Consider the following 72,089-nt stretch of genomic DNA (forward strand, 5'->3'; position numbering starts at 1 on the left):
CATGAGCTCCAACGATATGAGATTAATAGGTTAAACTCATTAACCCAATTAATCATTATTTGTGAACTACCAGGACACTCCACTAAAGCCTAGTAGCTGCATTCTCCTCACTGTATATATATTTCTGTATACTTGATTTAACCATGATTAATAAGTCAATCATTCATAGGTTGTTCATAATTACAGTTGGGTCAAAATTATCGTTTTACCCTTAAAATTACATCTTGCTCCTTAAGTCCCACTAATCCTCTAGAGCAATTTGTTTAAGGTCCAACCACAAAATCGAGTCCCTCTCAGGTCTTAGAAATGGCGGGGTCCCTTGTTCAAGACATGGAGTCAGTAATTAAGAGAACAATCTCTCTACTAACCCTAGAAGCAGGTGGGAGTGAATTTCGTCTTGTAGAACCACGTCCTTAGCTATCTATCTGATCTTACCCTTAAAATGGGAGGTTTACTGAGCCGGCGATGTTGAGCCACTCTTACCCATGAAGATTAAAGAATAATCTTGAATAACAGAAGTTCATAGTATTGGGGTTGACGCTCTAAATCCCATGGGTTCTGTAGTTTGTAATTGTAATGTACAAATGATTTATTTATTTAATAAAATTTGAGGTATTTTATTTGACATTTAGTAGCATGAAGCTACAAAACCAATAAATAAACATCCAAGGTTATATTCTGTAGCTTAAACATGTATGTAGAGACATACAGGTGGATCATGTTTAAGTGATAACCTAAATGGTCTGTAGTGGATGGATAAGGCTGTGTACCTTATTCTAGTGACACTACGAATACGACCCGATTTGTAGATGTTACAATTGTTGTAAAGTGCTACAAATGATATGATCCTGATCACTCACGTAGAGACATGTGAGTAAGGGTGTTCTATAAAAAAGTGTTTGTATAAGATATGACCACAAAATGACTAATCTCATTATATAATGCCGTTAATAATAAAGACTTACATTTCACCGAGATGACTTTAGGTGACATGACCTAAATCCTGAGTGAGTTGTGAACTCTTGCCTATGAAGGCAGTTCTTTAGTTTGAATGGGTGAGAGTGGCCAGATCGTCAACTCAATAAGCCTACCATTTTGGGGTGTCTGACTAGGGAGCTGAGAACATAGCTACATAAGATGAAATTCGCTCCTTCCCTAATGTCAAGGTAAGTAGATAGATTTCTCCCTTAAGGGCTAATTTCGGAGCTTGAACAATGTAGCTCTGCATTCTCTCTTGGCCCGACAGGGGTTTGATCATAGGTGAACTATGACTTATTGTTCATTAGAGGGATCAGTGGGACTTAAAGAGTTAGATGTAACTACATGGGCAAAACGGTAATTTTGGCCCAACTATACTTATGAGCAATTTGTGAAGGGTCATCACACTATTTACTGGTTATATCCAATAGATACAAAATATATCTGTAGTATGAAGAATGCAATTGTTGATCTTTAGTGGAGTGATCGGTAGTTAATGGATGTTGGATAGTTTAATTAAATAATTTTAATTAATTATCCAAGTACTATTGAAGCTTTAATCTATCGATCCATAAGATCCTAGCTCAATAGGGATTATTGAAAATTAATTTTGGATTAATTTGAATTTTTCAAATTAATTGAGGAAATTAATTACCTATGATATAATTAATTTAATTTAATTATATGTGATGTAATTAATATAGTGTATTTGATACATTATAATATAAAGTTTAATTTGAGAAGATATAAATATTTGAATATGATTCAAATATTAATTATATAAATTGAATTAATATATTCAATATAAATTTGATTTATATTAAATTTCATATATTATTGAGAGAATTCAATCTATAGGTTATATTTTATTTTATATAATATGAAAACTATAGGTTATGTGTTATATTTGATATAACATATAGTTTAATATATATATATATATATATATATATATGTATGTATGTATGTATGTATGTATGTATGTATGTATGTATGTATGTATGTATGTATGTATGTATGTATGTATGTAGATTCTTTGAATTTAATTTAGAAGGAAGTATAACTCCCTCACTTTATTTTCTCTCTAAGGAATACGTGGGAAAGAGGAAGTTACGATAGAGATTATCTTCTTCCTCCAAAAAACAAACAGGGGATCTGTATATTTTTTGTACTGTCCAAGAATGATAAAAATTTCCTCTTCTTCTAATTCTTTTTCCCTCTCCCAAAATCAATAGAGAAGCCCACAACTCTCTCTATAATTCTCAATCCCCTAGAGAGAATACAAAAGACTCTCTTTTGGTGGTATCCAAATATTGGATTGGGGTTGCTGTATTTTGGTGAGTTCATGATCCAAGGAGTTGACGTGTTTGTGATCAAGGAGAGAAATTCGAGAAGAAATTGTGACTTCAAGGGTTAGTATTGCAAAACTCTATTTCTTCTCTAATCTTTTTCTTAACATGTTGTAATTAATCGAAATGCAGATTTTTCTTTGTTCTATGTAATTTTCTATTATGTGAAATTAAAATTGGGACCGATCCCCGTTTCCGCATTGGACCTCACAGTCCTTCACATAGTTAGCTCAAGATTAAAATCGAGTTACCTAGGTCATCGAATTGAAATAGTCAGTCTTATCAGTAAATAGTGTTATAAAGTAAAAGTGACTATTTCGTGGTCCGATCTTATGAAAACTCATTGCATAAAATGCCTTCACTTGCATGTCTCTACATGAACGATTTAAGATCACGTCGTTTTTGACACTTTACTACTATAGTAACAATTACAAAGTGAGTTGCATCCATAGTATCCACAGGATAAGGTACCTAGCCTATTCCCCATACTATAGACCATTTTGGCTATTACTCGAACTTGATCAACTTGTATGTTTCCACATAAAGTTCAAGTATTCATGCTATAGCCAACGGTTCTTAATGGATTTAAAGTTTAAAATGGTACAATTCACATATTCAATAACAACTTTACTGAATAAACCTCAACAATATATTTATTATTAATATAATATATTTAATGTTTACAAACCACGAGTTTTCTGGACATACAACCCAACAAATACATACTTGTTTATATGAGTGGATCTATTATTGATAACTATTAATTGAAATAGACAAAGATAGAGCACTATCGCTGTCTATTTGAGAAGATAGTGGTAAAGTTTTATCATTGTCTATCTGTGATAGACAGTGGTAAACTTCAATGGTAAACAATAATACCAGTTCCTAAATAACAGTTCATTCATAACATAGAAAATGGTTGGCTATTAGCTGATAATAGATGTGACCCAAAAGACAGACAAACTCCATTTTGGGGGTGATTAGATTAGTGCTTAAATTAAAACAAATCTGCACCCAACTAATACAAATTCGAGTACCCAACTCAATTCAAGTAAAAGAAATGCAACTTCCTTCATTAATGACAAAATAACCAAATGGACTAACCAGTGTTTTAAAAAACCCTCTTGGGCACAAGCCTAAGCTCAAGTAGCAGTTCTAGTGCCTCACGTTGAAAAGGTGAGGCTCACAGAATAAGGCACACACCTTTTGTGAAGCCCCAAAGTCCATTGAGCCCTGGGGCTTTTTCATTATTTTTAAAAATTAGTGATAATTAGGGGTTTTCCTTCATTATTAACTAAAATAATCAAGTTTACTAAGCCTAAATGCAAAATTTATTGTGTTTGGGATCATTTTTTCCCATATTTCTACTTCAATTATGTTTTCTTTTTTTAATGTAATACTTTTATATATAGTGTGCCTCACAAAAAAAAGTTCGTGCTTTTTTTTTGTGCCTAGTGCTTAAACCCTAGATGACTATTGCACTTTATTCCACCTTGAGCTTTAAAAAACACTATTGCACCCTCTAATATGTAATAATTCAAGCCGTTAAACCTTTAAATTATTCACAATTTAGTTTGAAAGTATTTTTAAGCAACAATTTAGTTCCTATATTTTGAAATTTGGGGGAAAGTAAACAATAATATCGGTTTCTATATGGTTTGCACTCTATATCTTTGCACTTTATATCTCTGTCTATCTCAGATAGATACTGATAGTATTCTATCTCTATTTATCTCAGGTGGACAATGATAGAACTCTATCATAGTCTATCTCTGATAGACAAAGATAGTGATATAGTTCTATCATTGTCCATCTAAGATAGATAGAGATATAGTTCTACCATTGTCTATCTAAGATAGATAGAAATAGTTGCAATAAATGTGTGATGTACAATTAGGAAAGCAATCATGGTTTGTATATTTAATGTTAGATAATGTTGCAACTACCTACTGATAGATTCAAATAGACGTCATAATTTATTTACATAGTGATAGACACATATAGTTGTTTATCTATGTCTATCTACTGATTTTCTGACTGAAGTTCACCTACCTGATATCAGTATATAGAGTCAGATTGACACTATCTGTGACTATCACAACTAGTTTTTGTGCCTATCACCTACATGATATCAATAGATAGTTTTTATATATTTTTTAGTTCCACTGAAAAGTGATGATACTATTAAAAATATTTACAACTTAAGACATGAAGAAATCAGAAAATACCATTCATAAACTCTAATGTCAATCAATCTGTCTATACATATATTACAATGAAAAAAATAATGATTAAATCATTTGATTAATTGGTTTAGTTTGCAGGTCCTACTATTATGACTTTTATGATTACAAAAAGTACATTTTGATGAACTTTTAAATTCGCCTACAGATGGAATTCTTTGTTTTTTAGGTCTTCCAACTTGACGTTTAATAATAGGAGGTATGTTTTCATGACATCATCTTCAGCTCTTCAATCCAAATGAACTCCAACGGTTTGAACACAATCACTGTATGTTACTGACAATGTTCTTCTATAATAAAAGATAGATACATAAGATTATGTATCTAAATTAAGCATTCGAAGAATGGCAAGTGCATGTGCACATGGAATTTCCTCAAAATCCCATACTCGAAAACTGCTAGATCCCAAATCTAGCTTCACTATGAACTGTTTATCTCCATCCATTATCTTGTATTCAGTGTTGCTAATAAGATCAACCTAATAGATAAATACGAGAAAATAATAAGTACCAACAAACATAATACTATCATTGCCTATCTGAGATAGATAGAGATAGAGTTTTATTATTTTCTATCTGAGATAGATAGAGATAAAGCAGTATCAGTATCTATCTGAGATAGACAATGATAGATAGATGATAACGGGCAGAAATGCACATTATCATAGTGCTAAAGTCTTAAACAATGTTGGATTGCATTGATGAAATATGTTAACTTGCGTCCATTAAGCATAAAATTCATAATATTGCAGTCGTATGCGTTCATCGCATTAGAACAGTTGATTTTTGTATTTTTCTGCAGAATATGCGTTGACGCAATGCAAGAATTGCGATCATAGGAAATCATTGATCGAGTGCAACTTCACCGCAAAGCTTTGTGTTGATCGTGCTCGCAAACATTCGCCCGAGAAGGATTGCCGCAACTTGGTCAGCACAACATGGTGGGTGCATCCAGGTGAAAGGCTAATTAAGCGTGATGGGACATAAAGCTAATGACAGTCAAATCCGAATTAAGTTGACAGCCAATAACGGTCACAAAGTACATTCAGCTTTTTCGGTGAAAAATATTCGGCACATCAGTCGGGAATTAAAGTCGTCCCATCTGTACAACCATGAGAGAGAAGCCGCCTTTCACCATAGATGCTCTATAAATACCAAGGGCATTCTTTAGAAAGGGGTTCACGAGTTCAGCAGTTAGAGATTTCATACTTCAGTTTGCATGTCTTTGTTTTTAGTTTTCTTTCATTTTAAGGCAGAGCGAGGGAGGAAGTTGTGCCGGCAGATCATTCTAGTATGCTTGGGAGAGCGCCAGAAGCTTCAAGGACAGAGAGAGGGCCGACGCCTGCGGAAGCGGGAACATCTTTAGATCAGAATAGAGATTTCAGTGTAAAAAGCATCGGTTAGCAAGAAATTGTTACCAGACTCTCTACCTTTAACTTCCATTGTCATTTTATACTCAACTTATTTATAAGAACGAAATTTCTTTCTCTATATCTATTCACTCTCTGTTATTCACACATAAGTAGCTAAATCAGTTGAATGGGTTGAGAAGCATTTAGCTAGCACAACTAGGGAATCTTCATTCTTGCGATTATCTTGTATTATGTATGCTTTATTCGTCCATTAGAGATACTCGAGAGGGTAGTCTAAGGACAGGATCTAGACTTGGGAAAGTCAGGTTAGAATCTAGGCTCAGAAGAACCAGATTAGAACACATAATCAAGAGATAGGAGCTTAAGAATGAGCACTATTTGTTATCAACGCATCGCATGCATCCTAGAAATAGGATATGATTGTATGCGGTCAACTTGCCTTCATGCATTTTGTATCATCACATAGGACAAGAGTAGAGACTTAGGAATAAGCACTATGGACACTTTTACATTCAACACATGCGTCCTAGACTTAAGAGCATCGCATTTACATTGGAAAATGACTTGTTGTGCATGGTTGTAACATGATCGCATAGTCTGACACATTCCCGAATAACGCTAGCTAAAGATCTTCTCAACCCGTTCATCGCATACTCATTGCATCTATCACACAACTGCCTTTTTTCAAATCCCCTGCCTTTATTTATTTCTTTTTCATCAACGCAAACAACAAACCCAACACTTTATTTATTTATCTGGCCTGCCCTCGACGGAAGCAGATTCGAAATGAAACTGGTGATGCTGCAGATGATCCAGACTGCAGGTCAATTCGGAGGAAGGCGTAGCAAAGACCCACATGCCCACCCCTGAAATTTTATTGAAATCTGCAATACTTTTATGCTCCCGAACATCTCTGCTGAAGAAGTTCGACTAATGTTATTCCCATTTTCTCTCTGTAATCAGGATAGAAAATGTGCATATTCTCTCGAATCGTGAGAGATCACTTCTTGGGAACAGGTAGTGGAGAAATTTATGAAGAAGTATTTTCCACCCACCGAGAATGCCAGATGAAAGAAATTGATTAAAAATTTTGAACAAGACATGGACGAATCGCTCAACGATGCTTGGGCGAGGTTTAAAAGGTTAGTCCGGGATTGTCCACATAATGGGTTACCAGACTGCCTTCAAATGGAGATTTTCTATCATGGTTTGAATCCTACTTCGCAGACCACTGCCAATGCGGCAGTCGCTAGTGGTCTGCTTGATAAAACTTATGATGAGGCGAAGAATATCTTGGATTGCATCTCTTAGAACCATGAAGATTAGAGAGAGAGCGACCAGAGATTGAGACTCAAAGACTCTGATGCAAATAATGGTTCCATTGCTTCATTACAAAACCAGATAACCGCAATGATGAATTTAATCCAAGGAATTGCGATCAACAGCCCAACACCGCAAACCGGGCAAATCAACACAATAAGTCAAAAACTGCAAGGTGCATGACTTACGGTGATGGGCATGCGATGGAAGATTGCCTGTAAAATCCATAATTTGTCTACTGTGTAAAGAATAACCCTTTTTCAAACACGTATAACCTCGGTGGAGAAACCACTCTAATTTTGCTTGGAAGAATCAACAACAAAATTTCCAACTCGTGGCGCAAAAAGAAGAGCCACTAGGATTCTTCCCACACAACAACGGTCAACCGAGAAGTCAAGCAAGTAGCTCACAACCACCACAATTCTCTTCTATGGAAAGCCTACTGAAGCAATACATAGAGAAAAATGAGACTGTACTTCAAAGTCAGGCTACGTCTATCCGCAATCTCGAATTACAGATGAGCCAGATTTCGAATGAGTTGAAGAGTAGATCACAAGTGGTTTTGCCAAGTTCAACCGAACTTTTACGCAACCCGGGGGGATTAGGTAAGGAGCAATGTTAGGTTGTGACATTGCGCAGTGGGAAGACTGTAGAGGGAGAAAAGAAGGAGCTTAGTAGAACAACTTCCATTGCGGCTGAACCTGAGATTACAGTAATGGAAGAAGAAGAAAGAGAAAAAGAAGTAGTAGAACCGAAGGTTGCGTCAACCTCGAAGCCAACTGAAATGGGAACCATGAAAGTTAAGTTACCACCTTTCCTATAGAGACTAAGGAAGAATAAAAACGAAGAGGTACAGTACCAACGCTTCTTATCTATGTTAAAGCAATCACATGTTAATATTCCTTTCAGTGAAGCGATTGAGGAAATGCTTGCCTACGCCAAGTTTATGAAGGATATGGTAATAAGAAGAGGGGAACTAAAAAATTTGCCACGGTGGCGTTAACGCAAAGTTCCAAATCAATAATCCCACTGAAGATGAGCGATCTTGAGAGCTTTACTATACCATGCTCCATAGGAGGACTATATATCGGGCAAGCCTTATGTGACTTGGGAGCCAGCATAAATTTGATGCCTCTGTCAATCTTTAGACAGCTAAATGTGGGGAAACTTGTGCCCACGGCAGTGACTCTCCAACTGGCTAACAGATCTTAGGTTCATCCAGAAGGAAAGGTGAAGGATGTGCTGATAACAATTGACAAATTTATCCCGCCAGCTGACTTCATCATTTTAGACTATGAGGCCGACAAAGATGTGCCCATCATTCTGGGGCGACCTTTTCTATCAACAGGTCGTGCTCAAATTGATGTGCATAAAGGAGAAATCACTTTGAGTATCAATGGACAGAAGCTCAAGTTTAATATAATTCGTGCCATGAGGTTTCCGGATGAAGAAGACCTGTAAGATTCTAATGATGACCTGAATTTGATTGAAAAAGAAAAGTTTAATGAAGAGTATTAAGAAGAGGATGCCAGCGCATCCGTGCTGCCTGCAATGCGATTGTAACAAAAACAAACAAGGAAGAAGAAATGATCGCAAAGTAAGAAGTAGAGCCAAAAGAAGAACGAAAAACAACGTAACCTTCCCTATGGAACCACCAACACTTGAATTGAAGACCCTACCAACCCATTTAAAGTACGCATTTTTGGGGCAGAATGAGAAGCTGCCAGTTATAATTTCCTCTGCGCTCAACAAAGACCAGGAGAATGCGTTGATGAGCATTCTCAAGAAACATGTGCGAGCAATTGGCTGGACACTCGCTAAGATCAGAGGAATTAGCCATGCGTACTTCATGCACCGCATTTGTCTTGAAAAAGACCACAAAGCAACAATTTAACATCAACATAGACTCAACCCTGCGATGAAAGAGGTCGTCAAGAAGGAGATTACAAATGGCTAGATGCGGGCATTATCTATCCCATAGCAGATAACACTTGGGTCAGCCCTGTGCAATATGTGCCGAAGAAGGGCGGAATGATGGTAGTCCCGAATGAGAACAACGAATTAATACAGCAAAGAACCATCACTGGATGACGCATATGCATGGACTACTGCAAACTAAATGCAATCACAAAGAAAGATCATTTCCCTCTACCATTCATCGACCAAATACTAGACCGTCTAGCTGGAAATGATTTTTACTGCTTCTTTGATGGTTATGCCGGATACAATCAAATCATGATAGCTCCAGAAGATCAAGACAAGACCACATTCACCTGCCCATATGGAACATTTGCTTTTCGCTGCATGTCGTTTGGCCTCTGTAATGCGCCAAACACGTTCCAAAAGTGCATGATGGCCATCTTTTCAGATTATCTCGAGGACTCCGTGGAAAAATTTATAGATGACTTCTCCGTTTATGGGAACACTTATGAAGTCTGCCTAGCCAACCTAGAAAAGATTCTGAAGAGATGTGAAGAGACGAACCTGGTGCTCAATTGGGAAAAATGTCATTTTATGGTGAAGGAATGCATAGTGTTGGGACATAAGGTCTCTCGGGATGGGTTGGAGGTGGACAAAGCAAAGATTGAAGCAATTGAAAAACTTCCACCTCCAACCAGCGTGAAGGCTGTGCGAAGATTCTTTGGGCATGCTGGATTTTACAGACAGTTTGTCAAAGACTTTTCTAAAATAGCACGACCACCGAGTGCGTTGTTAGAGACTGACAGAAAATTTGAGTTTGACAACAATTGCCTCAACGCATTTCAAGTTTTGAAGAATGCTCTGATTTTCGCACCCGTACTGATTGCACCGGACTGGACACTTTCATTTGAAATCATGTGCGACGCAAGTTGGTATGCGATGGGGGCAGCTTTAGCGCAAAAGAGAAAAAATTTTTTGCATCCCATCGTATATGCGAGTAAAACATTAAACCCTGCTCAAATAAATTATACCACCACAGAGAAAGAACTCCTGACAGTGATTTTTGCATTGGAAAAATTTTGGGCATATCTGTTGGGAACAAAGGTACTCATCCACACGTATCACTCGGTGATCAAATACTTAACGAAAAAGAAGGATGCAAAGCCGAGGTTGATCAGATGGGTTATCCTTCTGTAAGAATTTGATATCGAAATAATTTACCAGAAGGGGACAGAGAATCAAGTTGCGGATCACTTGTCTAGACTAAAAAATCCTGAGGTTGACCGCAACGAGCCTGAGGTGAGTGTCGTATTCCCAGATGAGCAGCTATTACACATAGAAGAATTTCCCTGGTATGCGGACATCGTCAATTATTTAGTTTGTGAGGAATTTTCTGAAGATTACACCTACCACCAACAGAAGAAGCTCAAGCATGAATGTAGACATTATTATTGGGATGAGCCAATTCTGTATAAAAGAAGTGCAGACCAGATTATTCGATTATGCATACCAAATGCTGCTCAACAACGCATATTGTCACAATGTCACGACTCACCATATGGTGGGCACTTTGGAGGGCAGTGCACTGCAACCAAAGTTTTGCAAAGTGGATTCTTTTGGCCTACATTATTCAAGGATGCGGCTGACTACGCAATGAAATGTGATTGGTGCCAACGACAGGCAACATTTCATGGAAAAACACAATGCCAATGAACACTATCTTGGAGCTGGAATTATTCGACGTATGAGGGATTGAATTCATAGGGCCATTCCCTCCCTCGCTTGGCAAGCATTACATTTTATTGGCCGTCGATTATGTCTTCAAGTGGGTAGAGGCAATAGCATGCGCCGCAAGTGATGTGGCGGTAGTCTCTCAGTTCTCGAAGAAAAATATTTTCCCTCGATTTGGCACTCCTCGTGCCATCATAAGTGATGAAGAATTCCACTTTGTCAATCAAAATATCAAGGAGCTGCTGCGTAAGTACAATATCCTCCACAAAGTGGCCACCGCATACCATCCGTAAACAAATGGTTAGGCCGAGGTGTCCAATCGAGAAATTAAGTTGATACTTGAGAAGATAGTAAAGCCTTCACGGAAAGATTGGGCAACGAAGTTTGACGATGCGTTGTGGGCATACCGGACCACATTCAAAACACCAATAGGTATGTCCCCGTATGCGTTGGTATTTCGTAAGGCGTGTCATTTGCCTTTGGAGCTCGAGTATAAGGCACTGTGGGCGGTAAAGAAACTGAATTTTGATTTGAAGAAAGCAGGAGAAGCGCGAAAAATGCAGCTGGTCGAGCTAGAATAATAGAGGATCAACGCATATGAGAATGCGAAGATGTATAAGGAGTGCACCAAGCGCTGGCATGACAAATGCATATGCGGTAAGAACCTTCAAGTCGGGCAAAAGGTCTTACTCTTCAATTCAAGACTGCGGCTCTTCCCGAAAAAATTAAAATCATGCTGGTTCAGTCCCTTCATCATTAAAGAAATATTTCCACATGGTGCGGTGGAGCTGATCACTGAGGATAGCAGCCGGACATATAAGGTTAATGGACAACGAGTTAAAGCATGTTGCAGAGGTGATTTCCAGCCAGAAAAAGCCTCTGAGAAGTTGAAAAACCCAGACTACTCATTACTTGACTCTTGAACACTTATCCCTTCGACAATTATTTAAGCTATCTGCATCTTACTCATTTTTACTTCTATAAAAAAAAACTTTTTGTTTTGTTTTAAATCATTTGACCCTCTCTTTTTTTGTTTACAAAGATTAAGGCACAGGATTATGGAGATGTTACATGAAGAAGCAAATGATTTCACTCCATCACCGTAATCCACAGAAGATAGATCGCCGCAAGGATGGGTGCGTCAATACATAATGCGGGCGACAACGCAAAATTTGAGGGTGTACTCTTCCTTATCTTTATTTCAAATTTTGCGCTATCACATTGCATTTTAATTTTAAAAAGTTTTATCACCGCATCCTCTTTGATCATCGCAATCATTTGATGTAGATAAATTTAGTAGTTTACCGCATAATGTCTCTTTGCCAAGTATGATTTCAATGATGAAAAATATGCTTCTATGTCTTTCATATATATTAGAGTCAACTTAATCTTAAGATAGTTACCTTGTAAAATATTTCTAGAAGTTAGGGATTTGCTAGCTTTCTTTCAAACTCTCTGTACAACGCATTCTAAGAATATCGCATGACTTATTTTAATCTTTTGGCAATAAGGACATTGCCGCATTTTAAATTTGGAGGTGAGGTATCTATTTCCGACCTTGCTATTTTAAAAAATATATATATTTTGAGAATAACAACTTCACTGTCAACGCAATGGGAAACCCATGTTGATAAGAGTTAAGTTGTTAAAGACACTTACCCGTAGTTGGATGTCCGCATGACACACGTGGAGGCAAGCTAAAACGAAAGTAAGACACCAGGATCAACGCATAAATAAATGACCGCAACTCCACTGCTAAATAGTTATGAGTTTAGTATGAGAAAGAATGCATTGCTCGTAGTTGGATGTCTGCATGACACACGTGAGGGCAAGCCAAAACGAAGACAAGACACTTGGATTAGCGCAAGGTCAGAAAAAAATAAAAAATAAAAAATATATCAATGAAGAAAATTTTTATGCAAGGATAAAATCATTTGACATCTCGGTAGAAAATTTTCTTATTGAAATAAATCATGCGATGTCCCGGAATTTAGTAAAGTCCTTTTGAAAGGTAAACTTGAAGTCCCTAGGTCTTAGAAATATTTTAAGAAGAGACTCGAATAAGACTTAAGGAAATTTTGGTATATAGGATTTGAATGGAGTATCCTTGAGAAATCTAGGGACATTACGGTTGACTTGCTAAAGGAATCTTTAGTTGATGCTTGAGGACAAGCATTGTTTAAATTTGGAGGTGTGATGACGAGTAGAAATGCACGTTATCATAGTGCTAAAGTCTTAAACAATGTTGGATTGCGTTGATGAAATACGTTAACTTGAGTCCATTAAGCATAAAATTCATAATATTGCGGTTATATGCATTCAACGCATTAGAACAGTTAATTTTTGTATTTTTGTGCAGAATATGTGTTGACACAATGCAAGAATTGCGATCATAGGAAATTATTGATCAAGCGCAACTTCACTGCAAGGCTTTGCGTCGATCATGCTCGCAAACATTCGCCCGAGAAGGATTGCCGCAACTTGGTCAGCGTAACATAGTGGGCGCATCCGAGTGAAAGGCTAATTAAGCGCAATGGGACATATAGCTAATGACAGACGAATTCGAAAACCGATAACGATCACAAAGTACATTCAGCTTTTTCGGTGACAAATATTCGACGCATTAGTCAGGAATTAAAGTCGTCCCATCTGTACAACCATGAGAGAGAAGCCGCCTTTCACCATGGATGCTCTATAAATACCAAGGGCATTCTTTAGAAAAGTGGTTCACGAGTTTAGCAGTTAGAGATTTCATACTTCAGTTTGCACGTCTTTGTTCTTAGTTTTCTTTCATTTTAAACCGAATGCAAGGGAGGAAGTTATGCTGGCAGATCGTTCCAGTAAGCTTGGGAGAGTGCTGGAAGCTTCAAGGATAGAGAGAGGGCCGACGTCTGCGGAAGTGGGAACATCTTTAGATCAGAATAGAGATTTCAAAAGCCTCGGTCAGCAAGGAATTGCTACCAGGCTCTCTACCTTTAACTTCCATTGTCATTTTGTACTCAACTCATTTATAAGAATGAAATTTCTTTCTCTATATCTATTCACTTTGTTATTCATGCATGAGTAGCTAAATCAGTTGAATGGGTTGAGAAGCATTTAGCTAGCACAACTAGGGAATCTTCATTCTTGCGATTATCTTGTATTATATATGCTTCATTCGTCCATTAGAGATACTCGGGAGGGTAGTCTGTGGACAGGATCTAGACTTGGGAAGGTTAGGTTAGAATCTAGGCTCAGAAGAACCAGATTAGAACACATAATCAAGAGATAGGAGCTTAAGAATGAGCACTATTTGTTATCAACGCATCGCATGCATCCTAGAGATAGGATATGATTGTATGCGGTCAACTTGCCTTCATGCATTTTGTATCATCACACAAGGCAAGAGTAGAGAGTTAGGGATAAGCACTATGGACACTTTTGCATTTAACACATGCGCCCTAGACTTAGGAGCATCGCATTTACATTGGAAAATGACTTGCTGTGCATAGTTGTAACATGATCGCATAGTCTGACACATTCCCGAGTAACGCTAGCTAAAGATCTTCTCAACCCATTCATCGCATACTCATTGCATCTATCACATAACTGCCTTTTTTTCAAATCCCCTGCCTTTATTTATTTGTTTTTCATCAACGCAAACAACAAACCCAACACTTTATTTATTTATTTGGTTACCGCAAGGTTTTTCATAAAAATTACCAACGCAATCTATTTTCATAAGTCCCTGTGTTCAAACCTTAACTTACCAGGAAACTCAGAGGAATTTACACTTGGATTACGCTGGGGAAACTTGAGTGCACAACGCAATTCTATCAACGCATATCATCCATATTTTCACTTCATAAAACACGAGCATCAATAGACCATAAGAAAACGACAAAATTCTTACCAAGAAACTTCTTGACTTTTTGTGTTCTTGTAGAAATATATTCTCAGCCCAAGAAGTCAAAAGCGTTTTCATTGTAAAAGTAGCTTTACTTCGATCATAATACCACTTTTGCAATATATCTCTAATTGAACTAAGCAAGCTAGCCACGGGTAATTCTCAGCATCTTTGAAAACTAAGTTTATACTTTCTGCAACATTCGATGTCATCATTCCATACCTTCTTCTTCGTAAATATTCCCAAGACCACTTCTCAAACCCAATACTACTAAGATAACTTCTAATATTTGGACAGATTGACTTCATGGATCTCATGTTGTACTCAAAGTCAGTAGTAGTGTAGGCAATAACACAATTAAATAAATAATTGTCAAGCAATGGGTAATTAAAATGAAGTTTCAAGTTTCTTTAGACATGTTGTATGCACACACAATGTTGAACATTAGAAAACACTCTTAAAACTTCTTTAGGAATGCTAAGATGCCTATCAGAAACAATGACTACATTCTCTTGTTTTCCAAAACTACTTCGTATGTTTTCAAAAAACCATGTCCATGATGCATCATTTTCAGAATCTACGATAGCAAATGTAAGGGGAAAGGTATGATTGTTACTATCTAGTGATGAGGTCGTTAATAGTATGCCACAAAACTTACACGTAAAAAATGTGTCATCAACAGATATGATAGATCTACAATACTTTCATACCCCCCCCCCCCCCCCCCCCCAATTGATGCACCAAAAACCATGAAACAAAACTTAAAATGACCACTATCATCCATTTCTAATAGACAATTATCCCTATCTATCTAAGATAGACAGTGGTAGAAATTTGTTAAGCAAAATGGATCATACCTGGATTTATTTCATTTAACTTTTCAAAATATCTTAGAATCAAGGTATATGATTCAACTACATCTTCTTTTAACATCTTTACTATGTGTTCTTTTTCTATCCAATTTTTTGATAACTTATCTTAACTCCAAGTTTTGTACAAGCCTTATGGATAATGTCTCTAAGAATGGATTGATCAGTAGACATAAACCTAAAATCATCTATCAAGCAATTGCCAATAACTGATGAAGAAGCTTGTCGATGACAATTCTAAGTTGTGTTCAATGGATAGTCATGCTCAGAAATGTACTTCTTAAGCATCCACAACTCATTGTTCTTATATCGAGATGCCCTAACATACCATTTGCAACCTTCTTGCAAACATTTGAACTCAACAAACTTTGAGTTTGATCTTGTAGTGCTAAATTGAAAATTATTCTTCACTGCATTTATGTGAAAACACGTTGAAAGTACTTTTTTACTTTCAAATACATTTTTTACCTTCAAACCACCAATATATATATATATATATATCGCTTATAACTTCATAATTTGAAGAAGAAGAAAAACCTAAATATAACATTATATCATCATCGTCACCTACACTACTAATAGCAGTAGAAGACCCTTCCAAAGAACAAATACTTACATGAGCAACTAATAGATGTCCACTGATTGCATCTTTAGCCAAAATCAAATACCAAAGGACATCTTTGTCCTTTTTTATTGGAACCAAAGTTTGAATACTATTTTTACCAAAATCCAATAAAACTAAAAAATCTACCAACCCATTTAATTGAATCTCTTCGTAGATTAAACCAAGTAAACCATTAAAGTCTATATAGTTATCTACCAAAATTATACATTCCACCAACCTCATAATTCTCATAGCAATGATAATCATTCCATTGTCCTCCATAAAAAAAAAAAACAAAAAAACAATGAAAGTAATAGTCATGGTATTCTGCAAAATGAAAAAAAATATATATGAGAAACTCATAATGAAAATATCGTAAGGTTTTGTAAGAAACTCATAATGAAAATATCCAATAGTGATAGATAGAAATAGAGTTCTATCAGATAGATAATGATAGAGTTCTATCTCTATTTATCAGTGATAAACAAAGATAATAATAAACAAACATAGACTTCTATATCTGTTTATCATCGATACACCCAATCACAATGAATAGTTGTCTTGCTGATACAATACAATACAAAATAATGAGTTTAGTTCAAAACAAAATAGGGAAAAAAAACAAAGAGATAGACAAAGATGCATCTATCTTTGTCTATTTGTGATAGTCAGAAATAGAGTTTTGTATCTGTCTATCAGTGATAGATAAAGATAGACTCCTATATCTGTCTATCACTCTGTCTCTTTGGTAAACTTTTGAATTCGTCAACTAAATATTATTTGAAAATTTAGAGTTAAATTTAGGTTGAATCAAGCCAAAACATATTGCAAATTATTGCTTGTTTGTTTGTATTTTTTACGAGTTTTTATAAACATATCATGTGCATATTAATTAAAATTTGATTTATTCACAAAATATTATGGTGCTGATTGGAACGAGGAGTTCATGTAAGCTGCGTTATAGATATGCATATCTTCTTTCTTGTAACAGTTGAATAAGATGTTGATCGTATTCAAAATTTTAAGAATTCGATGTTTCAACCATATAAACTATTATAAATTAAGTGAAGTTCAATCAAAGATAGAGTTATATCTTTGTATATCCTTAATAGACAAAGATAGAGTTATATCTTTGTATATCCTTAATAGACAAAGATAGACGTCTATTTTTGTCTATATGTGATAGACAAAGATAGGCATCTATATCTGTCTATCTCAGATAGATAGAGATAGAGCACTATCCCTATATAGAGATAGACAAATAATAATACAATACATCATCAATCATTTATACCTTTTTGGTAATGTCTTTTATGCGTTTATGAGAATTAATTATTTTCCGTTGCCTGCGAAGGAATTATGAAACTTAGTTGTTCAATACCATTTTCTCTTTCAATATTTATATCCAACATTTCATGAAGAAGAAGAAGAAGAAAAAGAAATAGTGCCATAAAATCCAAAAGAAAAAAACAACTAAGCAATTGATACAAAACCGAATCTTCAAAGTATTAACTCTTTCTCACTACTTCATTTCAATTTTCTGTAGAGGAAGGAGAAGAAGGAGAAGAACAACTGTACTTGTGATTGATGGAATCGACAAAGAAGAATGAACACCTCTGAGTTGTGTGGTGAAAAACAATAAAACCGATCCATGAAGAAGAAGAAAATGAATTGAAATTGGCGACATGAATTAAATTGAAATTGAATAAAATTGTGAAGCTCAGAAGATGATGAAGAAGAAGAAGACACGACAACGACGACGAATAGAAGATTGCAATAGAAAACCGGCAAGGGTAGTTTTGGAATTTTTTTTAAAAAATTCGTTGATATTATTTTTTGCTATATTATATAAATAGTTTATATGTTTTTTCCATTTTTGATAGTTTCCCTAAAAACAATTGAATAAAAATTTTGTCATATATAGATTTTTTTGGTTTTTATGGTTTTTCATTGGTTTTTATGGTTTTTCATTTTTCAGAAGCATTCGTCATAAAAAAATTTCAGATTTATTTTTTTAACACATTGTTTTCATGTCAGATTTTGTTTTTAAACAACCAATTGCATACATGAAAATTTTTCGTTTTTTATTTTTTATTTTTAAATTTTTGGCCAAATTAATTGCATACATGGAAGTTATTTTAGGTGTTTTTTTTTTCCTTTTCACTATTTTCACTCTAACCTAAAATAATTAAAATAGTTTGCACCCGAAACACAGACTATTTTAATTAATAGTATGTATTAGAAGTGCAAACTTTTTTAATCTGATTATAATATTCTATATTTGAGATGCAGACTATTTTAGTATAGTTAGAAAATACTATAGCAAAGAGAAAAAAAAAAGGATGAATGAATTGTTTGGAAAATACTATAGTTTGTGTAAACATTATATAACAAAACGAGATTTGAAATTATAATACTATAGTTAACAGTAGGTTATAATAATCGAAAACACCAATTATTATAATTGGAGACTTAAACATGGAGCGGGCTATAGGGCTATAATATCCTACTCCACCCACTTAGTTTGTATTGACTTTCTAAGGGTCTATAAACACTTTTTTTTTAACATATAAATACTTATTTAAACACTTAAAAAGTCAACCAAACATATTTGAAGTTGAGGTCCAAACACTGCTTAAATGTTTCACTCAAAATTGCCTTTTTTTTTTAAAAAACAGATCTTTAATGGTTTTTAAACCCTACAAATCTTACTCATATGACTATTTTTCTTCCCAAATCAAACCCATGAAAAATCCAATCTCTCTCATTTTTCGTTAAATAGAAAATGTTTGGATCACCAAATTGACATTTTCCCCAAAATTAATTTCCTAAACAAAAATATCACGTCAGTGTTTATTGATATTTTTTTGCAGGGTAGATGAAGCTAATTTGTTCTAATAATTCAACCACCACAAATAAATAATTTGTTTTAGTACTGACAATATAATAAATTGGTGACAATTGTATATACATTATATATATAAAGCTTCAAATACAATTTTATAGTACTTTTAATAATTTGGGTGGATATAAACATACACATTATTGGTAGCATGACATATTCGATGTTGCCAAAAAAAAAAAGAAAAAAAAACTATAAATTGAAAAAGGAAAATAATATTTTTGAAAGGAGAAAATTAGTTCATGATACACTTGTTTTGAAAAGTGGCTGTTTCAATTATTTGAAAATAGAATTAGGGAAGGTATATATGAAGTGAACCAAAAAAAGGGGGGCACATCCTACCGACAATGTGTAGTTCCTAACACAAACAAACACAATCATGTGTTTGTATGATATCTTATAATTCCCATTGCATTTGTCTCGCCAAAGCCTCATGAAAGCTACATAATGCATACTCTCTCCTTTTCACATTATAGATTCATCAAGAAAATGGTGCATTTTAACTTTTGAGGTCCAAGGATGTGATTGAACTATGATTAGGATTTTTTTTAACCCCTTGTAAGGGAATTTAAAGAAAGGATAAATAGCACTTTGTATTAAAGTATTCCGGTGAATAAAAAAAAATGGCGAAATATACTTAGGTGCATCTTAAACTATTTATATCTATTCGTGTATTTCAATTAGTTGTTATCGATGAGAAAATTTCTGATACTATGGGAGTATTATGTTCTCTTTGTTCACATTTTAAATTTGTTTTCTAATACTATGGGAGTATCATGCTCTCTTTGTTGACATTAACGTTAGTAGTGTTATATATATGATTAACATCACATAATATAAAAAAATACATAATATTGTATATATGAGAGAATTTGAGTTCTCAATAGATTCACTTTATCTTCTTAAGACAATTTTACTTAATCTAATGCCTGAGTTTCAAGAGTAATTGTTTCCTATGATAGAATAAATTACTTTTCTATGGAAGAAATACTTTTAAATGGAAGAAAAAAGCTTTATGAGAGAAAAGTATCGATGGAAAAAAATGAAGTTCCAATTTGGAGAAGAGACATATTTATAGAGTAATTCGTGGTTATTCGAATAGTCATTTTTCTTTTTTAAGTTGGTTAAGAAATGAAAAATGCACTCGTTCATGAAAGGATACACAACTCATGAAATTGAAAGGATGTACCCCTACATGAAGAGTCAAATATCATTTATTCCAACAAGTAAACCCACACTTTGCTATTTTTAAAACTATGCTGACGTGACAAAATAATAAATGGAGGTACCATAATACTTGTTCAATCATATAGTTTGTCCCATGCACTATTTGGTGTCAATTTTATGGAATATTAAGGTCTCGATTTTATGGAAATATCGATAAAATATCAAAAACCATGGATATTTTTTAAAAAGTTACAAAAAAACAAAAAAAAAGTTTATCATAATAAATTAAATAAACATTTTTATACTTCTAAGACACGCTAGAAGGTTTATTATTTATATTATATTTAAATTTTTTAGCGACATTTTGATTATTATTTTATATGTTTTATGGATATTTTTACGAAATAATGAAAATGTCTATTCACCCTGTTAAGAATGTATTTCCACGAGATATATTTTACAGAAAAGTATAAGGTATAAATACAGTATTAAAGGACTAAAAATAGACCCTAGAAAGACTCAACCAACCTAAAAACTCTATAACTACATAGACTAAGTATGTGTATATATTAACACTCTCCCTCAAAGTCAAGATGGTAAAGTAGGAATCAACTTGAGTTTATTAAGTAGCAAGAGGAAGCATCCGAGGGACAAAGTTTTGGTGAAAATATCGACAGGTTAATCCGTAGTATAAACACCTCATAAAAGAAGAGTTTTACTTTGAAGATGATATCGAACAAAATGACAGTCATTCTTGATATGCTTGGTGTGCTCATGAAAAACATCACTATGAACAATCTGGATGGCACTATGATTGTCACAATGAAGGATAGTGGAAGATGACTAAGGAACTCTCATATCAACAACAAGAAACTAGCGGAGCCACAATAACTCTAACGTAGCATCAGCCAAGGCGCGATATTCAGACTTCATACTAGAATGAGAGACAACACTCTATTTTTTACTCCACCAAGAAATAAGAAAGTCACTGAGATAGAAACAGTAACCTAAGGTAGAACATCGGTCAGTAGGATCACCAGCCCAATTAGTATCAGAGTAGCCGAATAAAACCAGGGATGATTGGGATGAGAGTTGAAGGCCATGTCTCAGAGTTCTCTTAACAAATTGAAGAATACGAAGAACAGTAGTAAAATGAATGGTTCGAGGGGGCAGCCATGAACTGACTTACAATGTGAACAACATATGCAATGTCGGGACGAGTTACTGTTAAATAAATAAGACTGCCAATAAGTTGAGGTAGAGACTGGCATCTTTGAAGGGAACACCATCAAAAGGATTCAGGCAAACATTAGGGCCAAGTGGTGTTGGGATTGTAGTAGAGTAAATGATCCTGGAGCGCACCAATAAGTCTGAAGCATATTTTGTTTGAGACAATGAGTAACCAGCAAAGCTCATGGATACTTCAAGATGAAGAAAGTAACTAAGTGACCAAAAATCCTTCATCTCAAAGTGCTCACCAAGGTAGTGTTGCATATTAAAAATAGCCTGAGGATCATCCCCAATAATAATCATATCATCAACATACAGAAGAAGAAGAACAATATCATGATCTGTTTGACTCGTAAAAAGTGTCGTGTCACGAGAACTGGACGTAAATCCAAGTTGAATAATGGTGGAACTGAAAGTTGCAAACCAGACCCGTATGGCTTGCATCAACCTATACAATGCTCGACGAAAGAGACACACCTTCTGAGATAGAGGAGAGATACTTGGGAGTGGTTACCTATAGACTTCCTCAGATAAGGCCCCGTTAAGGAAAGTATTCTTGACATCCATTTGAAAAAGAGGCCACTGTTTGGCTATAGCAACGGCTAAGACTCTTTGAACGGATGTCATCCAGGTCACAGGTGCAAAGGTCTCTTCATAATGGATTCCATATTCCTAAGGGTACTCTTTTGCCGCCAGCCGAGCTTTACAAAGTTCAAGAGAACCATCAGAACGAGTCTTGATCTTGTAGACCCACTTGCAACCAATGGGTTTATTACCAGGAAGCAAGTCAACATAGTCCCATGTGTGCATCTTGTCTAAAGCCTAGAGTTTGTCACTCATGCTTGCTACCATAGAAGTTTAGTATTCGTCTCATAAAAAGAGCTAGGTTCAACCAAGGAACAGATAGTGGAAAAATAGGGAAAGTCTCGAAGATAAGTGGGAGGTTCCCTTACCTGAGTGAAGCGTCAAATAGGAGAAGTAGGGTCAGGAGCAGGTTCAGACTCCACAGATGAGACAGATGACGGATCAGGATCAGCAGAGATGGGCGTAGATTGCTTAAGCTCAGTATCATGAGAAGATACAAATGAAGGAAAAGGATCAATGAAACCATCAGGAAGAAAGAGATGAGAACCTGAAAGCAAAGCATGAAAGGTCGAGAGACTAGAGAACATTGTGTGCTCATAGAAAGTGACATGGTGAGAGATGCGTATCTGTTAGAAAAAGGATCCCAATAATGAAAATCTTTGTGCTCAGTTCTGTAGCCAAGGAAACAACAGAGACGTACACACGGTTCTAATTTTGCATGTTCATATGAATGAAGAAGAACAAAACCTACACGACCAAAGATCTAGAGATTAGAGTAATCAGAAGAAGTACCATATAATCGTTCAAACAGAGAAACATTGTGAAGGACAGACAAAGGAAGACGATTAATTATGTAGACAAAAGTAAGAGTGGTCTCTCCCCAAAATTTGCAGAACATGAGACAGACAAGAGCGTTGAACAAAAGTGTCTTGCTGAGTGAGAAAAGAAAGACGAATGGAGTCCCATACTTCAAGGCGTTATCTGTACAAAGAGCTTTGATTGTATGGGAGAACTGGGTGTGAACTATATTAGCAAAGTCAATATATATTTGAGACAAGGGAGAATAGTGTTTAAGAAAATATATCTAGGTAAACGAAGAGTAATCATCAATTAATAGAAGAAAATAGCGATATCCAGTGACAGTAGAAGTAGGAGCAGGACCCCAAATTTCAGAGTGAATTAAATCAAGAGACTAGGAAAAGGATAATACATGTTGTTTAGCAAGTTTGAAATTCACACAATCAAAAGGAATAAACTTGGAAACATTATTCAAATTTTTAATAGAAATTAAATGATGGAGTTTGTCAGAAAAAACATGAGCAAGGCACCATTGATACATAGCAGAGTCAATGACATGAGTAGAAAAAGAACAAGTAGGCAACTGAAGTGATGTGAGCTCAAACAATATTCCCACTTTGTGACCCCCACCAACTGTCTATCCCATTTATGGATCCTGACCTGACACCCAGTAGAAGAAAAAAAATAGTTAAGCCAAGATCACACAACTTTCTGACTGAGGCAGGATTTAAGGTCAGATTTGGAACATAATAAGTATTGGAAAATTGTGTGGGGTGTCAACGGAGCCAAAATGGGATATGGTCATACAATTACCACTAGCAGCATAAATAGGAGGAAGAGATTTGGTAGGAGTGGGTGTAGTTAGAAAAGAAAAATCAAAAGTCATATGGTTACAACAAGTGGAATCAAAGAGCCATCAATTACCTAAGGAAATCGCAAGAGTAGAGGAATTGGATAAAATCACCTGTTTAAGCAAATCTTGTAAGTCATTCATTTGAAAGGTAGATAGAAAAGGTTAAAGCCTAACAGAGGAGGTAGCAGCCACAACAAAGGCAGAGCTAGGTTTAAGATGTCTTAACTTTAAAAATGTCCCTGAGGTCGAAGTGGTCGAATGACAAATTTTCGAGGATATGGTCACGCTTGTGACAGTATCTGCACTCAACTTTCAGGAAGTCAATAATTTTGTGCCCAGTGAGCTTACAACTTTTGCAGAAGAAAGCTCTAGAATTACTAGGAAAATGAATGCTACCGAGGACAACCTCAGATTACTTGGAAGAAGCGATGTCGAGGCATTTTTCATCAAACGAGATTTCTTGTATTTTCGAGTCCAATGATGAAAGGGGACTACAGTGTAGCAAAACAACACGGATAGACTCGTATTCTGGATGAAGCCCCATAAGAATCTTAACAAGATGAAGATGATCAACACTGATTTTAGCTTGATCTAATTGTGTCCAAATTGGCTGAAGTATGGCCAAATAGTCATTAATGGATTGACCAACCTCCCGAGTAAGACTAACAAAAGTGTTGTGCAGTTGATAATAATGAACTAAACCAACAGACCGAAAACTCGTAGACAGGAAATCCCATAAACTCTTAGCATCATCAAATGTATTAAACTGAATATAAATGGTAGGTATAGATGTATTCTCGAGCCAAATGATGATCTGATGATTTTTAGTATCCTAATCCTCTAATCGTTCAACAAATTTATTATCATCCTTAGTAGATAACCTGATTGGTCGAGGACTATCATCGATGACAATACACTATAGCTTATGCCCAATTAGAAAACTCTTCATTTGATGAGCCCAAGTAAGATAATTCGTCCCATCAAGAACAGTATTAATAGGGCGAAATACATGATCTTTCTCCATACGGCTTGGCGGTAAGGGGAGCTTGGCTCAATTGGGGAGAGAAAGAAAAAAGGGGCTCGACTTGGCTTAATGGGATTGACTCAGTTTGGCTCGACGCAGATGTTTGGCTTAGTTGATGTGACTTAGCACTACGTAGATCAACTTAGGGTTATTGGCTCAGATCTGTGCACTTTTTTTTTTTTATCTCCGTTGTTTGTCTATGATCGTCATTGAGTTGGGCTCTCATGCGGTGGAGATCTCCGACAGAGACACGGTGGACATAGAGCTAGGCAAGCGAGACAACGAACATAGAGTGAGTGATACGATGAAGAGCCCTCGGCTCTTTGTGACAACGGAGCTGGGCAACCGAGATGGAAGACAGAGGGCGAGGCTGGAAGCACGCGCGGTGTATCAGCTAGTTGATAGTGATAGAGAACAGATCGACGGTGGTAGATTAGGATCTGTTGGTCAATGGTGGACGAAAGACAGAACTGATGCTGGTGGCAGATGATCCGAGATTGGTGGCTGGTGGCAGACGAAAAACCAGTATCGAGAATGGTGGCAAAGTGACGGTGGCAAATCGACTAAACTAAGCAAGCTTTGCACAAATGAACTGTTGGGTTTTATGCCCTAATACTTGTAGATAGTAAATGTAACATTTGACTTATCCTAGTGACACTATGGATATGACCCAGATACAAATACAATGATCCAATGCATGTAGGGGACATGCGAGTGAGGGTATTCTATGCAATGAGTTTACATAAGACCGGACCACAAAACAGTAATCACTAGATATAATTCTGTTGACTAGCTAGGTTTCCATTTCACTAGGATGACCTAGGCAATTTGGTCTTAATCCTAAGTGAGTTATGAACTTCTGTTCATGAGGGATTCTCCTTTTATTTGTATTGGTGAGAGTGGCCAGCTTGCCGACTTAATACGCCTACCATTTTGGGGACAAGACCAAATGAGGAGTTGGGATCATAATTTAATGAGATGAAATTCACTCATTCCCGAATTTAGGATAAGTAGATGAATGTTCCTTTAAGTAGTGTCTTCGAGACTTAAGGATACAAAGGTAACCCAGGGGTAAAATAGTAATTTGACCCAATTGGTGTTACGGACACTCGTAAAGGATTAACTTGTTGTCATTGGTCTATATTCGTGGACACAGAAATATATCAGCAGTAGGAAGAGTGCAACTCTGCGTCTTTAATGGAGTGTACCCACAGTTAACGAATATTATTTAATTGGTTAATGAGTTTAGCCAACTAATCTCATATCATTGGAGCTTCTGATTTGTAGGCCCATGAGGTCCTCTTCCTAGCTCGTAAAGGGAATTGAGGTAACTACACTTTGAATAAAGTTTGAAATATTCAAATTCACTTAGGGAAATAATTTAGTGTATAATGATATATTAAAGTATAAAGTTTATATTTGAATTAAACTTTATGATAAAATTTATTTTTGGATATGATTCAAAATTAATTTATGGGAGAATTAAATATTTGAAGGAGTATTAATGAATTGGATTCATATTGAAACCATTTGTTACAATTAATGTATATTTGATGCACATTAGAACTATAGCTTATGAGAGAAATAAAATTGAATATGATTCAAATGTAAGCCAAATTAAATATTTGATATTTAATTTGGAGATAATTTAATGGGGCCTTTTTAAATATAAAAAATATTTTAAAATATTTACACTTTATAGCAAAAAGTTTCAAAAGTACAAAGCATTTTTGGAACTTTTTGCTATAAAATGTAAATATTTTTTGGATGTTTCTATTTATAAGAATTTTCCTAATTTAATTGGAGAATTAAGTAATTATTTAATTTAATTTGATTTATTTAAATTAATTGAATTAAAACTATAGACTATGTGAGAGATGTTTCATTTAATATGATTTAAATGAAATCAATAATTAAATTAGATTTAATTAATGATTAATTAATGATTAATTAATTAAATTAATTAGATAATTCTCACCTAGGGAGTTATCTAAAAATGTAGGTGGTTCCACATTTCTCTTCCTCTATATCTCGATTGATAAAAAAAAAAAAATATTAGTTTTGATCATATAAAAAAAGAGAAAAATCCTACACATAACAACTTTGACCTTTTTACTTCTCTCAAAGAAAATTTCTCATTCTCCTTTTCTTTTTTCCAATTCAATTGGTTTCCACAAACCAAAAATTAACAAATGTTTCAGAGGATAATAAGGTTGCTCTTTTGGTGGTGTTCTAAAATCCCAATTGGAGAATTGGATTCTCACTTGGTTCTACAAAAGTAAAGGTTTTCTATCCATTTTCTGTTATTTTTAAGCATGTTTAACCTATGCTCTAATTTTACAATAGACTAAACTTTGTTTTTTCTTTGGTCCATGTCTTTCAGAAATCCCAAATTAATAATGAGTTTTGGTTGTGTGCTTTCTTATGCGATAGGGGTTTCATCCCTACAACTGGTATCGGAGTATTCTCATATATTAATTAGGATTTTGACATTTGCACATGGTTTTGGTCGAATTAATTGCATTGTGAATGTTTATTACAATGAATGTTTACGGTATTTTTGGCCTTAGATTTACATGTTTTTTATTTGATCCATTGTAAAGGCCCTTGGACTTTTAGGCGTTTTAATTATGTAAATAAAATCTTTGTAAGTCCATGTTTAGAATTAGGATCCTTGGCGATGAAGATCAAGACCAATTCTACAAACCGATGAACAGAGGTTGAGAAATTGAAAAAAAAAAAAAAAAGAAAAAAACACTAACGTCAACAGAAGGGTTGATGTCATGCTGACGTCAGCATAGACCTGGTTCAAGATGTTGGATCCAGTTCAAGCTGGTTCAGTCCAGTTCAAGTGGTTGGGTACGGATCTGTGCTACTTTGGTTTGGTTCGCATATTTGGGGTTCGGTTCGAAGCAGTTCGAGTTGGTTTGGTCCAGTCCTAGAGCGGCAGAAGCTTATTTTAGGATAAATTAGCGTAATTATTGTAATTTAATTGCTTTATTTTATTCTAGGGTCCAAAATTACCGGTTCATTTGCTATTTAAATGTTTTACGGATGTCATTTAGATAAATCTCACTATAGGTTAAGCATGTTCATGCATTTTAATATATTATAAGCGTTATAATGTATGGTATTAATGCATAATTTATAATTAATCTCATGAGTTATTTAATGTAATTGTTATCTTAAACTAATGAAATTAATAAAGCATGAAGCATGACATTACTTAGTTTAAATATAAAAGTTATATTTAATTGAATATCTTGAGCATGCTTATTTGATCTTCATGATTGGCTTTAATATAAAGTGTGATGTTAATAAAATTATGAAAATCAAAGGTGCATTGAGAATGAAACATCCATAGTATAAATATAAATATTATATTTTTCATGCAATGCATAAAGTATGGATTATTTAATTAACTAGAATATGATTGTTAACTAAATTAAACCATAGAGAGCATGATTATAGACTAGTCATTAAAATTTGAAAATGTTTTAAAATTAGTGATTAGAACCTTCAATCTATAATCAAGAATTGCATGTAAACATAGGATCATAGGATAATTAATTATTTTTAAACTGTTTAAAATTAATTAGTCCTAAGATCACTTTAACTCTAATAGGATTAGAATTATTTCTTACTTAGTGTTAAAATAGTTTTAATGAACTAAGTAGGAAACACATTACTATGATTATAAGGGAACTCTACCAGTAAAGTTCTGTCTAGGATGAAGGTATTTAAGTTGACAGTTTATGGAACACCTCCTACCTGGGAACTGACCTGGAACTTAGTTGAATTAATCATAATTTAATGTTAGCATGCAATGTCACTAGGTTAGTTAAAGGAGTTTAATTTACCAAAAACGTAGGAAAAAGACCTTATTATAAAGAGTTATAATAGGCATAGACTTAGATAGTTTGACTTAACCAGATTTATCTAAGTTAAATAACCCCAAAATACGGTAGGAAATTTTAGTGGGAAGAAAAGTACAAAACGAGATATTTATATCAAGTTTTGCTCCTATGTCCCTGTATGTTCACAACGTGAAATCCATGCTTGGCTTTGTGTCGCTTTGGACTCGACCTCCATTTAAAAAGTGTTTGCATGAGTCAATAACAAGGTGAATGGGGAAAGTGTCTGTAGTAAGTGGGAGCGGGACGCGTGTCAACGTATCCTTCGCTCTCCACCCCTAGGTCACTATTCGTGATTTCGTGATGTGCGCTAGGAGTATATTATAAATGAGGATGGAAGAAAAGATTTATGTAAATGAAGATGAGTGGTGAATGACTTCTCTAGGTGAGAAGATTGGGTGATGCGTTACACTCTCTCGCTAATGCGTACAAGCTTTTCCTGAGTTGGATCCAAGTAAAAATCTAATTCAGGTTTCTGGTAAGTCCAGGATCGAACACAGAGATTTAGGTTAGACTAACATAGGCCATGCATTGCAACAAATGTAGAAGGGTTCTCAATAAATGCTGGAAAATTTTTATCTACACTATTGTTACTGCATGTATACAAGAAGAAACAAGAGTTCAAGTGAAATATAAGGTTTAATGAAAGAATGGTGCTAAGTGATAGGAGAATGCGCTGATCCAAGTAAGATGAACACGTAAGAGTGTGGGTAGGGATGAAGATGAGAGATGCTTGTTTACAACCCAAATGTATGTCAATGCGTTGAGTTTCTGTTTATCTAATTATTCAATATTTCTCAATGCGAATGTCACATGTTCATATTTCTAGGGTGCATGCGTCGGTTACGGAAAGTAGTGAAGCACAAGTATTTTTATCTTTAAAGCTACTGTGCGTTCTGACTTGATGCATTCTAGCTATCATATTCTCTCAAATGGTTTTAGCTGAGATAGCTTCAACCAGATGAAATCACAATGATTAAAGCTTTAGAATTTTAGCATGTACAAAGTCACAAACGCATTTAACACAGTACATTATAAGCAGAGGCAAAAATGATGGATTAAATGCACGATTTTTTTAAAAACGAAATTGTCTTTACAATAGCAACACTTAACCGCATGATAAGATGAATGGAAATAAAGTAAAAAGAAAATAGTTAAGCTACAGAGTTCAATCTCTTGTCCTCTTTGGCTTGATCTTAATGTGTGTTCAACCAACTCATTAAAGAAATTAAGAAAAGTTCTCTCTCGAGCTTGGTTCTCTTCAATTCTCCTTGATCAACAATGACAATGGTTCTTTTCCTCCCATGTTCTTGCAGCAGCAAAACAACTATAATCTAAGCTCTAAAATGCTCTAACTATGTTATGCTACTTTCTTTGGTTGCAAGTCTTCTATTTATAGGTGTTCTCTCTCAACAACTTGTGACATGACAACATTAATTTCCATGCCCTGGTCAGCCATCTGTCATTTCAGTTGCTTTTCAGATGCCAACATTTAGATACCCATACTTGCAAGTGGTGATTTGACAGGAACAACATGAACCAATTTATCTTCTCTGCATTGGAATACTTCAGACGCATGCCTTTGCGTTAGTTGAGCCGGCGACACTTAGCAAATTTAATTAAAATCCTGCCATGAGATGCGTTAGTGACACAGTTTTATCAAAAAGGCTTTTTTTTTTTTTTTTTTTTTTATATATATATAAAGGCTAGTAATGTTTGAAGAATTCCATGTGTTTTCCTTTAAGATAAATGAGTTTTTATCATTAAGAATCCTGATTGTTCCAACTTTCGAGAGATAATAACTTATATTTCTACAAGTTATCAATGACACTGTGAGATTTTCATGACCCACTTGCATGTTGTCCTGAAGCAACTATTCATTCGGAGGGTCTGATCATAGGATTCAGAACATAGTGAACTTCCTAAAAAGATAAGGTCACTTAGGTTAATTATCAACAGTTGTCTTTCCTAACGATAGCGTGTTGGTGCGTACCATTGGGATCTAAAAGTGAGAGAGTTATGTTTACGAGGATGAGTTAAGAGTTAACGAATCTTTGACTGAACAACGGTGGATAATGTCTATAGGAATATGAGTTATTCTGATATTAGAATTTGCTAAGAGTTGTCTCATTTCAGAGGAGGTGTGGCTGATCACCCTTCGGTTATTGTTGCTCTAAACCCCTAAAACATCGTTGCAAAAACTAAATAAAAAATTTATTAGGGTTCTATGATTGCTTGTTTTTGCTAAATTGATTGGATAGTTTATTATTGTTTACTTGTGTTAAGGGTTAAGGTAAAGATAACGAATACAGTTAATGTTTGTTTTTATTTTCAGCTACGTCTTCTTCAATAATTGCACTGCTTAAAAATGAAAATTTACCGACAAAAATTACTCTACGTGGAAGTCCAACTTGACTATGATTCTTGTTGTTAACGTTCTGCGGTTTGTGTATGCATTAAACACACCATTCATTTTAATGTCGAAGCCATGCAAATGTGAGAATATCGATAGATATGTCGCCCGTATCGATAAAATTTAATACCATAGTCACAACAAATTTTTCTCATTTTGTTTTTCTAAATATCTTTGATATACATGATTATATATATATATTTCTTTTGATTAGAGTATAATTAAAAGTCCTAGTTCGAAATGGGAAAAGTGAAAATAGAGAGGTGGGATGGGGATAAAAGCGTAATTTAGAATGTCACGTGGCTCTCGCTGGGCTCAACAGTACATGAACCCAACCAACCGTCCATGAATTCCCAATTTGGCTGTCTCTGTCTCCATTTCATGTGGTCATTACTTGTTTCTATTAGGTGTAATCTTCTCTTATCTTATACTAAATTACTAATTATTTTAATATATATATATATATATAAATCCGTCAACTTTATTTCCTACAATTTCCCATTTTACATGATTTCTCCACCAGAAACTTTGTAGTGTATTATTCCATGGGGTCCAAAAAAGGGTGACAATTTTTATGAGAGCGACAGAAACGAACTTGAATGTTCAAAAATAAAAGATCATAAATGCCAAGAGCAGAACAGATGGGAATATATAAATCCTCCCCACTTCCAGATCTATCTTGTGATTTGGGATTATTGCTATTGTGTTGGGATCCAATCCATATATACAAGGGCAATCTAGTCATTTTATGGACTCGATTGAACAAACGACATGATTCTATATATAGGTTAAATTATAAGTCTAGTCTCTCAACAATATTTGTTTTTTTAGTTCAATAATTACGGGATGAGAATTTGAACCTCTGACGTCTAGAGAGGAAGCAAACTCATTTTGACAACCACTTTTTAGTTTGTGTCTATATTCTCTCAATTTAAAGAGAACGTCCGAGTTATTATAATTTTGTGTATTTATTTTTTATACTTAAAATTTTATCTAGTAAGTCTTTAAACTTTAGACTTTCAATCTATATGTGCAAATATAGTCATTTTCTAGGATAAAATGACAAGGTTTTTGTATATAGGTTAAATTATAAATTTAGTCTCAATAACTTTTAAGTTTGTATTCTCTCACCTTTAAGAAAAAGTCTAGAGGTTACTTTAATTTTGTATCTATTTATTTTTTAAATTCTAAAAATGTGACTAATAAACTTTTAAACTTTCAAAATTGTGTCCAATAAATCTCTCAAATTAAAAATTTGTGTTTTATAGAGTTCAGATTTATTGGACGTTTCTTAAAACTCACACATTTACTAGACACTAAATTGAAAGTATAAAGTTTTTGGACATAAAATTTTATTTTGTCGAATATATTAGTTAATCTAAAACCTTTTTGAATATACCAAAAAGTTTTAGACACCAAATTAAAATTTTAAAATATATTCCACACTTTTTAATGGATACAACATTCAAAATTTAGGTTCTATGTAGGGAATCTTAACAAAAATTTAATAATAAAGGATTCAATAAAAATATACCTGTATTTTATGTTTTCAAGTATATATTTGGTAACAGATTCATAAATTAGACTCCAATTTAAACAATTATTTAAAATGTATTTGAAACTAATTTGGATCATAAAACTAATTGTAGTTACCCATTAAATATTAATGACAATAAATAATTATTAATTTATTTATGAACACATTTTAGGTTAAAAATGTTTGTATAACTATTATTTAGGCTATTGGCAAATATAAGAAAATGAGTCAATTTATTTACAAATATAGTAAAACGTTACTATTAATATCTATCTCTATCAATCACTAATATTGATAGATATCAATGAGTATCTATCACTTATAAATATTGACATTTTATCATATTTAAAAATATTTTTAATAATTTTACCATTTAAACCAATTATTCTTATAAATTTGTAAAATTATATCATTTATAATATATTACATAAAACAAATTTTAATTTTCTTTTTTGAAAAATGAGTCTATAACATGAGATACAAAATTTCAAAATATTATTATCTTTATTAATATAATTTTGCACTTTAAAATTTAAGATTTAGAACAAAAAATTTGTGTATTTATTGAAAATTGCCAATGAAACATGGCTAATCATCTAGAGACTTTTAGCCATGGATATATAATAGGGAACAAACCCAGTTGGGAGTTGAGGGTAGGGCACTGTACCCTACAAAATCAATATCTATTTATTTCTAAAGTTAATTGTTGTTTATTTTTCTTCTGGGTCTGGACATTGGGAGTTTATTATTAACTACTTTTTTTGCTAAAGATTTATTGTTTTTTATTTTGGGCAGGAATGTCAGTGGTCACACTTAACTTGCACTCCTCTCTCTTGGAGTTTGTATAATATATAATTGACTTGGTTGTTGTATTTCCATTTTCTACTGCTTGTTTCTTCCAGCGGCTTTGAGAATCTTTTTGATCATATATCTCAGTTTTAGAATCATTTTGCAGTGAAGTTGTTGATTACTGAAACCCCCATTTTCTTCTACTGCTTGTCTTCTTCTTTCTTTTCAGAATAAACGCACTCTGTTCTTCTTCTTCTTCACTCCTCTTTTTGGGGCTACAACAAAACCAAATTCCAAACAACTCAATTTCGAAACGACCCATTTTTTGTTGTAAGCTTTTTAGGGGTACTGTTGAGTTTTTCTTTGTTTTGGGCAATGGAAATCTGCTGCAATCTTGAAGTGGATGTCAATGGCGAAGAGATTTTTATGGTGGATAAGGTAAATTTGTTGCTCCTTTTTCATCCCTTTTGGTTCTTTTTCTCTGCATTTGTGAAATTTTGCATCATTTCTACGGTTTTACTTTACCCTGTTGATTCTGGTCTTCACGATTCTTTTTTTTTTTTTTTTTATAATAATTTTTGTTACTATGTGTTTTACCTTTTCTCTGGAGTATTTAGTGGATAATGGAGATGTTTTCTGGTCGATTTTGTCATTTTGCATTAATTTTGTGTTGATTTCTTCTGTTTTTTGTTTCCTTGGGCTACTTCTGTAGAAAACTGTAGCTTCATACTCTGGCAGGTTGAGCAAGTTATTTGGTAAATCAAAGGCTACTTTAAGAAATATGAAGTTGATATTCCAGGATTTTCCTGGAGGGGCAGAGGGATTTGAGTTGGTCTTGAAGTTCTGTTACAACAACGGAAATGTTAAAATCAGTACTTCAAATGTCCCTCTTTTGTATTCTGCAGCAAAATTCATGGAGATGAACAGTTCAATCTCAGGCACCCAAAATTTACAAGAACAAACAGAGAAATACCTTGAAGATATCAGCGAGTGGACTTGGTCTGAGGTTTTGAATGCTTTGAAACAATGTCAAGATTTGTCTCTTAACCCTTCAATTCTGCTTGAGAAATGCTTAGATTCTGTTGTTGGAAGGCTGAATTTAGCTGTGGAAGCAAATTCTTGTCCATCTACCTCCTCGCCCGATAGCTCAGCATTACGGTTTTCGTGTGATACAAAGAGCACTGAAAGCTTAAAGACAGGGTTCTCTAATGGATTATGGTGGTTTGAAGAACTTTTAATCTTCTCTCCTGACTTTGTTAAAATGATACTGCAATTGTTGCTTAAACGAAATTTTGATGAAGTTGTCATTGGTAGGTTTCTTATTTATTACCAGAAATCGAAGTCTTCGAATGCTACAAGAGATGAAAAGCTTAAGATTGTTGAGGTTGTAGTCGAAATGCTTTATACTCTTGAGCACAATTCTGTTTCCTGCAAAAGCCTTTTCAGCATTCTTCGAGTTGCTTTGGGATTGAACATAGAAAAATGTATTCGAAATAAGTTGGAGAGGATGATCGGTGCACGGTTGGATCAAGGATCGTTGGACAATTTACTACTTCCATCTCCATCTGGGATGAACTATTTATATGATGTGAATCTTGTTCTAAGATTTGTCAAAGCATTTTTGCTTGAAAAAACGAATCGAACATCTCCAATACCATTAAGAAGAGTAGCTAGATTAATGGATTTGTACATGGCAGAAGTAGCTCCTGACCCTTGTTTAAAGCCTTCAAAGTTTCTAGCCCTTGCCAAAGCCCTGCCAGATAATGCTCGAAGCTCCCACGATGATATGTACCGTGCCATGGATATGTATATAGAGGTAATAACTCGAATCAATATATACCTTTTTTTTTTGGTTTGTATCTTTTGAAGTGTTTCAACCTTTTTTATCTTTGAATTGATAATATAACCTGGGAGTTTAGTTAGGCTTTGAATCCATAATTTTGGAATATATGGGACTGAAATGATGTTGGTTACAGGTTCATACAGAAATGTCAGAAGAAGAAAAGGTTAAAATGTGTTGTGCACTGAATTATGAGAAGCTCTCAGCAGAAACTTGCATAAATCTTTCAAAAAGTATAAGATTTCCATCCACATCTTCCATACAAGCCCTTATTTCTGAGCAGCTCAAGCTCAAAAGCTTACTTCAAACAGCTAACAGCCCTACATCCATCACCAGTTTGCCTTGTAAACTCGATGAAAAGCTTGATTTTCCAGAAGAAAATGAGAAACTGAAAGCACATATACAAGGAATTCAATGGAGAGTGATGGAATTAGAGCGTGTGTGTAAGAAAATGCAAACTCAAATGACAAAAGTTATGAAATCTAAAGTAACAAGTCATAGTCAGCTGAAATCTTTGCCCTGGCTTTGTTCATAGTATCATTTCTAATCTGAAATATTGTTGTTTGTATTGTACAAAGTGAGGACATTCTTTTCCTTCTTCAGGTAGAAACTGAGGGTGATTAGTGCTGTTTGTTTTTCATTGTAGATTCAAATGTTGGGTTGTGTACAGTGACAGAAATGAAAATTGAAGAAAAGAAAAAGAAGAAAGCTTTTTCTTTCTTTTTTGGTTATGATTTGCATCTTTTTGCACTCTTTAGTTCTTGTCAAAATATATATCTCAAATGTGGAGTCCTTTTCCTCTGTTGTTATCCTCATGCTTTGAGGCATTTCCTCATCTGCAAAAGACTATTTTTCCCTCAACACTTTCCATTGAGACAATGAAACTTCAGCACAATTATAACCCTCTTTATATTGCTTTTTTCACCTTTTCCCTATACAATTTCAAAAACCAACACACTCAATTATGTTCAAAAACCACTTCTGGAGAAAATTCGAAAATCATTTATTGACCTAAAAACATAAACGGATAGATAAAGATAAATTTAATATCATATTATCTAACACTCTCTTTTATTTGTGGGCTAGAAATATGTAAAAGACTCAACAAATCAATATTAATTGGGAAGGAAATATAACAGGTTTGAACACATAAGCTCCTTGGATCACTTACTATGATATCATATTAAATCATCGATTGACCTAAAATGTTTAAGTTGGTGGATGAAAATAAATTTAGAGTCCGTTTAGATTGACTAGAGACAAAAATATTTTGATTTAAAAAAAATCATTTTTATTTAAGCTCTTTTGATGAATTTTAAATATGTTTTAAAAGTTATTTTGAGTGGTTGTCAAACACATCAAATTTTTCCAAAATAAACATTTGAAAAGTTAATCCAAACACACTCTTAATATCATATCATCTAACAAAAATGGTACTTAACATACAAAACTACAAAGTAAGGCTCTATTTCATCACGATTTATGCTTGTTTCCTTCTCATTTTTCAACGTGGGTGTTAAACATTTCAAGAACAAAAAATCGAAAAGAAAAAGTAGAACACAATAATGTATTTTGTTGACCAAGATCCTAAATGAATTCAAGTCCTAAGTTGGTAAAAAGTAAAATAGTAGAATAATGAATAGTGTTTTGGAGTTTGGGAACTGAAATTATGACCTAGAGAGAGAATCCCATAGGGTTTTGGCTTAAACGCTACTCTTCTTCTTGGTGTCCCATTTCCAAAGCCATTTAGGTTTCTTAAAAATGCATCGACCCAACTTTCTGTGCATTGCAGACTGCAGAGAGGAAAAAGCAAGCAATCCATTACGTTATTCAATCTTAATTAAACTTTCTATCAGTCTTCAGTCTCAATGATGTGCTAATCAAATGGTTTGGTTGAATTATTTCGGAATAATATGATACTTTGACCTAAACAATTGAGCCAAACGTTAATTGACCTGTTTTTTTTCAAAATAAAGTATAACTTTTTTTAAAAAAATTCATTTTCTTCCTTCTTTTTTTCTCCTAAATCTCTTTCTTGTCTTTTTTCTCTAGATTCTTTTGTTATATTTCATTTTCAATAAGGATAATGCTCCTTGTATTTTGTCTCTAACGATGACAATGATCGAAGTTGTATCACGCCGTTGGTGTTAATTTTTAAATCATCGATTGACCCAAAAGTTTAAGCTCGTAAGTGAAGATAAATATGAATAAGAGTCAAACAAGTGCAAATTAATTAATTGGGGAGGAAACGATTACAGAAGCTTGAACACTGGATCTCCCTAGACCAACTGCTCTAATACTATCTTAAATCACCGATTGATCTAAAAGTTTAAACTAATTGGTAAAGATAAATTTAATTATGTATCATTTAACAATAGTAACTAAGTTTTTTCTAGATGCTAAACGAATCAAGTGTAGATGAGAAGAGCAAGAAAGTGAACCAGTATTAGAGCAAGAGCGAGGAAGTGATCTAGAATTAGAACAAACGTGAAAAGGTGATCTAAAACTACAACAAGAACAACATAAGAAAAAAAAATAGTTCATTGACGCTCAGAAAGAGCTAGAAAACTTTATTTTGGAAAAAAAAAAAGTGGATCAAATTTCTTTTTTAAAAAAAAAAAAAAAAATTTAAAGTCATCGGTACAAAAAAATTGTCGATTATTTTTGTGAAGAAAGGATTTCTTTCTTTTTTTTGTTGGGACTAGAGAAGACAAATGTGTCTTATAAACTATTAGTAAATGGAAGTGCTTTTGGTGCAAGCAACATTGACTTTCACCAACCACAAAAGAGCCACAACGCCTTTCAAATTACAACGTACAAAGACAACCTTACGCATTAAACCACTTCTTTACTTTTCTTTTTTTTCTTTTTTTCTTTTTTTCTTTTTTTTTTTTCGAAAAACATCCAAAATAGTATGTTTACGTGTTCACCTAATAAAATTAGTATAATTTTTGAAAATTTGTAAAATAATTTTTCTTAGACCATATCGTACGACCAGATAAAAAATCAACTTTTTCTATATTATCAATTGTTTTGGGTCTCTTCAATACATCTGATCTGATTACACACCAAGATTTTTTATTCTTTTATATAATCTTCCAAAATCTTACACCAAATCTTATATTATTTTCAAATTTTCTCCAAACTCGATTATGTTTACTAAATATTGTATCAGATTATTATGTAATTTTTCAAATCTTTAGCATAATTTATGTTTTCATAATTATATGAATTTCCAAAATTCCAAATAGGTTTTTCAATTATCAAAATAGATTTTCCAAATTGATTCAATATTTTTAAATTTTTTAAAATATTAAAATTTTCGAAAAATTGGGTAAAATTATACTAGGGTATATATTGAATCTCGGTGTTAATCTTGTCCGAGATTCTACCAAGAAAACTCAAATATACGAATTTCGCTATTAATTATGCTCGGGATTTCATCGAGAGCTCAAATACATAGAATCTTAGTGTTAATTATGCTCGAGATTTTACCGAAAAAGTTTAAATTTATAAAATATCGGTGTTATTGTCTGAGATTAACATCGAGATGCACATAATCTTAGTGTATAATCTGGTGAGACGAGAAAGCCCCAAACAATGGATAAGTTGGAAAAAATTGATTTTTTTAAACTAAAATCTCGTGGTCGATCTCGTCCGAGATAGACTAATAAAAACTATTTTTATTAGTTTTTTTTATTTATTTTAAAAAGCTAGTTTTATAACGTAAAAACTTAAACGTGTTATTTTTTCCATTTTTTTCTTTTTCTTTTTCCTTTTGATGAATAATATAGTATAAAGTCTTCATTAATTGGCAATTTGGCCTATATTCTATATGTGGGTCGTAAGTTCTTTCAATTTTTCCCTAAAAAGTAGAGAATTTGATTTCAAAATCGGTGGGGTTTGATTTCAAAATTAGTTATGATTTTTTAATTTAGCTCTAAGGGTAAAATAGTAAACTTCACTATACTGATCTGTTTTGTATTTTTTTTGTTATAGGGAACTTTTTTCGTAAGATGTTAGATGGTCGGGCAATTTTTATTAACCCCAAGGTAATATAATTGATATATAAAAAGTTGTTAAATATATGTTTTTGTTTTTTTTTTTAATTTGATCATTAATATTTTTAAAGTTCCATTGTGTGTGTATACATACATATATATGTCGAGGGTTATCCCAATCAAGACCCAAAGCCCATGAGTGGTCCCAAGCCCAAAGAAAATTGAGAGGAGGCATGAGGAAGCATTTCCCAAAAGGAAAAAGTTAAAGCTTTGGGTTTCGAGCCAGCCAGTCGACCAACCAATTGAAAAATAACCAAGTCGTGTCCGATTTAGCATCCTACAACCTTTGTTGGAACTATCTTGACATCAAAGTTACATGTAACCACAAGTGAATGTCAGAAGAAGGACATTATAAAAAACTTGTTCACATGAGAGTTTGACAAGAAAATTCAATTCATGGAAATGAACTTGAATTTATTGATTTGCAGTATAAGTAGTGTTACAGTCTCTAATTTTTATCCTATGATTTTTTCCCCCCCGAATGCTTAAACTTTCATCTATATGCTCGGTGATCTTTTTAGATGATTGATCCATGGACTAGTTGATTTTCTTGGATGATTGACCTTTGGACTTTATGATCTTCAGTTAGATTGTCAATCTTAGACTTATTGATTATTTTGGATCGATCTCTGACTTGTTGATTAATTTGGATCGACCTTTGGCTTGTTGATCGAGTTTGATCGTCCTTTAGCTTGTTGATCGACTTGGATTGGCTTCTGGCTTATTGATCGGATTCGATTGGCCTATGACTCGTTCAGTTATTAGGATTGGTTTGTGAGCTTTTTTTCTTAAATTTGAGGAGATCGAATATTTAACTTGTTGGTTTTGAAGTGAAACACACTCTAAAAGTGTATTCTTCAAGCTTAGAATTTAGTTAGTTTTATGCTTAATTTGTGATCTTTGATACTTTTTATGTTTAATTGTAGGAAATCAAGCACTGAGACTGAAACAATAAAATTTGAGTGTAAAATGACGAAAATACCTATAAGAAAGGTCAAAGATTGACCTAGGGCAAGCAAAGAAGCCAAATTGATGAAAATAGGAAAAAGTTGAGCATGGACGGAGCGCCCCGACGCTGTCCTTAAGCACCGTGACGCTTTGATTTTTATCAATGCTACTATAAATCTTGTTGTCAGTAAATAGATCAAAATTTTGGATCAGGTAGTCATTTTGGGCAAGTGACCAGTTGTTTTCTTTATTTTTTTTTTATCCTCTGTCTAGATCTAGCATTAGTTGGAGTTTTAATTGTTAATTTTTGAGAGGTTTTGGAAAGATTGACTAGGATCTCCACTGGGAGTCGATATTTGGGCGGAGACAAAATTTTGGAGCTTCAAAGATGTGGATATCTGAAGGGATCAAAGGAGTGTGATTTCAAATTTGAGGATGATAATCAAAAGCCCGACTTACATCTATTTTCCTCTTTATTTTTTTCCATTTCTTTGTATTTGAAAGCATCGTGAAGGGTCTATATTTGTCTGTAACTATGAGTAACTTATTTTGTGTCTTAGGATCTATGGTTTTGTTGTTGGATAGCTCAAGACTAATTTGATTGTTTCTAGGATTGATGATTGCATAATCTGTTTTTGTTTATTTATTCTTAATGCTTTTGAATACTTGGCCAATGTTTGAATAATTATTACTTGATGTCTTGCTTGAGAGAGAGGACATTAGGTTAGATCTAATATGCTAGACCGTTAATCAAATATGCATGAAAATGATAGGAGATTAATAGAGATTGATAATGAAGGGTTGTACTGTTGTATTTAATTAATTGATTCCATAAAAATGAGTTTATAGTTAGGTATTAGAAAGGATTGAGTTCGATAAAGGATACCTAGACATAAGAATTCTAGATTTATAATTAACACAAAATCAATCTAAGGCATAAACAATCAATATAGTTAATCCACCAATGAAACCATGATCCTAGGACGTATCTTTGCTTGTTTCTCCCCAGTGTTATCATTAATTTGCTTTTTAGGATTAGAGTAATTAAGAAATCATCACAGTCTGGTCTCCTAAATAAAATTAGAAGGATCTCTTAACAGTTAGAAGAATCAAACCAATTTTTCAGAGAACAATACTTGGTCTCTTGACTGTTTTATTATATTACAATTTGATGTGTGCACTTACATGTATCACGAAGAAATGATCAATTTATTGAAGGCTTCTAGTCTTTGAACCTTGCAAGTTTTGAAGCTTATGAATTGGCTTTTAATTCTTCTTAGTGAATGACAATGACTCAATGGATCTCTTGACTCTCCAACATCTAAGTGAAGGTTGGTCTCTTCTGTTTATAGAGTTTTGGGAATTGACCCTATATGGACTTGAATTTGGGTTTGCTAGACTTTTAGCTCAACATTTATTCTTGGGCTTAATCCAATACCTTTTAATAGGTTTATTTAAATTTGACCAAATCCATTTTAGTAAGTCTTAAGCTAACCTAGCTTCAGGTCCAACCGCCACGTGACATAATTTGACTGGACCTACTAACATTGCTTGATTGGCAAGTGATGACATTTGATTTGACAACTTTTATTTCTTTTAAATTTAATTCTAGGGAAAACGTAAATCTGTAATTGGTCTCAAATTTATCAATCACTAATTTAAATCAATCATTAATTAAACAAAAGTAAATTTATGATTGGCTGAAATTTCTTAGTCAATAAGCCCGCATTTGATGACCCCTAAATGAGAAGAGTAAGTAATTTCCTAAGGAGAGACTTGGTCTTACTTTTGTATGCTTAGTTGAACTATACATTCCCTATACTAACTTAGACATCAGAGTGTGGTACGCACGATACCGCATTGGTGTATAGAACTTCCTCACACATCAGTTCGAAAAGTGAGATCAGGCCAAGAGAAGCAGACAGATGATAAAGCCCACGAGAGGCTTGCGATAACGATGAACGGGTGCGAGTTTCCTACACCAAGATCACATATAATCTAATCAAGTCCTTACAGTCAATAAATGTTATATCAGTGACGTATCTTTATATATGAATTCAAAAACAATGATTTGTATGAGTTCAATGATTTTTACACACCAATATTTTAGTAAATCAATACTATATAATTGTATGTTTGGGAGTGATTTTGAAATTGTTAAATCACTTTTATTGTGTGCAAAATTATTCTGAAACACATATTTAGGGGGCATTTGGGCCATTGAATGGGGTTAATAAATCTGAAGTTAATATGTTGGAGTTATTAAGTTTGTGTATGAGGTATAGAGTTATAAGATGAAGTTTCTCGATAATTATGAAAAGTAGACTAAGAGAAGAGACGAAGTTACTTGATAAATATGAAAAGTAGAATTAGAGGGAAAGAGGAAGTTCCTCAATAAATGTGAAAAGTAGAAAAAGATAAGATGGAGTAACTCAATAAATGTGCAAACTTCAATAGTATTTACTATTAAAATTGAGTTGTTTGCACTAACTTAAGAAGTTGGTCGGCCAGACAGCTTCTTAATCACACAAAATTAATTTTATATTTAATGTTATATTTTTAAATACAATTTCATATCACCTAAATTGATTTTGAATGAGTAAAAGCATATTTCACATAAATTTTAAAAATGACAAAAGTGATTTTAATCATTTCAAAATCATTCATAAAGATTTCCTAAAACTCTTAGCAATTTTAGGTGAATTAAGGCCACGTTCATGCAGACGTAATTAAAATTGGTCCAACTATAATGGATCTCAATCACAAAGGAAACTGGATTTTTTTTAATGTTATTTACATCTAGCCATTTGCAATCGTAACTTGATTTCCATCAATAACCTGTTTACATTAACATTGCTAATGGAATAAAACATGGGAGATTACTATAAAGCCCTCTAGATATACTAAAAAATTTCATTTAATGGAAAAGAAAGTTTCATCTCCATCATTCTTCATAGTTTTTTAGAGTTTTGAACATTCGATCATTTTACACATTTGACCCCTTTTTCTTCCTCCTACTGTTTGTTGCTCAAATGTCCTTCATTGTAATATATTTAATCTCTAATAAGTTTAGCAGTTGAGTTTTGATTATTTAGTTGATCATTCATTCAATTTTGTTGATTTGATTATTACTTTGTGGGATTGTTTCTGTTCATCACTCAATTGGTTTGAGGTTTGAGGTTTTCTTCTTAGGATGTTCATTTCTCCAATATCGGTATTACTTGGACGACAGGGTCTAGATTTATTTATGAGGTATGTTGTCAATGTTAGCATAAATTCTTTATATCTATATTGAATAGATAAACCCTAGGATCATTCGTGTCAAATTGTCAGGAATAACATACCGGGATTCCATTGCAAAATTGATGATAGCTTCAAGATGATGATGGATGACTATGGTCTTCCTCAACCAAAACTTTGAAGGCTTTAGTGGGATCTCTCTCTAGATGGGATTCAAGAAAGACCGAGTGCTTATTGTTTTGGTATATCGGGGACCATAGCCTAAGCTCTCTTTATATACTAGTTCAATTAGGATTCCCATTAAACCCTAATTAACTAGAAATGAGCTTCTACTATTAAGTCCATAAACTAGGGCCTTAATTAATTAGATCACATAATAGGGCTCAATCTAATAAAATAACCCAATGTGATAAATTATTAATCCACATACATAGCCCATACTTTAATTAAACATATTATTATTTAAATATTTCTAACAATCTCCCACTTGGGCTATATCTATGTACCTAATATAATTAAATCATATAAACCTTAAGCGCACATAAATAGGTTATTTCAATAATAGAATTCCCCTTTAGTTCAATCTGGTCCATCTCCTGTATTAGCACAGAATCAAGGCGGCTTTCGTCACTGCCCTTGTAACTAAACCTTCCTTGATCACCAATTCCAATACATTCAATGACATTGATCAAGTATGGATGGATAGTATGGAAACTACATGCAAAGTGATCTAGATCATGCCTGTTTCCAACTGGTCCAAATTCCTTAATGAGATCATTCTATAAAACTTTATGCTAAACTACATGCATGATAAACAAGTTCAAATAATAAAACATAAACCATCAACTTTATTCTATATAGAAAATAAATAAAATAAGGTCAAAGAATATCCTCAATAACAAACTCTCACTAAACCATGGAATCAGAAAAATGACTAACACCCATGTGAGCAACATGCTCACGAAAAACTTTAGGTGGTAAACCTTTAGTCAATGAATCTGCCACTATAGAGTTTGTTCCTATGTGTTTTATCAAAATTTGACCATTCTGAACTCTTTCTTTAACAACAAGAAACTTCACGTCTACATGCTTTGACTTCGTATTATTTCTGTTGTTGTTGGAATACATCACAACCGACTTATTGTCACAAAATAATTTTAGTGGTTTTTCTATACCAACCACTATCCGCAGCCCAGTGACAAAATTTCGCAACCATATTCTATGATTGGATGCCTCATAACATGCTATAAACTCTGCAGCCATGGTAGAAAAAGCCATAAGTGTTTGTTTAACCCTTTTCCAGGATACAGCTCCTCCAGCCAACATGAAGATATAGCCTGAAGTGGATTGCAAAATATCTTGATATCCAGCATAATCAGAATCAGAATACTCAATGATCTCCAAAACTTCTGATTTCCGATAAGTGAGCATATAATCTTTTATTCTATGTAAATACCTCATAACCCGTTTGGCTACTTTCCAATGATCCATCCCCGGGTTACTCAAATATCTGCCTAACACTCCAACTATGAACGCAATATCTGGACGCGTACATACTTGAGCATACATTAGATTTCCAATGGCCGATGCATAGGGAACTTTCTGCATCTCCTTAATCTCGAGTGTGGTCTTGGGGAATTGACCTAAATGAAATTTATCACCTTTAGCGATCGGGGTATCTCCCGGTGCACAGTCTTTCATGCCAAATCTACTCAAGATCTTTTCAATTTAGTTCTTTTGTGACAATCTCAAAATACCTTGAGAACGATCTCGTAGTATTTTAATTCCTAATACAAAAGAAGCATCACCAAGATCCTTCATCTCAAAATTTCTTTTGAGAAATCTCTTAGTGTCATGCAATAAACCTACATCATTACTAGCTATGAGTATGTCTAACATATAACACTAGAAAGATTGATTTACTCCCATTAAACTTGTGATATATACAATCTTCCACAATGTTCACCTCAAAACAAAATGAGGTTATCACTTCATGGAATTTGTGATACCATTGATGAGAGGCTTGCTTGAGACCGTAGATGGATTTCTTTAATTTGCACACCATAGACTTTGAATTATCAGACACAAAATTTTCTGGTTGCACCATATAAATCGTCTCATCAATGTTCCCATTGAGAAACGCAGTTTTTACATCCATCTAGTGTAGCTTTAAATCAAAGTGAGCTACCAGTGCCATGATTACCCTAAAAGAGTTTTTCAATGAAACCCGAGAGAAAGTCTCTTTGTAATCAATGCCTTCCTTTTGAGTAAAACCTTTTGCAACAAGATGAGCCTTATATCTTTCGATATTGCCATGTGAATCCCTTTTGGTTTTAAATATCCATTTACAACCTATGGGTTTCACTCCTGATGGCAGTTCGACAAGTTCCTAAACGTCATTGTCTTTCATGGATTTTATTTCCTTTTCCATAGCACTTATCCACTTTTGAGAGTTAGAACTTTGTAAAGCTTATTGGAAGTTGATTGGATCATCTTCCATTACGCCCACATCATCCTGATGTTCTTGAAGAAACACAATATAATCATCTGGAATTGTACTTCTTCTCTCTCTAGTAGATCTTCTTAGTGACACTTCTTGAGGTTGTTGAGTTTGAACTTCAGGTTCAACAATGGGGACTTCAATGTTGTCTTGTTCTATAATTGGTTCAATAAGCCTGAACATCATTTATAATCACATGAGGAAAAGAAACCAATTCCTCTTCAAAGACAACTTTCCTTATGTTATCTTCCCCCCCAAATTCAACATTCTCAAGGAATCTAGCATTTCCTGTCTCAAACAATGATATAGAAGTGGGATCATAAAACTTGAAACCCCTGAGAGTGCTCAGAATACCCAACAAAATAGTAGCTAATAGTTCTTGAGTCCAATTTTCTTTCATTAGGCCTATAAGGCCTAGCCTCAACTGGACAACCCCATATGTGAAGATGCCTAATACTAGGCTTCTTTCCTGTCCACAACTCATAAGGGATTTTGGCTATTGCTTTACTAGGTACCCTATTAAGGATATATGTTGCAGTCTTAGTGCCTCACCCCAAAGGGATTCTGGTAGAGAAGATGACTAATCATACTTCTTATCATATACTTAAGTGTTCTATTTCGCCTTTCCGCTACACCATTCATGCTGGGTTCGCCCGACATAGTGCGAGACGATTCCACATTCCTCTAGGTATTTGGCAAAGGGCCCTGGATGTTGTTCGCCTGATCCATCATATCTACCGTAATATTCACCACTGCGATCAGATTTGACAGCCTTAATTTTCTTTCCAAGTTGAAATTCAACTTCAGCTTTGAAAGACTTGAAAACGTCCAAGGATTGAGACTTATCTACCGCAAGACTTCAGCTTTTAAACAAGGATGTTCAATAGCTTGTTTCTTGTTTTTTATTCTGTTGAGATGTCCCTTCTGCAACATCCACAATTCTCCTTTTCTTCTTATCACGAGAGCCTATTGCCAAATGAGCACTTTCTATGCTTTCTCTCTTAATCCTATCTTCTTCTTGCACACATTGTGAGATAAGGTCATTAATACTCCATTTATCCTTCTAAGTATTATAGCTTATCTTAAACTGAGTGAATTGTGCAGGAAGAGAGATAAGTACTAGATGCACGAGTAAATTTTCATTTATCTCGATATCAAGTGCCTTTAATTTACCTGCGAGATTGGACATTTCCATAATGTACTCCCTTATGTTTCCATTGCCCTTATACCTCATAGAAGTTAAAGAAGTCAAAAGACTACTTGCTTCCCCTTTCTTATTTTTAGAAAAATATTTCTCAGTTTGAGCAAGGAACTTATTGGCATTTTCACTTTCCGTGATAGAGCCCCGAAAAGACTCCGGAATGGAGTGCCTAATGATCATCAGACACATGCGATTTGACCGTTCCCACTTCTCTATATTAGCCGTATTTGGCTGTTCCTCAGTAGAAGTAGGTTTATCGGTCCTTAATGCAAGGTCCAAATCCATACACCCAAGAAGTATCTCTACGTTTTCTTTCCAAATCTTGAAGTTCGATCCATTCAACTTAGGGATTGACTTAGATTTTCAGATATTTGAGTAAGACCAACTGAAACAATAAACAACAAAACATATGCTCACAATTAAAACATAACAAAATAATTTCACATATGTGGAGGGCCCCTTTAACAAGATACCTAGTACAACATTGATGTCCAGTCTTTGGGCAAAAAACACCAACTGTAAATGGTACTCTTAATGTAGTAATCAAAGTACTGACAATTAACTCTGTCAAAAAATATCCTTTCTTTGGACCGACTATTTTTCACATGAGCAATCCTTATAATTGCCACATACTTATTACCACATGCATACCCACAATTTGGCCAAATAATTATCTTCCTTTGGGCCGATAATTATCCGCATAAATTAATGAATATTTACATCTTATATTTCATAATTAAAATGATCTAGATAATAGAGGCTACTTTGGTAACATATTATTTTTGACCAATTCAATCTAAAATATAAGATACAATAATATTATTGTACAAAAAATAAAGGAGGAAGAACACCAAATAGTCTTTTACAAAATTCACTTAATAATTGCATACACATAATACAATTAAAGTAACAACATGTGAATATCACAAAAACAATCAAATTGTAGATTTTAATTCACAAACTTATCAATCAAGAACTAAGAACCCTTTTCAAGAATTTCACCAAGTTATTAATCAATAAAACTTAGAAATGTGGGCAAGGAGTTCAATCAGCAATTAATCCAAATAGTTGACAAATTCAATATTATCAAACTATTAAAAAATAAATTCACTAAATTCAATCAGTTTTTTTAACCTTAAAAAAAACCACCAGTGTCCAAAATTATCAATCACAATTCAATTTTTTTTTTTTTGAAACTCATATTCATCAATTAAGTATTAACATAACTTTTCAGTTAAAAAAAAAAAGAAAAAAAAACAGAACATTAACTTTTCCATTATTAATCCAATTTAAAATCGAACTCATAAAGTCATCCATTAAGAATTAAAGAAAAAAAACTGATAATTAAAACCAAGAACCGCCGGCAAGACTTTAATCCGTAATTAACCGATACCTTCGCCCAACAGTAACTCCAGTTAGTCATTAACCGAAAGTCTTGATGGGTAAAATTTGCAGCAACTAAAGACCTAACTCCTTCGATCGGTCTTTAACTTTTTCTTCCAGTGGATTTCATCATATTGGAGGACTTTTGTCAAGAATGTTGAACTGAACATCCTTAATTTTAACAATAATAGAACTAAGGGTTTTTTTTTTTCCTTAAAAAAAAACTTTAGGAAACCACGTTCAATCAAAATAATCAACCAAAAAAAAAATCACTTTAATCCACTACTAGCACACCATTCATAATCGGTGATGGGTATGTCAAATACCACAACAAGAATACGGGTTGCAAGAACACATATTGCCAAAGAAAAAAATTGACCGCCGAGATTTCCATCCTACCGTCGATGAGTTTGCAACACTGCTATAGTAAGCCGACCATTTTTTTTTAATTCTTTAAATTCTTTACCGAAACCAAAATTTAATCAACAATGCCAATGGAAAATGCATAAACTAACAATCCAACATGAAATTCATGCTCTGATACCACTTTTTAGCATAAATTCTTTATATCTATATTGAATAGATAAACCTTAGGATCATTCATGTCAAATTGTCAGGAATAACATACCGGATTCCATTGCAAAATTGATGATAGCTTCAAGATGATGATGGATGACTATGGTCTTCCTCAACCAAAACTCCGAATGCCTTGGTGGGATCTCTCTCTAGATGGGATTCAAGAAAGACTGAGTGCTTATTGTTTTGGTATATTGGAGACCATAGCCTAAGGTCTCTTTATATACTTGTTCAACTAGGGTTCCCATTAAACCCTAATTAACTAGGAATGGGCTTGTACCCATTAAGTCCATACTCAATTAGGAATCTAGGGCCTTAATTAATTAGATCACATAATAGGGCCCAATCTAATAAAATAACCCAATGTGATAAATTATTAATCCACATACATAACCCATACTTCAATTAAACATATTCTTATTTAAATATATCTAACATTCAATTGTATATGCATTTGAAAATTTACATGATATCTAAAGTGCAAATGCATTCTTGGATGGTTTGAGTATGAGATGTTGTATTGAATTGGTTGTTATCTAGACAATGGGAGTCATTGTCAAATGTTGCATGTCCTCAGACTACCTGGATTGTTATAGGCAGGTTAAATTGATACTAATAACCTAATCGATATTAATATAGATAGCTTGTATCGATATTGATTCTTTGTTAGATATCGATAGTGATAATTAATTGGTATCGACATTGATAGTCAAAATTGATAATGGTGATATGCAATCTTTTATGGGGTCTTCAATTATGGTTATTCGATAGGAAGCTCATAAGTGATGAATTATATTATCTGCAGATTAGCCATACATTTTAATTGTATTAATTTGTCTTTCTAATGTACCTTGGTTTTTCCAATCTCATGCATAACTTAAATGGTACGCGGTTATAAGGTCGTTGTGACAATTTGGTTTTCGGCACAAATAAGCTGCTTGTCACACATTAAACATGTGAACAAGCATGGTTTATCCTTCCTCACATTCACTTTCTCTACATATCATAGGACCTAAATTGTTTCAACATATACACGGCTAAAGTATAACATTAATATATCTTCAATAAATGAACATTCATCCATATCTTCAGGGAATTTTAATGCATTTAATACATTAAAAACAATCTTTTGATCATTGACTCTCATGGTCAATTCTTCTTTCTGCACATCAATCAATGTTCTCTCTGTTGCTAAGAATGATCATCCCAAAATTATTGGTACTTTTTTATTAGCTTTGTAATTCAAAATTATGAAGTCTGCATAGAACACAAACTTATCCACTTTCACCAACACGTCTTCAATTTTCCCTACTGGTTTGGTAGTTGATCTATCAGTTAATTGAAGGATCACAGTGGTTGGTTTTACTTCCCCAATGCGTAATTGAGCAAAACCTGAATATGACATCAAGTTAATACTTTCCCCTAAGCCACACAGTGCTCTGCCTAAACTTTTCCCTCCAATAGATACGAGATAGTAAAGCTTTCTTAATCTTTTAGTTTTGGTGGGATCTTGTTGCTAACCAAGGTACTGCAGCACTTGGTTAGTGCGATTGTTTCGTATTTTGGCAGTTTTGTTTCTTGGATAAGATGTCCTTTAAAAATTTCATGTAGTTGGGCATTTCCTCCAATGCTTCAACTAACAGAATGTTGATATGCAACTGCTTCAAGATATCCATGAACTTCTTAAACTTTGTTTCTTGGTTTGCCTTCTAAAGTCTCTAGGGGAAGGGTATTGGTGGTTTATATACCAACACTGTATTCTTTTCCTTTACAACTACCTATTTCTCGCCTTCGTCCTTATTTTTGTTTTTTTCATCCATTTTCTTCTTTTCTGCAGTTGTAGGGGTCATTTGTTCTCCAGGTATCTTTGATCCTGCGTACTCTAGTTCACTTTAGAGTGTGACGACCTTGCACTGCTCCTTACCGTGTAGTTTTGAAGCTTCCATGCTACTAGGAAAAATCCCTGGAGGTTTGCTCTAGATCTTGTTAGCCAACTGCCCTTCTTGTACCGTTGAATTACCTAGAGTTGGATCATATCTGGCCATATACTCTTTCATAAGCTCTACTATTGTAGGGCTCTTTTTATGGGAGGTAGTGAGGGCTAGAGCTTGCGGCTGTTGTCGCGGTGCTAGAGGGAATCTTGGTGGAGCTATCATTGTGCTTTGCTGAGTTGTACATGTATTGTTTCTAGGCTTTGCCCATGTGAAGTTTGGGTGCGACCTATTGGGGATGATGCCTTAAACTCTTATGTTCTGTAGTTTGTAAACACCATTTTGAACAAATGCTTGTGATGTATAATATTTGATATTTTCTTCACTTATTGTCTTTGAACATTGGATGTTTTATTTTCTTTACCACAAACCAATAAACTAAAATCCCTGGTTGTCATTATGTAACTTAAACATGTATGTGGAGACATATAAGTGGATCATGTCTTGAGTGATAACCAAACTGGTCTGTAGTATATGAATAGAGGAGGGAAACCTTATCCTGGTAATGCTACGGATGCGACCCACTTTGTAAAATAGTTACAAGTGTTGTGACTTGCTATAGATAGTCTGATCCTAATCATTCATGTGGGGACATGCGAGCGGGGGCGTCCTATACAAAGAGTTTGTATAAGACCTGACCACGAAGTATTAACATCTCGTTTTATAACGCCGTTTATGACAGAGACTTCACTTCACTAGGATGACCATAGGTAATATGACCTCAATCCTGAGTGAGTTAGGAACTCCTGCCTTTGAGGGTGGTCCTTTGATTTGCATAGGTGCGAATGACCAGGTAGCCGACTCAAACCTACCACTTTAGGGATTCGTCTGATTTGGGAGCTGGGAACTCAGCTATACAAGATGGAATTCACTCATTCCCCAAAGTAGGGGTAAGTAGATAGATTGCTACAGATGGTAGATCCTGACCATTCATGTGGAGACATGTGAGTGGGGGTGTCCTATATAAAGAGTTTGTATAAGTCGAACCACGAGATGACTAGTCTCTTTAACACCGTTGATACTTGAGAATTACATATCCACTAAACGACCATAGGTGACATGACCTCAATCCTGAGTGTTTTGGAAACTCTTGCCTTTAAGGGCGGTCCTTTGATTAATATGGGTGAGACTGGCCAGATTTCCAACTGAACATGCCTACCTTTTTGAGGATTTATCTAATCTGGGGGCTGGGAACTCAGTTACACAAGATGGAATTCACTCCTTCCCCAAAGCAGGGGTAAGTAGATAGATTGCTCCTTTAAAGGCTGATTTCGGGTCTTGAACATAGTGGCCACAGCTTCTCTTTGGAAGAGAGGACTCAATCATAGTAGAACTGTGACTTATGTTCATTAGAGAGATCAGTGGTACTTAAGGAGTTAGATGTAACTACAAGAGCATAACGGTTATTGGCCTAGCTGTACTTACGAGCGATCTGTGAAGGATTATCATACTATTGATTGGTTGATATGGACACAAAATATATCTTTAGTAAGAAGAGTGTAGATGTCGGTCTTTAGTGGAGTGCTTAGCAGTTAACAGATGGTGGATCCCGTGACTAAAGAGTTTAGTCAGTTATTCACGTTCCATTGGAGCTTCAGGCTACAGATCGATAAGGTCTCCTTGGTAGCTCAATGGATTCAAGTTGAGAATCAGTTATTGGTGTTGATTTGAAATGTTCAAATTGTCAAGAGGAAATTTGATTATATATGATATGATCAGTGTGATGTATGAGATACATCAAGTAGAGGATTATTGTAAATAAGATTTACACTAAGTACCATGTAATAGAAAAAGAATTATGGTTTATATGTTTCATGAGATGAAATATTAAAACTATAGGTTATAAATATAATATGGTAAGTTGGTTATCATATATATTTATAATAATATTAATTATTGGATAATTATATCCTTTTCTCTAATAACCAACTGAGTGAGAGGTTATTGGTGGTTTCATGGTAATCGTGAGATAAAAAGAAAAATATTTTCCTAAATTTAGTAGATTTGAGATTTTCAATTCTCGGAAAGACTCACGGTTTGCTGTCAAATGAATAGGATTCAATAAATGATAGCTAAAGAGAGACTAAACGATCATGGAGTGACACTACACGATAGTTCACTCCGCTGGTCGTCTTCTAAACGATCGCAGAGCATTTGCAATACGATCGCGGAGCATTTGCTATACGATTGAGCATTCGTTTATGCGATAGACTTTTGTCATCTACCACTTGCTCGATTGTTTACACGATTGTCTCTCCTTCGGCCTCTTCCTCTAACCAAGTCCACACAGAGCCCACACTTCTGGATTCTCATAGCAAGGTAGCCATTATGGTGGTGTCTTACTCAACTCGATTGAGTCGAGGTTTTGGAAGCCGTTCGTTGGGTTCGTGATCTTAGAGATCGTTGTATTCGAGTTTGCCGTTGATCATGCTGTGTTACGGTCGTAGTATTTGAGCGTTTGTTTGTTGTAGTTTTGGACACTAAATGAACGTTCATGATCGAGGGAGTTTGAAGATGAGTCTTCAAAGGTATGTATGATCTTTCCCTTGATCTCATTGTTAAGCACGTTGTAATTTCGTATTGTGCATGACCTGTAAGTTTTCGTTTCTTGATTGTAATTATGTATATTCAAATACGAATGGAATTTGGAATGATCTCCGCTGCTCATGGAAATACTCATGTCTTATTTCCTTCAGTTCTGTAAGCCCACAAAGTATCGTCAATTCGAAGGCTTCAATCTTTCCTTCCTCCAAAGTAGCCTTGACCTCTTTGTTGGACACCTCCATCTGCCCATTCGTCTGAGGGTGGTATGTGGTGACAATACGATGTTGTACACCATACTTTTTCAACAAGGAAACAATGACTCGATTGCAAAAATGTGATCCTTGGTCGCTGATGATTGCATTAGGGAAGCCAAATTTGCATAAAATGTTAGACTTCAAGAACCCTACAACCACTTTAGCATCATTAGTAACAATGGCCTTTGCTTCCACCCATTTGGAAACATAGTCCACTGCCAATAGAATATACTCCACAAGATTAACGAAACAGTCTCATAAAATCTATCCCTTATACGTCAAATTTCTCATAGAAAAGAATAGGGACTTGTGGAATTTCATTCCTATGGGACAAACCTCCTGACTTTTGACAACGTTCACAAGTCTTACAAAGAAAATATGCATCCCTAAACAAAGTATCCCAATATAAACCAGAATCTAAGACTTTTTTAGTGGTTCTTTTGGAACTAAAGTGTCCACCATATGCATGCTTATGACAAAATTCTAAAACAAAAAAGAACTCGTCATTAGGGACGCACCTTCTAACAACTTGATCAGCACCTAATTTTCATAAGTTAGGCTCCGCATAGACATAATACTTTGGCTCACTTTTTATTTTATCTCGTCTATACTTGTTCATTCCATAAGGGAACTCACCAGTGATCAAATAATTAAGGAGGTCAGTATACCAAGGAATCATAGAAATACCGTCAACCTGCATCAGTGTATGGTCAGAAAAGTCTCCATCAGAATTGAGAGAACCACCGTCAGCTACAAGCCTACTCAAGTGATCGACAACAACATTCTCACATCCATTTTTGTCTCGCCCTTTACTCCGAGGGATCTATTTTCAAATATTTTAGGTGATATTATATGAATATGGTATTATAGTATGTACGATTTGTGGAAAATACTTGTATGGTCTGTTTTATATGTATTTCTGCTGTCTAATTGTGATCTCCATGGATCAATCGGTTTTAATTGGAATCATTGGATTTTGGCTATTTTATTTGAAAAATCATATTTATTTCCCGAATTAGTAAAGGATTTGTGATTTATTGTGGTTGATGGAAATAGATTTCAAACCACTAGATTATGTACCCGAGTTATTATCAGTATAACTCATATACATCTTGTAAAATTCGCACGTTACTTTTGAAGGAAATCGACACTCGAGATTTCTGTGAGTAGTGGAAGCAAGACAATTCCAAATTACAATCATGAATCAACAATACATTTACATTCAACTTCAATACAAGTGGTTATACAAATATACAGAGAAATTACAGCATGAACAATAAATGTACAAAGAGAAAAACTCTATACGAACATCGGTAGAAGCGTCTCCACGCTCTGATGCGTACTCTGATCGATCACAGCAACCACGAGTGCCTGATCTACACGATCGCAACACCGCATGGACACTTTGCACTCATCCTCAACGATCACCTCGATCACAAACTCCTCTACAAAACCACGAATGGACTCCTCCAAAGCACCACGAATGGCCTCCAGAAAACCTCGATGATGTCGAGTTGAGTTTGACACCACCAACAAGGCGACCTTGGTATTCTCGATGTGAGAATCCAGAGGGTAGGCTTTGTTCGGACTTGGTGTGAGGCAGATGAACGGAAGAAATAGCGATTGCGTACATGACTGGGCAAGTGGGAGAAGTCGTAGACCTATCGTATAGGTCGATGCCCAATCGTTTAGATAAAGCTATGCGATCATCTAGCAAAAGCTATGCGATCGTTTAGCTCTATCGTTTAACTCGGTCGAATCTACACGATCGTTTACTTTGGGCCAGCGATCGTTTAGCAAAACTATGCAATCATTTAGTAAAAACTGCACGATCGTTTAGTTAGCACCTGCATGATCATTTAGCTCGCCCAGCCGTCATTTAGTAAATCTGTATTTACTTGATGACTTCCGTGAGTTTCTTTTCGCCGAAGAGAAAACTCAAATTCTTTTCAAACTTTTGTAAAACTTCTTTTTTTAAAATAGCAAACCGATTTCCTTTTAAACTCACGGTTACCATGATCAATAACCACCCACTACATTTGGTTATTAAAAAAAATATATTAATTATCTAATAATTAATATTATTATAAATAAAAATGATAACCAACTTATCATACTATATTTATAACCTATAGTTTTAATATTTCATCTCATGAAACATATAAACCATAGTTCTTTTTCTATTCCATGGTACTTAATGTAAATCTCATTTACATTAATCCTTCACTAGATGTATCTCATACATCATACCGATTATATCATATATAATCAAAATATCTTTTGTCAATTTGAACATTTCAAATCAACACCAAGAACTTGATCCTTCAACATAAATCCAAGCTACTAAGGGGACCTCATGGACCCGTAGATACGAAACTCCAACGGTACGTGAATAACTGACTAAACTCTTTAGTCACGGGATCCACCATCCGTTAATTGCCAGGCACTCCACTAAAGACTGACAGCTGAACTCTCCTCTCTACAGATATATTATGTGTCCATCTTAACCAATCAGCAGTGCGACAACCCTTCACAGATCGCTCGTAAGTACAACTGAGCCAATAATCGTTATGCCTCTATAATTACATCTGTTTCCTTAAGTACCACTAATCCATCTAATGAACATAAATCAAAGTCCTACTATGACCGAGTCTTCTCTTCCAAAGAGAAACTGTGGCCACTATGTTCAAGCCCCGGAATCAGCCCTTAAGGGAGCAATCTCTCTACTTATCCTTGCTCTGGGAAATGAGTGAATTCCATATTGTGAATTGAGTTCCCAGCTCCCAGATCAGACAAGTCTCCAAAAAGGTAGGCATGTTAAGTTGGCAATCTGGACACTCTCACCCATACTAATCAAAGAACCGCCCTCAAAGGCAAGAGTTCATAAAACACTCAGGATTGAGGTCGTGCCACCTATGGTCGTTTAGGTGAGATGCAAGTCTCTAGTATCAACGGTGGTATATACAGAGTCTAGTCATCTCGTGGTCCAGGTCTTATACAAACTCTTTGTATAGGACACCTCCGCTCCACGTCTCCACACGAATGGTTAGGATCAACCATCTATAGTAGTTTACAACACTTGCAAACCTCTACAAAGCGGGCCGTATCCATAGTGTCACCAAGATCAGGTATCCCACCTTAATCCTTATACTACAGACCGATTTAGGTTATCACTTAAAGCATGATCCACTTGTATATCACATATACATGCTTAAGTTCACATAAGATAACCAAGGGATATGAGTAAATGCCAGAATTAAATAACACTTATTTTATTCATTAAACAATGTATATCTTTACAAAATAACGAGACTCTGGGAGAATTAGGACACCAATTCCAACAACTTCCCCTTTTTAATTATGTTTATTGTTTGAGTTAAGCAAAGTAATGGGGTTAAATATTTATGTTAGATTGAAATTGTGGGTTTTTAGGTAAAGGTTAAGTATGAAGAAGGAAAAATGTCTAAATATGGGAACTTTACTCTCGGATACTTATTAATCTAGCCTTGCAAAAAGAATTTCTGGCTAAGTGTTAGCTGTGAAGAGGGGCAGCTAAGCATCGAGTAAGCATAAGGCAAGCATCAAGTAAATATCGCCGGGTGTCGAGTATGAAGGATCGAGGAAGGGTCCAGCATCAAGTATGAGCAATCGAGGAAGAGTCGCTCATCGAGTACGAGCGATCGAGTAAGGAACATGCATCGAGCAAGCCATCCAACACCTAGTATCCCATCAAGTATCAATTCCTTCCTATCGAGTATTCAGCAAAGAACCATTGAATTTTCCATCAAGTAGTGACCCTTCTCCATCAAATTTTTCTAACAAGGATCGAGTTCTCTCGAAACGCTCAGTTTTAAACGTTTCTTTTAGTTTCTAGACAGATGGCTTAATCTAGGCCCTTGATCTCCACTAGTTGGTGAGGTGGCTTAAGGAGATTTCATGAAAAAAGTTTGGGCGGTAGTATAAAAAGAAAGAGAAATTCAATAGCTCGTTTTGGACGATTTCCTCGAGTAAACCAGACGATCTTGGTACGGTTGGAAAGCTCTACGAGTCTAGTTCCTAAAATCAAGCCTTTGAAAGGGAGTTCTCGCCGGAAAGAGGACAAAGAAGGAAGGGAGAGATGAAGGTTCGTTGTTGGGCATTCCAGGCACTGGACGAAGAATTGAAGATCTAGGCCAAACCACTTGAATTTTCAAGCTGAAATTTTAAGGTATTACGGATAACACCATTTCAAGCAAGTTTGTAGAAGGAACTTTTGCAAGATAATGTATGGAGTTCGAGTTACATATTTTGGAAATTAAACCTAGAATCTTTGTTCAAGCAGGGAGTTACGGCTTAGGGTCTTCGGGAGAAATTTAAAGGCCCAGGTTAAACCACAAGGAGTTTTATGCTGAAATTTGAGGTAACGTTGTTAACAAAAATTCTGAGCATGTTTGGAAAAGGAAAATTTTTAAATGAGTCATAGTTTTCAAGTTATTGATGTTAGAAGTTGAATCTGAAAATTTTGGATGAACAGGCAACTTCTTGCTAATTTTGAGCTTGGTTAAAAGAGTAGTCTCAAAAGGGAGACCAAATTAGTAACTAAAGTTCTTATTTTTATGGTAGGAGCTACGTTCATTGGAGAGGCCTACCAAGCCTAGGAAAAATCAGGCCTAAAGATCCATGAGTGACTAAATGTTTTAAAAAATATGAATATAAAAGGAACATGCGTTCCAAATGAATTTTACGCTAGTGTTCATGGGCTTTCTGAGCAAGTAAAGTTTATACTTATGTTTTTAAAGGATTCAAGGCATTTCTTAAGCATGACGTTTTAAGTTATTTAAATGAGTTTTATTAATCCTAATGCATGTTAAGATTGAATGAAAGGGTATTGCAAACTACATGTTTATAATTCACGAAGCATGCATGTTAAGATTGAATGAAAGGGTATTGCAAACTACATGTTTATAATTCGCGAAGCATGCATGTTGAATTGTGATAATGCTCTTATGGCAAAAGCTAGGTAAGTGCTATGCCTAAAGCTTATGGTACTCAAATCTTCTATGAATGTTACCATTCTAATAAACCTGATATCGAAGGTATAGAAGGTATCCGTGGAAGTACCTAAGGTATTGATGGTACTTAGTATACTCCACGTGCATGTAGGTAGTTCTATATGGGAGGTCGAAGTATGGGTCTTTTGACCACAATCATTATAATGGGACCGAAGTATGGGTCTCATGGCCATGAATGGACGTTAGAAGCTTGAGCTACGAACGCTCGTTCTCAACTAAGGTTTGATGGTATGTTTGGTTATGACTCGATTAACGTATGATACTACGTAAGTTGCTTGAAATTATTTTCAGCATGTTTATATGTTTAATTAATGTGTATGAAAGGCTTGAGACGAACTGTATTTCTATGAGTCACTCACTAGGCAACAAGCTTACCGTTTTCAAATGTTTTCTTTTTTCCCAAGTAGTAGTCAGATTCCTCGCTGTTGAACCCACTGCTGCTTGCCACTCAAAGCTCGGTTAGGAAGGAAGAAGTTTAGGTTAAGCTTTTTTTTATGTGCACATATTTGAGAGAAGTCTGGGACTTGTGGATTGTATTTTTGGGACCCATGTTTCGTTCTTGTGTTGTTTGTTGGACATATGTTTGTTTTCTTTTCAGATTTATATTTAAGTTGTTTCCTTGTTAGAATCATAGTTATTTTACTGCTATGTCGTATTTGCATATTAAGGTCTTTAGCAGGTTTTACTTAAGTTAGGCAGTAAGTGCTGGCGCGTAGGTCGGTAACTGCTACCATCATGTCCCCTTTCGGTTTTAGAGGTTAAAACTGGGAGGGGGTGTGACACGTCTGACTAGGATTGTCAGCATGCTTTAACTGGGATTATTAGCGTACTTGTGTATGTCGACGTGTGCACATTAGACAAGATATCTTAATATTTTGTATATTTATACTAGTGGGAATAGGTACAGGGTTTGGTATGGTTTTCTGGAATTTTGTATGTTCATATGGGTTTGTTGTGGTTTTTGGTGCTTTGCAGTTTTTTGAAATATTTGAAGAAATCACGATCATGCCATTTCATTAGTTTTTTATGTTTTTAATGCTTCCTTAATGTTAAACATGTACTGGAACTTTGCTCCATGTTTTAATATCTTGCTAAGGATTTGTAATTGTATTCTATGATTTCAAAAATGAGTTTCACATAAAAACTTTATGTTAATATTAAACTGCCACTCACTGGGCTTTCCAGCTCATTCTTTTCTTTTTGTTTTTCCCCCAGGTAACAAAAGAGTTTTGAGTGTCACTTGAAGTTGTAGTCTGTCACTACATCAATCTTCTCATATAATCAAGTATTTAGGTGTCTATATGTATTTAGTATTAGGGTTAAGCATGTAAGCTAAGCATATAGAGTGGAAAGGGGGATAGAATATAGGTGTATCTATTATGTTGTTAGGTTTAAGATAAAATGTTTAAGTTGTGCATAATGGTTGGATAAGATAGATGTGTATAAGATAATGCTCACATTGTGTTACATGTGTTGTGCTGAAGTCATTAGATTATGATGGTGCTTAAGTAAGAATTTAAATGATTTATAAAGTAAAACAGGTTCACAAAGGGTGGTATTTACTGTCTTCGCAGACCTTTCTAGGTTAAAGAGGATGATTTGGGAGGGGGTGTGACATTAAGTGTATTTTGCATCTCCACAATTATTGTTATGATTTGCAATTGCATCCATAATTTCGTAGGATTTGTTCACAGAATCTTTGAGCAAAAATCCTCCCGCTAATGCATTCACCATTTGTTTTCGAGGCTTGTTCAACCTATTATAAATCCTCCCATTTTTTGAGGGTGGTATTATGTGTGTATCTTCTCACCAACTTTTAGAATCTTATTCATGCTTCATCGATAGTCTCAGATAGAGATATCTTGAAGGTTATGATGTCGCCTCTCTGAATTGATATTTTTGTCAGGCAAAAAATATTTTCCTAGAAATTTATCCACAAGGTCATCAAGTGGTGATGGAGTTGGGAGATAATGATCAAGCCATACTTCATCGTCTCTTTGCAAAGATTAGGGAAATATTCAAGTCTTAGGTGCATCTTCAGAAACACCATTAACTTTGAAAGAGCGATAGATTCTGATAAAAAAACAGGATGTTTAAGGGGATCTTCATCAGGTGGCCCAATGAATTGACCAAATGAGTTCAACATTTGAAACATAAGAGGTTTCATTTCAAATATGGGCACATCAATTAGTGGATATAGAATGTCAATGTCCAAGGTTTGAAACGTAGAAGTTGCATAGTCTCTGGTGCCTCTATCTCTATCTTATGCCATGAAGATAGGATTTTGGAGGTTCGTAGCTGGCTGTGACTGAGGTTGAGGTTATGGATGTTGTTCGCCATTCTGATGAAATCTGTTCGTGGGAGGGATCGGAGGATCGTCTACAAGAGGATGGTTCATTTTAATTTGTTGCACGAATGTGGCCTCTACAAGATTCTCTTGTGCATTCAACTTCTTTTGCTTTTGATGCTTCCATTTCTGCTCTTGTCTCCATCGGCAAAAGGTCCTTTCTATTTCAGGATTTGGTTGAAAAAGGCAAGGTCTTCTTCTCATCTACCAACTCCTCCTTGTAAAACAAACAACAATTTTCCTGAAACAAAGTTAATGCAGTCACGTTGATCAATCACAGTCAACAATAAATTAAAAAATTTGCTAGTTCCCGGCAGCGATGCCAAAAACTTGATGAATCAAATGTATGAGTGGCAAAAAGTTATGGATAAATGAGGTATCAGTGTAAGCATACACTATCGATGAAGTAATAAACTTGAAGTACTATAAGTGTCGAATCCTACAGTACTAGATTGACTTTTAAGTTGATTATGGCTATGGAACAATGAAACCAAGGTAACCAATGAAAAGTTTATATTGAGGTAGGTGAGGGAAAGGAGCTTAAAAACAACAACAATGATGATCGAACAGAGGCAACCCTTTCAGGTGTTATGCCTTAAGTGATGCAGTTGCATCATACCAAGACAATGAGTTACATATGAAAAGAAATCCACTCCCATTCGATCTTATGTCAAGTTTCTTTATGAGGTCTAAGTTGCTAATCCCTAATGCTTTCATGGATATCTGGATATTAGACTAGTTCAAGTTCAGTTTCTTTATCCTATGGTGCCCCTTATTTCTAAGGTGACATGACAATCCTATTTCTAAGCTTGAAGTCTCATATCTCTTTGTGACATCCATTTTCACCCTAACCTTCTTAACAATAGAATTTTACTAGATCATTAAATTTAGTGGCTAGTTTAACTTATCGATTCAATCTTTAAATTCAACAAAGAGAATGTGTAAAACAAAGTGGTATGAAGTGCAATATTACTTAAGTCATAACAACTCTAGGGCATCTACATTGTTGAACCCTTAAGAAGACATAGCTCATGACAAATGATAAAATAATGAACTTTATTGAATCATAAATCATAGTTACAATATAGAATTCGATGGTAAAAATAAAATGACTACAAGAATTAAATGAAAGATGAATGTTGGTAATTACAACTCAAGAGATCTTGGGACAAATCCTCAAATTCCTAGTCTTTTTCGAGTTTGATTCTCCGTTTTAAGGATGAATCGTTCCTCATTGTGCACATTCACGGGATGAGATGATCTAGAGTAGTTATGCCTCAAAGGAACTTCCATTATTGAGGCTATTAACTTGAGAAGTTGAGAAAACGTCCAAGGGGTCTAGCAAATGATAGAAATTGTAGAGAAATCGTGCTGAATTCAGAGATGGAGAGTTGTCGTCCAAAATAAAGAGCTTCTCCTCCTTTTGTAAGCCCAAAATCGATTAAAAAATGTCGAAATTCATGCTTTAAGGGTTTACCAAGTGAAATTGGGGCTAGACAATTGCTTGGAATGTGAAAAATGCAACCATATTGACTGAGTTATATTATGGAAAATTATGGCTCATGATGTAATCGTAGTGACTTAGACGATGTGGCCACATTGAACAAAAATCTTCAATCTAGTCAAAATCACCTGCCAAAGTCTACAAAATCACCCCAAATCAATAGATAACACCTTTTAAGCTCAATCAAACCCTCATAATCTCATTTTAACTAATTAAGACTAAATTTAGGGGAGAACACATGCAAAAGTTTAATTTTCTAAGTAAACGTATGCAAATAAAGGCCTAAAAACATGCATTTCATGACAAGTATCAACCAGACCGGGTTGCAAAATACTTAATCTCTCTTTGTAACATCATTGACTGAAGAGATTAATATTGCATATGATGGTCACATGTAACTCGATCTCAATTCTAAGTGAGTTATGAACTCTTGTTGTCCTTTGATTTGTATGGGTGAGTGTGGCCCAAGTCGTTGGCTCAATAGCCTAACATTTTGAGGACTTGTCCAAGTGGAGAGTTGGCAACATAACTATACAGATGGGATTCCATCCTTCCCGCCTTTAGGGTAAGTAGATGAGCAGTTCCTTTGGGTGCTAGCTCCGAGGCTTGAACAAAATGTATCCGCACAAAAATTTAGGACTGAGATGGACTTGGTTTGTTGTAGAACCGTTCACATGAAAATTTCTCGTTCAACAAGGACCATAAACAAATTGTTCATTAGAGGGATCAATGGTACTTAAGGAGTAAAAGGTAATTACAGGGGTAAAATGGTAATTTGATTCAACTGTAATTACAAACAACTCGTGAAAGATCAACTTACTTGTAAAAGGTTAAATTCATGGATGGAAAACTTTCTATAGTACAGAGAGTGCAGCTGTAGATTTTTCGTTGAGTGACCCACATTTAATGAATGTTGATTAACGTAATTAAAAAGTTTAATTAGTTTATCCTGAATCATTGAAGCTTCTAATCTATAGGTCCATGAGGTTCCCTTGCTAGCTCATAACGGGTATACAAGGACTACTAGTTTTGAAAGAATTTGAAATGTTCAAGTTTGTTAAGGGTATACTCATTAATTGCATGTGATAGAATTAATATAACACATACAAATACATTATAATGTAAAGTTAATTTTGGATAAGATTTAAAATTAAACTTTCCTATAAAAGGAGATTTATTGTATTTGAATAAGATTTAAATAATAATTAATATGAATTAGATTCATATTACAATAATATGAATTATATTCATATTAAAACGACAGGTTTAAAATTAATATGAATGAGGTACATATTAAAAACTATAGGTTATAAGGGAAATATATATTTTAATAAGATTCAAATATTTAAATTAAATATTAAATATTTAATTTTTTAAATAAATTAATTATTTAATTAATTTATTTAAATTAGTTATTACTTTTTTAACTAATAAATAATTAAATTAGTTTAATTTAATTTAAATGAAGAAAATATGGAGTGGGTGGTTTAATGGAGGGGAAAGTTTTTTCTTGGGTCGTTGGTTATTATAGAGAAAAATTCCTCTCAATTTCCTTTTTCTCTCTCTCAATGGATTTTACACATAAATGAGTTCTCTATAAAAATATCTCCCAAAATTCAACTTCCTATTCCCTCTCAAAAGGAGGTTCCCATCAATCGGTCTCTTATCAGACAATAGTAGGGAAGACCCTATGGTGGCGATACAACATTGTTCGTGGAAGATCGATTCATTGAGGAATAAGAAGTTGCTGGAGTTCTTGAAGATGCCTGTGAATGTTGTAAATCTGTTTACTGTATTTTCTTCTTTCCTGTATTATGATTTCCAAAACAAAATTGAAAGGAAAGCGATCACTTCCTTCTGCTATGGGATTCGATCCCTTCACTCTCTCATCGAAAATAAAAATTTACCGTTGTTGCCACCTTGAGGCCAGCCAATTAGTGTCTCTAAAATTTGACATCAATAATTACCAATAGAATGAATTGAAATATTGTAAGTAGATAAGATGATGTACTAGAAAGTTAATATTCTAAAATAAATGAATAATGATTCAAATTAAATCCATGAGTAAGAACAATTGTGTGAATACTCATTTAATGATAAATTTGACATAATGATCAATGATAAATTTGGTCTATATCAATTCTATAATTAACTCATCTACCAAATAATATAAAGTATATTAGTTGACTGGTGTACAAAATATAAAGTATATCAGTTAACTAATACACCAAATATATATAAAAGTATACAGATTATACTACAACTGATACATAAAAAATTATTGCTAAATTGATAATTCTTTTATACAGATTATACTACAACTGATACATAAAAAATTATTGCTAAATTGATAATTCTTATAATATTTTGTTTTGCTATTCATGCAACTGTCCGCAGTTACATTTCATTATTTACAATTCACTATAAAAATTCAGTCTAAAGATTTTTAATCACGTGTGATATTCAATTTGTCTTTTAGCTAATAAAGACTAATAAAGTAAAAAAAAAAAAAAAAAGTCATGAGTTAATTAGGTAGTCTCATTCAACAATTTCATAAATATTCTAATACTAATCATGCCAGGTTGACACTTGTACAATCTTAGAGATCCAAAGGCTTATTTATTTATTTTTTTATGTTCTAAAATAATTTAGGGATAAAAGAAAACTATTTCACAAACTACAAAAAAAAAAAAATAATAATAATAAAAAACTATTTATTCTTTTATTTTACTTATATTGATGGATTCATTTGTTAATACATAGTAATTTAACTAGGGAAATTAAAAGTTACATTCTTTATAGCTGCTATTGAAAATTCAAAACTTTCAAATAATTTGATCCGTTGTTTCGCTAAGAATTGCTTTCATGATCAAGCACGGTCTATACTTGACTATTAATGGCTTAGCTTTGGGCATTGTGAGCCCTTTACCTTCGCTCATATCAACCAACGACTTGCTCGTCCTTTTCCACTCAAAACACTGAATCAACGATGCCAAAGTCAAGCCAATAACGCGCTGCGCTATAGCCATGCCAGGACATGCTCTCCTACCCAAACCAAATGGCAATAGTTTGTATGAGTACTCAACTTCAGCCACATTTGCATGTCTTTCAGGCTTAAAACTGGTGGCATCTTCCCATAGATTGGGATCTCGATGTATAGCCCAAATATTAAACAATACCATAGTATTACGTGGAACATCATAACCTCCTATTGTGCAGTCTTTAGATGCATAGTGTGGAAGCAAAGGACCAGGCGGACTTAGCCGCAGTGTCTCGGAGATTATTCCTTGTAGGTAACTTAAACTCGACAAATCAGCTTCATTCACCATACGCTCTTGTCCTATAAAACAATCTATCTCGGCTTTGGCCCTCTCTAACACGATTGGATTGTTAAGTAAATGAGATAGTGCCCATTCTAAGGTCACTGCAGATGTGTCAATCCCTCCTAATAATATATCCTGCAAGAAATAATTAAGCTATTGGGTTAAAAATACTTTTTCTTCCTCAACGAACTTTCACATCCCATAATATTTAGATAAGGATATGATCATGTGTTTATAAGAGAGAACTATCTCCAACGATAATAGACGTTTTGGATGGACAATATCACATACCATCGTGGAGTAGCTCTTGTTTCTAATAGTTTGTATAATAATTTTACTCTCTATCATAAAAATTAATTGTTAATTTTTTATTACTTAAGGACTTACTCTTTATAATTTGTAAACAAAATTTGATCCCTAATCATTTTTAAGAACTAATTGTTACATAGAGATACTAAATCGTTAAACAAATTTTAAAATTTAGAAAATAAGCTTCCATTTGATAATCATTTGATTTTTGGTTTTTTGTTCATGAAGATTCAGCGACCTATAAATACCACTTTCATTTATTACTTTCCATGTTTTGTTGTTTACATGTAAGTGTGTTTTCAAAATCAAATCCTATGCAGTAATTTTTGTTTTTAGAAATGGACTAAAAATTAAAATTAAAAATTATGAAGCCTAATTTTCATAAATAAAAAAAATAAAAACCAAATAGTTATTAAAGGAGGCGTAAATCCTTACCAACCAAATTTTAGAGATCAAATCATTACAATGAATAATCATTATTATATAATAGAAATTGACAAAATAAAAATGAGAAAATCGAAGTTAGATTAGATGTTCAATTAGAAAGAAAAACATACTTGTACGAGACCTTTGATAACTTGGTCACTATAATATTCAGGATCGGTGTTTTGCAAGCGAAGTAAATGTTGAATCATATTAATTCCTTCATCTTCTTGATTCCGAATTTCATCAATTAATCCTTGAAGAACTTCATCCGATCTTCTTCCAAGCTTCATTAATCTTTTATTGTAACCAGTTGGATCAATCCAATTCCATAAGGGTATGAAGTCCCCTGGATTGGTTGATCCACCATGTGCCATAATCTGTGTCACCAACTCTCTAAATCTTTTCGAATATCCCTCATCCTCCGACACATTTTTATTATTCTCTTCACAAAACTTCTTCCCACCCACCATTCTCATTACAATATTGAACGTAAGATCCAACAACATTGGCTCCAATTCTACTACTCTAAATTCATCTTCCAACGTATCATTACCACATAATTTATATAGCAAACGTTTGACTTCATCTTCTCGACTTTTCAAGAACAAATTAAAACGTGTTGCCGAGAAAATTTCGAGGGTGCTAATTCGACGGAGGTTTCGCCAATGTTCTCCATAAGGGGAGAGCGCCATGGATGTATTGTTGTATGCTAAGTACTTTCCAGGGTTCAAAGATGGTCGATTTGCAAGAATGATATCATTCTTTGTAAAACATTCTTGGACGGCGGAAGGAGAAGATACAAGTACAACAAGATGGGAGCCGAATTTGAGAGAGAAGACATGGCCATACTTTTGGGAGAGATTTTGAAATATTTTGTGGACAGGATGTTTGAGGAGATGGAGATGGCCTATAAATGGAAGGCAAAAGAGTGGGGTTGGTGGGAGGTTTAAGCCATGAGGTTTAAGTAAAAAGGAGTAGCCAAGTAGAAGATAGACAAGAGAGAGCAAAATGCAAAGCAAGAGATCAAAATCCATACTTTACTTGCTTACTTTTGATAATCCTTTCTGCCTCTAATATATATAGCCAAGGTTCAAGATTTGAAATATATATATATATATATATATATATATATTGTCACCCTAAGCTAGATAACCCTACCTGAATTCAAGATGGACTGTGATGATAATAGACCTCGAACGAACAGTGGAACTTACGATCAAATGCTCCTTGATCTTGAAACATAACTATTAAATACACGCATTACTTATACATTACAACTATACACCTATTAAAACTCAATTCTTGGCTACATATCACAATATACTAATGAGACAGGCAATAGTTTCTGACCAACTAACTCTTGCTTAAACTCAAAAGCATCCTAGTGAAAATATAATTATAAAAGATTGTGATAAAAAGTCCAATTAGTGGTGAGAGTTCGTCGGAAAATAATTTGAGAAAATTATCATTACTATAAATAAAAGTTCAAGTTCGTAAACTAATATAAAATGTGAGTGGTTCAAAAACTTGAGAGTCATCACAAATAAAAAAAATCATAAATATTCCCATGTAACCATAAACATAAACTTGTTAAAATCATCTCTGAACCTGTACCCTAATGTGCTCATAATATACGAAGGAACTCAATGTAAATAGCAGAGCAACACAATCATACTACAAATATAGTAATCTCAAGTTGTATAGCAAGAGCAAACATGATCATACTATTCACCTAGTAATTTAAAAGTAGCAACACAAACATGGTCATCTGTGTGCAGAGCATCCCAAATGGCAAAACACCCTTACATACAGTCCAAAGAGTGTCGAAGTGAGTCTTAACCATTATATTTCTTTTGAACCATATTTTATAAATTCAAACTTTTAAATCAAACACATTTTATCTAAAAGATTTCAATATTATAAATCCCCCTAAAAACAAGATTTTACATAAAAAAATCTTGATAATTATGTACGAAAATTACAAGATAAATCTTCTAAATTGTTTTTAAATATATATCATGAAATTTGCAAACCATTTCCTTAATCTCAAGGTGAAATTCTTTTAAAATAATATATAAATAAGGGCAGATCTATGAAGGGATCAGAGACACCCTCACATCGTGACGTTTTGCACGTGCACATATTTATTTTTATTAAATATTTAAAACTTGTAGTTATCTATCGGTTTAATTTAATAATCAATATTTGTCTTTTGCTTCAGTGGCGTGAAAGGAACCGATGTTCTCAAGGCTGGCCTCGGGTTCTAGGTTTTGAATCCAAAACATGTATTTTCTTCACTTTTTCTTTTTTTTTTTTCCTCTTCTTCTTCTACCTCCTGGAGGCTACCGTTTTCTCCAGAGTTCGAATCTGGTGAAGTGCAGTTTTTCATTTTAATTTTTAACAAATTTCAATTTTGTATTTCTGATTTCTATATATATATTAAAAATAAAAATTAAGAAAAACTTTCACACGTAGAAAAAATGTCAAACTATTTATAGAAATAATAAAAAAGAAAAAATACCGATAGATAATGACAGACTTCTATCAGTATCTATCAGTTTCTATCACTGATAGACTTCTATCGGCCTTTATCAGTATCTACCCAAGAAAATTAAAATTTTGTTATTTTGTTTAAATAGTTTTCCTAATTTTTTTTATTTTTAAAAATCCCCCTAAATTAATCACCAAATATAATTACACTTTGTTTTAATTTTTTATGTTTTTTAAAAAATATATAATTTTTTAATTTTTAGTACAGTTGAAACAAGTCTAAAAAACTTAATTCAATTTTAGTTTTCTCACATACACATTCAACCTTAAGTTTTAAATTTTGTGGATAATAGATAAAATTAATTTTACAAAGATGTGTTTTTGTGCCTATTAAACACAAAGTTCAATTTAATCTATACTTTAACAGTTAATTATTAACATTTTCAAATATGTAAGAAATTTATTGGATGTATAATTGATATTTTAGAAATCCATCAAGTACGAAGTAGAGAATTTGTGGACCTTTATAATATTTTTTAAAGTTTAAAAACTATTTATAAACATAAATCTTAAAAATTTATGGACTAAACTTCTAACTTTACATGCATTTGTGCCACACAACATGAAATCCTAAATCCATCCTTACATATAATCATAATTTGTGTTAAATTTCGAAATGTTTAACTAAAATAATAATAAAAAAATATTGTAAAATAAAGTACTCTCAGAATTACAGCAAATTACACTTTGGATCGCAAGTTATCCCAAACTTCAATCCAACTTGAAGTTTAAAAATTGATCATAATGTAAATTAGGAGTTACTTGCAGAAATGGGATTAACATAAACTAGCTTGACTAGTTAGACTAACTGTTCATCCTTAAATACCATCCATTAGTCAAACCCTCGAATCATCATTCTCTTTCCTCATTTAACCATGTACTTATCTGCCAAATTTTTTATTTTTGGGTAAATTGAAAAAACCATTAAGTATGGTGATAGTTGCAATTACACTCTCATATTTTTAATAGTAAAAATCGAGCCCTCAAACTTATATAAGTGTTAAAATTGGACCGTCAAACTTACAATAATTTTAGAAATTGGACGTCAGGCAATAGAAATTGAACCTTTAAACTTATACAATGGTTACAATTTCTATCATTGCGTAAGTTTCAAAGTTCACTTTCAACACTAATATAAGTTCGAGGGCTCAATTTTTAGAATGGATAGTTTGATAATGTAATTACAACTACAACCATAATTTAGGAGTGGTTTGTGAGAGTTTTGAACCTCACTTAGATGGCTAAACAAAATGCAAACAATTAGCAGAATAAAACGAAAAACAGTAAAGAACGAACAAGATATATAGTGATTCAACCAATTTGGTCTACATCCACTTTGAGAACCAGCTTGATCAATTTTATTACGAGCAATAAGGAATTTACAATTACAGATAATCAACAATAATCACCAATCTACAATTTTAATATCCACTGATACCGAGAGATCTGCACACAATGTCGTCTCTGAAACCGAAAACAACCCGCTAAAGAACAGTCCAAATCAACCCGCCTCTGACCGGCGAACCACACGCAGACCCATGTGTCCCTCTCTGTCGCTGACAACCGGTGAACCCATGCCAAAATCAGAACCCACCAGAACCAAGGCGGCCACCCAGATCAGACCGGACTCCTACCAGACACCCACTTCGAAGGACAAGTACCCACATCGACTCTCTACTGCTAACGTCAAAGCCGGACGAGGTGAACGCCGACTCCCTGCTGCTGACGTCAAAGCCAGACGAAAAAAGTTAACATTGACTCCCTCGGTGGTCTGCTTGTGCGTGAACGGCTGTTGTGCCTCTCTACATCCCAATTTCGGCTGTCTCTTCTTCTTCTCAAAGAGGCTCACGAAAAATTTCAGCCCTAATGGAGAAGATGGATTTAATTACAAAAATGTCATTTGCCCATAATTACCAGAATGTCATTTGGCTTTAATTTCACTAAAAAGCCTAATAAAACCCACTTAAATACCTTGTTATTTTCTACAAATCTCCCCAACAACAAGAATATTTAAGTGTCAAGCTGATTCTCTAATCTCCCTATCATCCAGATTTAATATTAGCCCATCTAATAGGTATTTAAACTTATGGGCTGGAAGAACCTTGGTTAACATATCTGACAAATTCTCAACCGTGTGAACCTTGACCAGTTCAACATCTTTCTGGGTCACAACTTCTCTGATAAAATGAAATTTGATATCGATATGCTTAGACCGTTCATGATGAAATGGATTCTTCACAAGATGAATAACACCTGGCTATCACAACAGACGATAGAAATGAACTCCTACGACAACAACTCACCAACTATCCTTTTCAACCATACTGCCTCTTTTATAGCTTCACCCACTGAAATATTGACTCAATAGTAGACAAAGCAACAACTGACTGTAGAGCAACTTTCTAACTGACCACATTACCAAACACACGAAAAATGTGACCTGATAAAGACCTTCTTTTGCCAAGGTCTGCAGCGTAATCTGCATCTGTGAAACCTTTCAATAGTACTGATTTATCACAATCCCTGCTAAAACACAATGATACACTGGCATTACCTT

General features: G+C 34.2%; 2 protein-coding genes and 1 pseudogene across 3 annotated transcripts; 1 reads left to right on the top strand and 2 right to left on the bottom strand.

Annotated features, from left to right (window-relative positions):
- Nucleotides 1-4,623: 4,623 nt before the first annotated feature.
- On the bottom strand, nucleotides 4,624-15,116 carry LOC150033314 (uncharacterized; annotated as a pseudogene).
- An 18,233-nt stretch (nucleotides 15,117-33,349) lies between these two features.
- On the top strand, nucleotides 33,350-36,055 carry LOC120087849 (BTB/POZ domain-containing protein At3g22104-like). Of its 2 annotated transcripts, none has more exons than XM_039044792.2 (3): nucleotides 33,350-33,922; nucleotides 34,197-35,300; nucleotides 35,461-36,055. In XM_039044792.2, the coding sequence occupies exons 1-3, from the start codon at nucleotides 33,860-33,862 to the stop codon at nucleotides 35,857-35,859; spliced, it is 1,566 nt and encodes a 521-aa protein (XP_038900720.1). In that variant the 5' UTR covers nucleotides 33,350-33,859; the 3' UTR covers nucleotides 35,860-36,055. The 2 variants fall into 2 exon arrangements, with proteins under 2 accessions (XP_038900720.1, XP_090161876.1); XM_090305750.1 differs by having other exon boundaries at nucleotides 33,357-33,922; nucleotides 34,390-35,300.
- Nucleotides 36,056-65,637: 29,582 nt separating this feature from the next.
- On the bottom strand, nucleotides 65,638-68,050 carry LOC120088875 (cytochrome P450 81Q32-like). Its single transcript, XM_039046313.2, has 2 exons — nucleotides 67,114-68,050; nucleotides 65,638-66,382 (listed from the first exon to the last, which is right to left on the bottom strand). Exons 1-2 carry the CDS (start codon nucleotides 68,014-68,016, stop codon nucleotides 65,750-65,752), a joined length of 1,536 nt encoding a protein of 511 aa, XP_038902241.1. The 5' UTR covers nucleotides 68,017-68,050; the 3' UTR covers nucleotides 65,638-65,749.
- Between the last annotated feature and the right edge of the window lie 4,039 nt (nucleotides 68,051-72,089).

This window comes from Benincasa hispida, chromosome 10 (assembly GCF_027475165.1).
Source record: "Benincasa hispida cultivar pf3 chromosome 10, pf3_genome.v1.1, whole genome shotgun sequence".
Lineage (NCBI taxonomy): Eukaryota > Viridiplantae > Streptophyta > Magnoliopsida > Cucurbitales > Cucurbitaceae > Benincasa > Benincasa hispida.

Bases quoted from the DNA above. Each gene is read 5' to 3' on its own strand.
- LOC120087849 (XM_039044792.2), top strand. From the start codon at position 33,860: ATGGAAATCTGCTGCAATCTTGAAGTGGATGTCAATGGCGAAGAGATT. The intron at 33,923-34,196 runs GTAAATTTGTTG...CTACTTCTGTAG, and splicing joins AGATTTTTATGGTGGATAAG to AAAACTGTAGCTTCATACTC. The intron at 35,301-35,460 runs GTAATAACTCGA...TGTTGGTTACAG, and splicing joins CCATGGATATGTATATAGAG to GTTCATACAGAAATGTCAGA.
- LOC120088875 (XM_039046313.2), bottom strand. From the start codon at position 68,016: ATGGATTTTGATCTCTTGCTTTGCATTTTGCTCTCTCTTGTCTATCTT. The intron at 66,383-67,113 runs GTATGTTTTTCT...TATTTCTTGCAG, and splicing joins TTATCAAAGGTCTCGTACAA to GATATATTATTAGGAGGGAT.